The sequence below is a fragment of the Hypomesus nipponensis genome, chromosome 21, assembly GCF_054491055.1.
Source record: "Hypomesus nipponensis isolate SF chromosome 21, ASM5449105v1, whole genome shotgun sequence".
NCBI classification, from domain to species: domain Eukaryota; kingdom Metazoa; phylum Chordata; class Actinopteri; order Osmeriformes; family Osmeridae; genus Hypomesus; species Hypomesus nipponensis.
In genome coordinates this window covers 12,697,253-12,758,200 of record NC_140381.1, presented here as the reverse complement: position 1 = coordinate 12,758,200, position 60,948 = coordinate 12,697,253, and the positions used below count along the sequence as shown (strand labels likewise).

At 41.1% G+C, this 60,948-nt stretch overlaps 2 protein-coding genes and 1 long non-coding RNA gene across 4 annotated transcripts; all 3 read left to right on the top strand.

Annotated features, from left to right (window-relative positions):
- Positions 1 to 343: 343 nt before the first annotated feature.
- socs7 (suppressor of cytokine signaling 7) lies at positions 344 to 9,887 on the top strand. 2 transcript variants are annotated; one of them, XM_084684816.1, is made up of 11 exons: positions 344 to 491; positions 3,840 to 5,328; positions 5,537 to 5,589; positions 5,860 to 5,964; positions 6,855 to 6,986; positions 7,490 to 7,629; positions 7,753 to 7,921; positions 8,075 to 8,203; positions 8,334 to 8,469; positions 8,583 to 8,726; positions 9,392 to 9,886. In XM_084684816.1, exons 2-10 carry the CDS (start codon positions 3,896 to 3,898, stop codon positions 8,701 to 8,703), a joined length of 2,418 nt encoding a protein of 805 aa, XP_084540942.1. In that variant the 5' UTR covers positions 344 to 491; positions 3,840 to 3,895; the 3' UTR covers positions 8,704 to 8,726; positions 9,392 to 9,886. The 2 variants fall into 2 exon arrangements, with proteins under 2 accessions (XP_084540942.1, XP_084540941.1); XM_084684815.1 differs by lacking the exon at positions 344 to 491 and having other exon boundaries at positions 3,039 to 5,328; positions 9,392 to 9,887.
- A 1,257-nt stretch (positions 9,888 to 11,144) lies between these two features.
- sp2 (sp2 transcription factor) lies at positions 11,145 to 32,843 on the top strand. The gene is given in 9 exon segments (XM_084684817.1): positions 11,145 to 11,292; positions 12,334 to 12,410; positions 15,486 to 16,115; positions 16,118 to 16,222; positions 18,043 to 18,258; positions 18,407 to 18,695; positions 21,911 to 22,094; positions 30,214 to 30,407; positions 30,712 to 32,843. Coding segments are annotated over 9 exon segments (1,803 nt in total). The 5' UTR covers positions 11,145 to 11,285; the 3' UTR covers positions 30,813 to 32,843.
- On the top strand, positions 13,576 to 14,511 carry LOC146238051 (uncharacterized). The gene is made up of 3 exons (XR_014740507.1): positions 13,576 to 13,590; positions 13,916 to 14,000; positions 14,181 to 14,511. It is a non-coding gene; the product is annotated as an uncharacterized LOC146238051 (long non-coding RNA).
- Positions 32,844 to 60,948: the final 28,105 nt, after the last annotated feature.

The following is a 60,948-nucleotide window of genomic DNA, read 5'->3' as shown; positions in this document are numbered from 1 at the left end:
CCCATTCAACATGCACTCGCTCGCGATCACCCCCAGTGGAACTCTGGTGGATCTGCAGCCAAATTCGGTACAATGGGGCTTAATAGGGAGTGGCAAGGCTCTCCTTAAACAGGCTCTGACCATAGACATAATAAAGATTCTAAAACTGGTTGTTCCCATCCTTGGTTGTGATTGGCTATATCGCGTTCCATGCCGTTGTAAAATCCAGCATAACCTCACAGGTTGTCCTCATAACATTCTTTAACATTCCATATTACTGCGCATCGAATATTTCAAATTGAAAAAGACGGCAAAGATGTCCATCTGGCTGTTGCGTGGCAACGATTTATGTAGGAACTATACTTTGTACTAGCGGAAGAATAACGGTTTATTATTAAACTATTTTGTTTCTAATAGTTTTTATTGATGAAACCATATCAAATATGTGTAGTAACAGTTTTAGAAAAGCAATGAGCCCCGCGAGTCCGTGGTTTACGCTGATTTTAAAACAGGTAAGGGGAGTTGTTAGGCACGACGGGAAGCGGAGTAATAATTATTGATATTACTGTACTGAAATTGTAGCTAGCAAGCTAGCCTAGCCCCCTGTGTTTACTGCACCGGCCGGTGCATACCCGGCTATGAACTGAGACTTGATATGTCATATTCCATAACACTGACTTAGATGACACAACTGACACAAGAATGCTATTGTAGAAATAAAACAGATATTACTGGAAAACATTGGCCAGCGAATTTTACACAAGTGGCACCGACTGTAGGCATCAGGGCTGTCGATATTAGGCTACTTGTAGCCTACTTCTTCCACAATCGACCGAATTGGCCAAACAAGGCACGTACATTTAGCTTATAGTTTATATAATCTAGCAAGTTCATGTTGTTTTTCCAAATTTCACAGAAAGCTGCTAAAATAGAGGCTAAACAGTGCTACTACTGTCATAGATGCCTATCAAAAACGGCCAAGCCGGACACGTAATTCTTTGCTCAAATGATCACGTCACTCCCACAAACAAATTCTTCGTAAGTAAAAAGTTTAGACTTTTAATCGACAATATTGACAACACATATTAAGAAACTTGTCTTAACTCATAATATCGTCTCTGATTTCAATTCGAAGCTGTGAATCTAACCCCGAAGACAATCTCCCATGGTCTCCGCTCTGGCTCCGCTTCGGAAAACAAAGGCTCCCGTTGCTGACGATACATTTATTTCCCCCTCCCAGTAACCTCTAACCAATGACATGTACTTTGGCTTAAGTTGTCATGAGTATCTGGCAGTTTTCAGAAATAAAATCGGAAATTGGACGGCAAAGATATTGACGCGGGAACTATGGGCATTTTAATGCCCATATTTGAATGGTCCGGCAGGAAAGGGTTTAAAGGAAAGGCCCACTATGAATATTAAAATACGCCAAAACATGTGGCCTGTATCATAGCTACATGTATGACCTTTGCAGCAAAAAAACTGTGTGAAAATCAGTTAGGTATTCAGTGCGGTATGATTAATTAAATGCGCTGACAGCTCATTGTCCCAACCAGATTACACTGAGTGGAGCGATCGGACCTTTCCAAGATGGCGGCCCCACGTCTCGTCAGCGCCAGTATGCAGTAGCGTTCGATGCGGCGTCAATTCTTTATTATTTCTATGCAGTAGACCAGCGGTCCCCAACCTTTTTTGCGCCACGGACCGGTTTAATGTTGCAATATTTTCACGGACCGGCCTTTAAGGCATGGCGCATAAATACATAAAATAAAATGATACGACCGGCATACAAACGGTGGCATTTTCTAAATACAATAATAAACGTGAAACCACTGTGTACTCTTATGCAACTTTATTAGCAGCGGCCTCGTAACATCGTGCCAACAACATAACATGAATCCTCTCTGCCCTTATTATGTCCATGTCTCTGCGGCTCTGCCCCAAACACTCTCTGGTCGCTATGGTAACATTTAAACATGCCTTCAAAATAAGACGCAACACAAAAACAAATATTTAAAGTGCATGAAAAATACAATGTTAGCAAGTTGTAGGTTTCATTTGAGCGGCAACGTACCGAGTAACCGAGACAAGCTACAGGAGTACGTGATAGACGGATGTAACAACAAGAGGGAATCCGGTCATTTTTCAAAATAAAACTTTTTTTTTTTTTTTTTTATAAAACTGAAAAAATGTAATTATTTATTCTTTCTCTGCGGACCGGTACCAAATGACCCACGGACCGGTACCTGGTCCGCGGCCCGGGGGTTGGGGACCGCTGCAGTAGACCCCCTGAGAATAAGGTGGATAGTGCAGGAACTAAGTTCCTCATTGGTAGTGTGCAGTGCCTCCTACTGGAAAAACAGTGTAAAACCTTAGGCTATGTTTTACAAAGTGATGGCTGTCAAACAATTGCAATAGTGGGCTCTAATAAGTGTAATTATTATTTGACAGAGGATACAAAGAGATGAAAGGAAGGACACTGTCTTTTATTAGCTATGTATAGTTCCATATGTGGTGAGAGATGTCTAGTTTATGCCTGTTTGATACATAGATACTGTGTACATAGTACACTTTTGGAATTCTGTCTGCGAAACTTGTATCTACCAAGACTTACAAAAGTATTGTAAATAAAAACATTACCCAGAAAGGCAGCTCCTGGAAGCAGACATAGTCAAAGACACAACCCATAACATTTAACAAGACACATTTTTGTTGTACCTATGATATGGACAGTTTATTAATATCACAGGTTACAATTAATTCAATGGCACAACCTTTTATGTGAGTTAGCTTAGTACATTATGACACTCCAAGGACATATCATATATTCGTATTATGCATACATTACAGTATATTTGATTACTTGGGTTGATTAACGGTCTCACACCATATTCAGGAAAATTAACTCAGTATGTAAGAAGGTTGGCTATCTGACAGGCTCCACACTTAAAGCTCTGCTTAGGGACAGTCTGTTCTTCAAAGTTTTGTTTTTTCATAGTTATACTTATATAAGCCCAAACGATAGTATTTTGGTCTATATAAAATATAAATCCAAGCAATGTTCACTGGAACCCAATTTTATTTTCAGCCAAACGGAATTGGACACCGTTTATGAATTGACATACCAAAATCAGTTATGTGCCAATAACATAGCCTACTGGCAGAATAAGAGGAGGTAGGCAACATACGGGCCATAACCGACGGTATAAATTATTTTGGGGCATTATGGAATCATATAGCCTAATGATTGAAATCAATTAAGCTACTTTAAATTAGAAAGTAAACACATTTAAAATCGCATATACACTGAATTCATCTTTACGTGGGTGGATTGGATAGGTTGCAGCTATTCCTTTTGAGCTATCTCGAATTCTTATATGGTAGGCTGTTAAAATAGGCTACAGGCTTGGGAAAAGCGAACACGGAGAACCAGGATTTGCGGAAGTGAGGGAGCGGGTGGGGCTTCGGGAACATGAGCGATAGTGGTCGTAGACTTCCGAGGATTTTACTCTGTGAAATAGGTTTAGACCGTATGTTTGACCCTTGGGTTCGTCAGATAATATGAACAAATGGAATAACTATACTATGTTAGCGCACAATCGTCGAGAGAATATAAAGGTTAGCCTACCAATACATTGAAGCGATGATGAAAGAACGCTTGAAATAGTTTGTATTGGGTCGTAGCATATTTATGTTACATTACGGTTTTGCCCTTTCGTGACTATTGGCTAAAAAACTGTTAATTAACCGCGGTAGCTATGTGAAGTAAAGATCGCTTATTCCTTTCGCGAATTAAGGAATAATTATGAGCAACGTACAAGATATGTCTCCCGATTTTGTCTTGATGCGCCTGGTTTCAGCGGCCGAGGATGACCGTTTGGACGAAGAGAATGGGAATGTGTCGTCGGGTAGCGTGATGGCAGGACTCGGTAAGAAGGTCTTGACTCATAGCAACATGAAAGGAAGCTTGGAATTCACCCTAGATCCTATAGCAGGCCTCGCGCATTCAAGTCATCCCTCGTCGTTGAAAAATGCACACACGAGCTGCGGAACGACTGCACCTGACATGGGAGTGATGGCGACTAGACCATTGCTGTCTATTCCTCCTTCTCAACTGAGCGCTACGGAGGCCCAAGGATTTGAGTTCTCTCACAGAAGCGGCCTAAGGCCCCAGCTCTTGGTGTTTCCTAACATATTACGGGATGGTGAGGGTATATTAGATCGTGCCACCGACCGTCAGAATCATCCGAGGGACCACATTTGTATTGACAAGATCTCCGGCTCTGCCTCCGACCTAACTGGGGGTAGCAATAACAATACGTTCAACGCTGGTGACGTGCAACAGCAGAATAATCTGGCCCAGAGTTGGGGTCTGCATCCCCAGATGACATTGACTACGATGGTTGCAGATATTGAAAAGAGTGAACTATGCCACCGGCACCGTTTCATTACCAATTCGCCAAACTGGCCCTTGTTATCTGATGAATCCAACCCATTTACTGTGATAGAATCGAAATGGACAACCACAGACAGAGAGGGGTCCGTTTTTGACTTAGCCAGGAGGTTCGGCGAGCTGGGAGTCGGTACCGTACCGAAGATGTTATTCAAGAACGGAGAGCTGCCTCAGTGCTCTTGCCCGGGTGCTCATGGGTCGGCAGCGCCAGGGATGGGACCTAGGGATGATCCTACAGAGACTAGCGATGCTTTGTTGGTGTTGGAGGGGCTGGGGACTGGGGATGTATCTGGTCTGGGTATGGATAACTGTCCGGAGGGTGAGTCGGATGACACTGGAGAAGGCGCATTTTTGCTCAATAGAAAAAGGGAAATAGTTCAGAAGATGTCAGGAACTTTTTCGCTAAACAGCTTTCAAGTAGAGTTGACTAAACAGGTGGAGGGGGTCGCCTCTCGGTCTTGCTTTTCAGTGCATCAAGACCCACAGGTATATAGTTTACCTAATCCTAATGGTCAAGCAACTTCAGAAATTGCACCCGATCCTGAGTTACCCACCTCACCAGTGGTAGGCGTACTCACAAATGGACCAAACTCAAACCAAGGTGCCAGTCCAAACACTAGCCAAGCATCAACACCTCGCAGGAGACCAGACCGGTGCCCTAGTGTGCCATGGACCCCTCCCGGGAAAGGAAATGGTGAAGATAAAACATTTAAAGTCCCAGTAAAGTCCAGGAAAGGATCGCTAAAAATTCGTTTGAGTAAACTTTTTAGAACTAAAAGTTGTAGTGGTTCTAATAACCTTCTGGACAAAAGGCAATCAGTGGCCTATTCCATAACCTCCGCCGGAAGTCTGATGGATATGGCAAGCGCAAGTGGTGGGGAGCAGGATGTAAACAGGTACGGAATTCAAATGTATTACTGTGTTGATGATTTACTTGATTATATAGACTTTACTTGATTATATAGAAGCTTCTTCCTAGCATCCAGGCTTCTTTTTATAATTATAACTTACCACTAACATCTGGACTGTTTAAAGTCTGTGTAAAGTAAACTGTACTGTTTCAAATCTTTGTCATTTCTCTCTCTTTAACCACAACCAACCCAGACTGACCAGGCCCCAAAGTGCCTTTTCCCCTGCTTCCTTCTCTGCATTTACTGGTAAGCAGCTTTGATCTTTACACGTCCTAATGTGGAATAACACAAATGCAAACAACAAGCTCTTGCACACGCATGTAAAGCTGGACATGGTTTCCTAAAGCATATTCCATTAGGCAGTATTTATCCCCTGAAGACCAAGGATACCCGCACATTGCATGCTCAAATGCTGTATGTTAACACCTGTTGCTCTGCTATTTCACATTCCTCACTTTCACTCACTTTCTCCTTTCAATTGTTCTTTCTCCAACCTTTCTTTATTTCTGGAATCAGGTGAGACCGTATCCTTAGTAGATGTGGACATCTCAAGGAGGGAAGCAAACACTCCCCACCCTCCCACACCTCCACCTCCTCCACGTCGAAGTCTCAGTCTATTAGGTATTCCTGCTTTTCTTTTTTTTTCTTTTTTTTTCTCTTTTGCATTCTCTCCATCTTACACTCACTCACACTTACACACACTCACATAGCCGCGGGGACATATTTTATCGGGGGGGGTGGCGGGGGTTAATGTTGCGGGGCAGTCCCGGGGAAATTATTTCAAGTCATATCATTTTTAATTATCGTGCTGTCAGCAGGGGGTGCTGCAGCACCCTCAGCACCCTTAGTTCCCGCGGCCATGCACACACACACATAAACATAAACTTATGGCATTCCTCTGAAGGGTATTAGTCCATGTTAACTCCTTTGTACTTGCTTAAACTGTACAAACCTCTCTGCCAGTCACTGCCCATAGGCTAATGCAAACACAGATGACCTCAAACCCACACACGTTTGTCTTGACTCCTTTATGCCACCTTTTCTTAAATGTATGACATCCTTACATTTCACAACAGATGTATTTTAAAGTGAGATATGTTGTTTCTTGTCCACGTAAGCCCACTACTGTGTAATGTTACAATGGAAAGTCTATACAGTAGTGTAGTGGAAAAAAGCGGCTCAGATTTCTAAATACATTTTTGTCACTATAATTGTGGACATGGGTAACAATTTTTATGTCTAGAACAGGTGTCACATCAATTTTCACAAAAACACTTTAAAAGCATTCAGTGTATTAATACTAAAGCTTTTTGTTAGAATTGGACAGGCCATAGTAAAGCAAACTTGATTTAAATAATTGGTTACTGCCCTTTACTGATAACTGGAATTCATTTTGTGTCATATATACATAATATAATATAGGTCCTTTGGGCCAGAGTTAAGACATCCTTGTACAGACCTCCTACCCTTCCCTGGTTTGAATCTTCCATTCCCTCCCCTCTTTGTTCCAGATGACATAGGTGGGCAGCAGCCTGTGCCTTTCCTAGTGAGTGTTGTTGGGGCATCCCTTCAGTCCCTTCCCCTGCCTCTTCCTCCTCCTCCTCCCTCCCATGCCACCATCCAACATAGTATCAGCCTCAATGGTAAGATAGTTGGGGGTAAAGAGTGGAGGGTGTTTGGGATTCATGGATCTTAAGCCCAAAACTAAAGTTGAGCTTGAGTGAGGAGTTTGACTCATTACAGTATTATTATGAAGACTGATACATATTCCTTATATTTAGTCCTTTATAATTACAAAAAAATTATTGATTTGTACATATACTTTTATATATATTTCGGAATATGTGAAATAGGACACATATCATGACCATGATAAACATAGCTATTCACATTGTACATCCAACATACACCTCTTGTTAACATATATAAACCGGTTGGCAACTGAAAATTGAATTATTCTTCCAGAATAGAAACCAGTCAATCAAAATGTAATCATAGTAGTTATTATACTTTCTGTAGAAAATTCCATGTTTGTGGTAAATGCTTGATTTGGTAGCATTTATGATTAGTGGCACCTATGTTTGTGGTTTAGATCACACTGTCTCTATGAAGAGTCATTTCTAAATGTTTCTCTGTTTTATTTCAGATGCATTTCTCAGAGTGCTGCCATACTCCAACCCCTCACAGATTGACAATCCACATCGACTTGCCACATCTCCCATACTTTGCCCATTCAGACGACCAGAAGCTAGTAACTTTACTGCTAGCCTAAGAGAACTGGAGAAGGTACACCATGACGCCAGTTATGCTTGTGCATTTGTGCAAGCACTCTGTGTCTGTGTGTCAGAGACAGATTGGGGTAAAGTAATCATATATTTGATCTTCATCACATGCTTATCTTTCCTCCAGTGTGGTTGGTACTGGGGTCCCATGAACTGGGAAGATGCAGAGATGAAGTTAAAGGGGAAACCTGATGGCTCGTTTCTGGTTCGAGACAGCTCTGACCCTCGTTACATCCTCAGTCTCAGCTTCCGCTCACAGGGTGTCACACACCACACGCGCATGGAGCACTACAGGGGTTAGTAATCAGGCAGTGATTGAATAGACACAATTAAGCAAAAAAATATATAGATTTAAAATAAATACAATTATCATATGTATTGTCTGTCTGTGTAATCCCTATGAATTTAAGACTGTGTGATGGTGTGACCATCCGTATTCCTGTCTGTAGGTACCTTCAGTTTATGGTGTCACCCAAAATTTGAAGATCGCTGCCATTCAGTGGTGGAGTTCATCGAGCGTGCCATTATGCACTCCAAGAATGGCAAATTTCTTTACTTCCTGCGATCCAGGGTGCCAGGTAAAAGTCCAAAATTCACACACAACTTGACCCAATCCAAAAATACTGGAAACATCCCTTTATTACTGAATCTTCAGTCAGCATAGCACTCTAGGTCACTTTTATTGTGTTTTTTGTCTGTGTATGTAAGGGCTCCCCCCTACCCCGGTGCAGCTACTCTACCCTGTATCTCGCTTCAGCAACGTCAAGTCCCTGCAGCACCTCTGTCGCTTTTGCATCCGACAGATGGTTCGCATTGACCACATCCAGGAGCTGCCACTGCCCAAGTACTGGTCTTTCTTAATATTTATTTTTGTGTTTTTTGTTACTTGTCTATGATAAACTGGCCTGTGATAACTCATTATAAGATAGGTTTTTCATTTAAATTCTTCCTTTTCAGACCATTAATATCATACCTGAGGAAATTTTACTACTATGATCCTGAGGAAGAGATGTACCTGTCAATCAAAAACATCTGTCCAGGGGTTGGAATAGAGCAAGATACTGGGTCTCAGACGTAGCATTAGAGTTATTTTTCACTCTGGTAAGTTTTATCACTTTATAATAAATTATTGTTATGAGAGACAGGCGTTAATTTAAGTCTCATGCTATCTTCCCTCTTATTTTATTTGAGGGAAGTTGACACAGTGTCCAGTTAGCATATAGTAGAAACCGTTTAAAATTATGGACAAGGTTTGAAATGATGAAGAACATTTTCATTTAATAGGGAGGATATATAGTCGACTGGTTCTTACACTGAAAATTTCATTTTTATTTGTTTCTTCTTTTTAGCTGCCTTTTTGGCATTCAATTACTATTCAATGCAAATGCTAAAGTAAATGTGCCACGTGTAATATTTTTGTTTATAGTACTAATAATAAACAAATAATTATTAATCATTTTTAGGTATTAATAAAAGTGAAATCTAGGGGGTTAGCGAAGGGAAAATGTAAAAGTACCTCATGGGTACACAGTAGGACGAGGATCACCATGGTGGGCACAGAAAGGGATTCTGTACTCAGCTAGCTTTGCAATACAATTCACTTCCCCAAACTTGCAGATAATGAAAAACAGATTTTAATGGTTACGCTACTATTGTAGATATATTAACAAAAATACAATCTACAAGTAAATACATTTAATAGTTATGAAGTGTTACAAGTATTTTGTGTAGTGCATTGATTCTCAAAGTTGTATAACTTTTTACAGATTCCCTTTGGGAGGACTGAACTATACTGGTCTGCCAGTCTTCCAGTATCAATACAGATGAGTCCTCTACCAACTCTGTTTCCAATCAGATGACTCATTACTTGATTTTGTCTAATGAGGTGATAGGGGATGGAATTGTCCATATTGATGCACACACAGGCAAACTGGATATCCCCTATAGAAGATGTATTGGAGACTACCTTACACCTGCAACATGGAAACAAAAATATTGAGATATTGACTGCACCTAAGAACTGGAGTCCAAAACATGATGCGCTGGTCCAGTTGTACAACAATGGTTTGCTATAATTTCCTTATTTCTATAATTTTTGGAGTGAGGGTTGCAGTTGGACTGAAATATACTGTACCCTCAGGATGATAGATGGTCATGGATGATCTTTATCTGTTTGTTTTATTTCTAAAAGTCGTTGATTGTAACTTGCTCTTCCTGTTCCTCTGTACCCCTAGCTGGCTAAGAGGCTCAGTATTTTCAGTAAAATATAGAAAAAAGCACCCCTTGTCATTAACCTTTGATTCCATAATGGACAGATTTGGGGGGAAATAGGGGGAATTTTTGGGTAGTCAGTATACATGTACGAACATTTATAATACATGGATAGTGGGTAATTGAGGGATTGGACAGCTATTCATCTAGCAGATGCTTTTATCCAAAGCAATTAATTGCACAGAAAGGAGATTATACAGGTCCACATCACCGATACAGTTTTTCAGAAGAAGGCTGCCTGATAAATACATAAATACTAATATGCTTATCTTTATGTGTTTGCTATTTAAAACAAGGCTGCATGAACCATTAGCACAGTTCTGTACAGTCCTAGATTGACATTTTCAGTGGAGTAGTCAGGGCAATGGAGTTTTTCCACATATTATTTATACTTTTGTCTCACCAGGATGTAACATTATAGACTGTACTATAGCATCAAATGAACTATCATAGCAGTATCCTATATATTTATAGTATACATAATAGTATATCTACCACTTAAGTCACAATTGTTATTAACTGAACATGCAATGATTCCACTAGTTCCACACAAGTTATGACCATATTTATACAAGCATTAAAGCTTTAAAGCTTTGACACAGGTTAACACTAGTTGAATACTCATTTACATTCGGCAAAAGTTCAGCTTTAACCATTCAACTCAAGTAGCTTGGCTTAAGGTTTGGAGTAAACAATCCCCATTAGCCAACCATGAACTGCATTGGAAGATGGCAATTGCCTTTATAAGCACCTCCGCTTTAGATTAAGTGGAGGTTCAGTCATTTACATATAATGCTACATCTTAGTGCACTCAGTAAGTGTAATGTAAGTAATACTATTATGCAACAGAAGTTCTAGCTCATTGATGTAGCATGTCATCGTTTTGACTAGAAATCAGCATTTGTTTGAGAAGCGGAATATTTGTCTCAAAAAGCATTCCCCCAATTCCACCTAATATGTCAAGCTACAATCAATGCAGGCGTCTATCCGTATGTATCCATCTGACTACATGTCACTCGACCAAAATGGATATCATGGTAAATTTGACTGTCTTGAATTGTCAGTATTGGGCGTTCAAGACGTCAGTGAAATGTAAAGCCATTGCAATAGGTCCAAGCCTTTGTCATCGTTGGTCATTTAGAACCGCCTTCTAAAACAAATCTAATCTGATCCCCAATTGGTTGAATCTGCGTCCATCTTTGGCTGGAAGAAAATACAGATTTTTCATTAGGTAACTTAAATTTCAGTCACAAAGGTATTCGTCTTTGATTGGCTTACCATGCCGTTCTTCAGTGAACGAGCATGTGTGGATTGGTCCTCGAGCGCGGGCGGATGCTTGCATGGGTTTGTTCTTGAAGGCTCACGGCGTGACGGAGAGCGAATGTCGTCATGAGCGGTGGGTAGGAATTAAAACATTGGTGTTTATATTACATTGTACTTCGTAAAACTCGTTGGCTGTGTTAGACAACACGTCGAGCATGTTTTATTGTAGATACATTTGTTTGGCCTTATTTAGGAGCATCGTTTTATATAGCTCTGCACTTCCGGAAAAGGGCTGCCTTTTCAGTATCAAAGAGTTTGACTTGCTAGCGATGCATTATCTAGTTAGCATGCTAGCTAACCATTAAGCCACCTAACGTTAGCTAGCTTGTTTTTTTTTTATTGCACGGCCGTTAGTAACTCTTAGTGTTCCACAATGGAGCATATTGCGTAAGGTACAATAAACTCTTACCATACGCAAGTGTAATACAACTCTAACTGTATTTAGGTAGCTAGCTACTTGAATAAGAAAGTGCCTCTCACTACTCAGTTGCAAGCTAAGCCCAGTAGCCAGCTTGCTAGCCAGTTTAATCGGCTAGTTTTGCGTATGTTTGATGGCGGCACATTTTCAGGCCGCGCTCTCAAATCGGATTTTTTTCTAGTTGAGTAGCTTCCTTTAAAGAGACAGTAACATATACATGGAAGATAGAAATACGGTTACATGCGTCTTGTATTGAATAACACAATGCATGCGTGCCGACGCAGAACTGACAAAGCACACAGCCAAACCAGCTTCAAAAGCTTTTTTCCAGTTGTTAAAATATCGAGGTTCTGTTAATTGATCCTCAATTAAGTATTACAGCCAGCGCGCACCATACAGTAGATTGAGTTTTTATCCAGCCCAGTACCGCTCCCAGGCACACTAATTGCTACTGGAGCAAACCCTTACCGACATCTAACGAGTTTACCGTTAACTATGTACGAGCTATCTTATCACTTGAATGTCACTCACATAACTACACGTATACAGAGTTCCTGGTTACAGTGTGACAATATGTTTTGGAGGCAAGATCCGCCTTCTTTAACAACCCCCCCCCCCCCCCCTATTTTAAGTCATTTTGCATTTGAAGTAACTATACTATTATAGCTGGCATTCCTGTGTATTCATGTTTTGCAGATCAACAGGACAGTATGGCCACCACTGTTGCTGTCAGTCCCAGCGAGTATCTCCAGCCATCTGCTACGTCATCTCAAGTGAGTCACAGATATTACATTCTCCTGGAACCTGAAATATAGGCTAGCAAAGTATTACATTTTTTATTTATTTACTTTAACAAAGCTTTGATGTCAACTGTCAGCATTAATACGTTGACATAGATCTTTATTATAATTTCAGTTTTTGTTGTAAACTATTTTTCTTTTCTCTTTCAACTTTATTTATCCTTCAAAAGGAAATTAGTGTGAAGCAGGGGTCAGAAACACATACACAAACACTGAACAGCATCGCCAAATGATTAAAACTAGGGACGCACACAATATGCAAATCAAACAAACAAACAGATGCGGACACCTGCTACCGGTCGCTGAAAAGAGCAGCGCCCCCTCTACCCTCTCTTTCTTGTGATTAAATTGATTTGCGATTTGATTAAAAAAAAAAAAAAAAAATAACAAACATTTTTGAATTGCTAGAAGACTGAATCGGGATTCAAATGTGAATCGATTTCCCCCCCACCCCTAGTATAAACATTGCACTTGCTTTTTTCCTCTTTCATTGCATAGTGTAGGTGGGTCAATGACATGACTTTTCTGCATTTTTTTTCCTTAAATTTGTATTTGTTAATGCATAAAAGATCATTAGAACCTTTCCCATATACATACACAACCTTAACTTTTCCACACCTTTATAGTTATTGGCAATTTGTCAGTTATTTGAAGTGCAAAATATCATGTGATGCAACTGTCCAGCCATGACTACTTAAAAAAAAAAAAAAAAAAAAAAAAAAACTTGTTTTAAATCAATTTCAATCTATTCTAATTTATGTCTAAGGTAGTAACCCTGAGGGGGCTGAGTTTGATTCCGACCTGGGTCATTTCATGCATGTCGCCCACTTTTCTCTTCTTTGCTGTCCTGTCTCTTTCAAACTGTTTCCATCAATATAAATAAAAGCCAAAAAGTCCCCCCCAAATATCTTAACAAATAGTGAATTATGTTCTATTAGGTATAATATCAAACATGTTTTGTTTTCCTGGATAAAATTAAAAAGCATTTGCATTTATATTTCCATCAAAGTACACAAATGAATGTTGTCCAGAGATGTTCATTTTAATAATCCGTGAAGAAAATACAATTTTGGGACTTTTATTTTGAAAGCATTTCAAGGACATGAAGTGATGTCCTAGCTGCATGCCAAGGACCCAAGAATACATCTAGCAGGTTAGTAAATCTCTAAAATCTGGAAGTTTTTAACTACTGGTTTGTCTGCAATATCAGTAATTCTCCCCAATAACTCAGAAATGACTTTTGTAAAAACAATGTTTAGCATGAAGTTCAGGGGCATAGGTTTGTTTTCTAATGAGGGTTGGACAGTTTTTTTTTTTATTATTATTGGATACGGTCATTAAATATAACAATATTGATATGAGTTACCTTTTTCAAAAAGTGTCTAATGGTTAAAGGTCAACATATAATGAAACCTGATAACATTTAATTCAGATTATTATGCATTAATTAATCAGTTTTATTTTAACCCATTTCCAAGATGGCACTCTCCAAAGAAAACAATGCTTGCCACAGCGTTAGTTCCGGCCCTGCCGAAGAGCTCGGGTACCTTGCTAGAAGAAAAGGTAAAAACTAAAAGTAATCTAACATGATGTACATATTTTTGTGCTGTGTGTTTCTGTCATGTTAGGAGTGATATTCTTTTCTTTAACGTGTTCAACTTTATGTCGCCGTCGATCATTGGTCTAAAATTGTCTATGTACAAACTTATGTTTATGGCATGACATTATACACTACTGTTTCAGCTGCCAAAGAAGAAAACGGATGCGAAAGATTACGTATTCAGAGTAAACTGAGCTGTCAGAGAGAGAAGAAAAAACAGAGACAAATGGAGGGCTGCATCCAGAAGTTACAGGCATAGGAAAGAGATGGAAAATTTGGTGTTAAACCATACACCACCATCTATGGAGAACATGGCTGATGTAAGCCTGATTTTTTTTATGAAAGTTTTTTTTATGAGTTGATTGAAATGTTTTTCTTTTCCGAAACATTGTAAAGTTCAGATTTGAATGAAATCGGTATGAAATGTGTGTCCAAGAGAATCCTGCCAAATAACAATAAAAACATGTTGATGCATTTTTTTGTATGACATTTTTGTATTGATCTTTTTAAATGTAATCACATGGTCTTTCGGGATGATACAGCCATCTATTGTGTGTAACCAATGAATGTATCAAATTTTGGTGTAAATATTGGATAAATATCAAATACGTTTGATATTTGTACTATCCAGACAAGTGATTCAAAGAGTCTAGTCTTCATCCTCACTTTCGATGACAAATCTTTTCAGCATCATCTGGATAGTAAAACCCAGCAACTGACTCGTCGATATGGCTCATTTTGAAGATGACGTCAGAGGGCAATAAGAATACTTATCAGACTGCGGTCAATACGCGGCTGGCATGACTACCCATTAGCCAATCAGAAAGCTTGTACCGTTGTTACCATATGATAAAGTATGCTTAACGGCATACCATCTGTATACATATGTCCTCAGTTTTAGAGGAAACATTGATCTGAGGGAGACAAGGCTATTATGTATAATGTGAATGTAAGATCATGATTTACAGATAATAAATCTAACATAATATTTTAACACTATTTCTGATATACCTTGTTAAAATGTTAAACATGTTAAGGAATTATATTTTAAGATAAATCAGTCTGACCACATTAAATAACTTAAGGCAATACCCAATAAATCTTGCTTAAAACCCCCCACTTAATAAACTTCACTTGTAGTGTAGAAATGCATGTGTACGACATTGTATACATGCATAAATATGGCTACAGCAATTTACAAATATACTTAAAATGGGGGTATTTTAGAATTGTCAGATTACAAATTGTTATCCGTCATTGATCCATGTTTGTGAAAGAATAAGCTTGTTACTTCACATGCAAATGATCCTTCGCATCCAAAGTTCACTGGAGAAAATATTGATAGATTTAGTTTTTAGCAAATTTCTAATGCAGATGTTCTTAATGTATTGATAGTGGAGGAAAACAAATTCCTACACTAATTATGTATTTTATTTATTCGTCCACAGGACTCCCAACCTTCTCCTCTGGCCTTACTGGCAGCCACTTGTAGTAAGATCGGCCCTCCTGCCGCGCAGGTTCCTGTCAGTGCCCCTCCAGCCCAGCCGCAGCCTCGCAGACTCCTCCCCATCAAGCCTGCTCCCATTGCTCCTGCTCCCCCCAAGAACCTGGGCTTCATTTCAGCCAAAGGCAATGTGATTCAGCTGCCGACTGGCCTCGGCTCTTCCAGCCCTGGCAACCCTATTGTGCTCACTATCCAGAGCCCAGCTCGGACAAATTCCACCACAGCCAACATACAGTATCAGATGGTCCCGCAAATCCAGGGAACCCAGACCATCCAGGTAATGCCACAGGGAGGCCAGATCCAGCTCATCCCAGGAACAAATCAGGCCATTATAACAACACCCATGACCATGCCCACTCAAGCACCCACCACCCCCCCAGTCACACCGCAGAAGACTTTGGCTATTAAACCATCTACTCGGGGGCGCAAGCCCAACAATTCCACCAACATGGTGTGTTTGTCTGGCGGACTCACAGTACCCATCACCGTGGCCACTGGCGACGTGGGTGGAACTCAGTTTGTCACAGAGACAGCAACAGCCCCTGTCCCACCAGCAAAAGGCAGGCGAGGAAGGAAAAAAAGGTGCCGTTGGTGGCACCGCCGCCTTCGCAGCCGGCCTCTCCACCCCCAGAACAGATGGAAACTCTTTTGATTGAGACCACTGCTGACAATATTATTCAGGTATGTTCACTGTATACACATCCGGGCTGTTCACATCATACACATAATTTAGCAACACACAAATAGGCTTTTGTGTACAATTTCTTGATTTTAGTGGAAGATTTATGGAACAGGATTTTTTTTTAATGCCAAATGTTACTATTTTATATTTCAACACCACTAATCCACAGCTATTGGTGTAGGTAGGTTTCCTCTGTCTTTTCTGGGTTCATATTGAAATCCATATGCAGATTGATTCAATTTTTACCGCAACAGACAGTGGTAAAAGTTATTAAAGCTGTAATAACTGATATTGCACAATGTGTTGCTATGTCTGAAGTATTTTGTTAAACAAGGGGTCAAGAAGTCTCAGCTGGGCTCTAGGTGCAATTGGTCGCATATGCGACAAATTTGTACAGGTGCGACAAAAAAATATCCTAGGTCGAACCGGTGCACCTAACCTCCTCGCATCCGCTGCCTCTCAAGGAACAAAGCGTTTGTTTCTTTTACGAAGCTCACACTCATGGTTGGATCATATCGTGGTCTAAACTAATCAAGAGACAGAGATGGGGCGGGTCTTTGCCTCTGATTGGCTGTGGTCCAGATATTCCTGTAGCCCTACAGGAATAGGTGCTGTGTGATTGAAATTACGACCTGAGCACCAGAGAATCAGTTATGGCAGACCTGGGCATTGTACGGCCCGCGGGCCACAACCGGCCCACAGCCTGTCCCAATCCGGCCCACGTGAGGTAAATCAAAAATTAAAAATCAATAAATGTGCTGAGCTGTAGTAAATAAGTATGAAAGACTAGTGATCAGGCAATTTACAAATGTGAGTTAGCTGTTGGTTAGCCCTCAAATGAAAAACTAAAGGTTCATACAGAATGTAGAGTTTTTAAGAAGACATGGACCTCCAAGTATCTGTTTACTGAGGTCAAAGTCAAAGCTGTGTTCTTAGTTTTGGAGAACAGGTCGCTGTGTTGAAGGATTACAATTTGAATCGGCACTAAGGGACGAAAGAAAAAACGCGGACATAATAAGAACTTGAAAACTTCAATGGGCGCGGGCTGATGGTTTGCTAGTTAAATTGCAGACCCGGATCATCACCTGTCAGCTGTCCTTCGCATATCCACCTCAGACATTAAGCCAGATTTTGATGCAGTTGTTCAAGCCCACTGGATTCCTCTCAAAGAACAAAATGAACTGAAAAAAACGTATTGCTTTTTGTATAACGTTGATCAATTGCATATCTTTAACATAATGCAAAACAACTTTTCAGTGTTTGTGAATATTAACTAGTTAAAAATCAAAGGAAACACCGATGTAATGATTTTTTTTGCTTTTACTGTTTACTGTCTTTTCCTAGTTGACCAACAAGTAAAATATTTATATAAATATTTACAGAATATCCTTATTCTTCTGATAACCAGTAGCATCTAATCAAAATATATACTTTACTGCTTTTTACAATGGGCGAAAATGAATAGTAAGCAGAATTAAGTTCAAGTTATTGTTGATGCGGCCCTCCAATACATTTCAGGTTTCTCATGTGGCACCTTGTCAAAATTAATTGCCCACCCCTGAGTTACGGAGCTGGGCCATGGAGCTAACCCATGGAGCTAGGATTTTGATGTTAGGGAGAGTGTGGCAAGCTGGTTGAGCGAAGGCCAAGGGCAAGAAAGCCAAATTAGCTGATATAGCTTAGCAGAAAAAAAGGTTATACAAGCACACACAAGTTCTGTGGATTATCTTGTTGACAAAAGTTCGACTTCTTTACTCTTATTTATTTTAGACTTCAGACTAATTCACACAAAGGTTCCAAGAAATGCTTTTTTTTTTAGGCAGGTAACAACCTCCTAATCGTGCAGAGCCCTGGCCAGCCGGCAGTGGTGCAGCAGGTTCAACTTGTCCAACCTAAACAAGAGCAGCAAATGGTCCAGATTCCTCAGCAGGCCCTCAAGGTGGTCCAGGCCGCCTCTGCCACCCTGCCACAGGTTCCCCAGAGACAGCCAACCCAGAACCTGCAGGTGGCCCCAGCTGATGCGTCACCCACTCAAGTATTTCTTTTTCCTCTCACAAACACTACTCACCTGCACATACAACCATCTCCCATTTGGAACCTGAAAACTATACAGCTATCTATAAAAGTATACTGCAAGATGTACAGTAGAAATAATATAGTCTTTCATCCTTGTGATTCCGCAGTTCCTGATCAAAACTGCATTGGGGGAATGGCAGACTGTGCAGCTCCAGGAAGCCATCTCCACAACAGCGACACCTACCAGTACCGTCACTACCTTGTCGGCAGCTGTTGTGAGCAGCAAGAAGACCATAGCAGGCGGACGCAAAGAGAGGACACTACCAAAACTTGCTCCAGCTGGGGGAATGATTGCGCTAAATGCAGCACAACTCTCCTCAGGCCAGACGGTCCAGACCATTAATATCAATGGTGTCCAGGTGCAGGGAGTTCCTGTAACAATCACTAATGCAGGAGGTGAGTTTGTGTAAAAAAATGTGTTAGCTTAGCGACATTTACAAACACTTTGTTCCAATGTGAGTTTTTTGTCACAGCATCTGAATGTAAAAACATTATTACAGCATAAAATGTCTTACAATTTGGTCACACTTGCACAAATATCAGGGTTGTGGTGAACAGGGCTATACATTTGAATGTCTTCCACTAGCATATATAAAATGTACAGCCTTTTCTAAAAGCTTATTGCACTCCCAAGAGTCTATGCTGAGATTAAGTACTTGACAAGCAATTCTTCTCTGGCCCTCACCTAGATGATGGTGATCTGTGATTGTTTTGAGAGGGTGGCCACAGCAGACAGAAGAAAGTTCTGTCTGTCTTCACTAGAATGATGTGATTATCAGTTTATGTTCTGGATTCATCAGTATTAGTCAACCAAGCTGAATGGAGAGATTCAGAATATTATTAACGTGTTAATAATATGTTATTTAACTTTAATGTATCTGTTTTGGACACATTTGTGCAAATACATGGGGAGGGTGGGGGGTCAAAATAATTCCTTTGTTAATAATTAGTTACACAGATCTTTATTATATTAAATAATACTGATCAAAAATGAATCACATGCCCAACCCAAAATACACACATTTAACACCCTATACAAAATTCACACCCCATTCAAGTCCTATCTGCCAGAAACGGAAGAATAGAAACGAGTTCCCTTGTCCTGAGACCTGCTTTCTTACCTGCCTGTGTCTACATATTAGTCCACCTCTTTCTGTTTTATCAGCACTGGTGGAAGCCTGGAAATATTTCTGGGGAAATTGTGGGGTGTAGTCATTACTGTAGTCTTTACTACTCCGAGTCTTTGCACTACTACAGAAGTGTAGTAGTTAGCTAGCTCTACAATTTACCGGGGCTAGGTCTGAATCTAGGAGAAAAACGGAGCTGCCAGTATATGCAGGTAGCAACGCTAGTGCTAAATAACTATTTAGCTGGTCGGCTCCATGATGCCGGTAAGTAGGGAACGTGAGATTGTTCACCAAAAGAACAAAGAGGAACAGATTAGCAGATTCAGACATGTTCAGAGGCACTGAAGGACTTACATTTGTTGTGTCTATTCCAATATGTAATGATGGTATTCAATGACACAAGTCTGTTTTCTAGAAAGAGTGGTCTGGAGTCACAGAGGTCCGATAATATCAGCTTTAATGCAGCAGTTGGAAATCAGTAGGTTTATCAAAGGAAATACAGAGCTCTGGGGTTGTCTACGTTTCCTTACCCACACCAGAGTTTGTGTTGGTTCACAAAGTCCATCTAACTATCTGTCCCTGCCCCAGCATATATTATACAGTGCAGTAAAACAAAACACACAAGAAGAGGGTTGAGCTTGTTCTCCTGTGCAGCAGGGAGTTGTTCTTGCTTACGCACCCCACCTGCTCGGGTGCCGTCTCCACCCGGTTTCAAGGTTGTTTCTGAAAACACACTCTGTGGTCGAAACTCATCTGGATTGTTCCTCTTTCTCCGCCCGCACCCCTGACTCCCCCCACCCTGTGTGAGACACAATGTTTAAGCCTGAGCACACTTCTAAGTTCATAAGACAGAACTTTAATAAGCACAATGCATGACTTTAATACGCACAACGTATTCTTTAGTACCTAGCAAAAAGTAACCTCAACTTTCCTAGACTTTTACCTATGGTACTAATGCTGAGGGCTCGCTAATATTGCTGTCTGTAGAACGGCGTATCTATGCGTTGTTAATAACGTGTGCAGAGGTTGTGACTGTCGGTATGTGAGAGAGACGTGTGAGTGACCGAGAGACTGAGTGAGAGCAGGAAAAAGAAATGCAGCTGAAGGAATACGCTGCGTGTTTTAAATAGCTTAAACTAAATTTTAAAAAGAATAATGAAACGCAATATGTGGCGGCCGGTATTGATTCTGTGGCGCACTGCCACGTATAAGTTTGTGTGGGAAACGCATGACTAAGGCCCAATCCGAATGTCCCCCCTAAACCCTAAGCCATGAACCCTCAGACTTACTTCACGTCACCTAGTAAGTGTATAGGGTTGGTTGCTCTTTCCATGCATGGTTTGTTTACCGTTCTTCTTGTCTTATGAGGTTTGTAATTATTTTCTCGCTTCCAGGCTATCCCTGGTAACCCTCGTGTTTCACGTCACAACGCTGTGAATTGTGGGCAATTCCCCTCGCTAAAGTCTGCAAAAATGCGGACTAAAGAAAAGGGTGCATAAAGGACTCAAAATGTGTGCAAAAGAGCCCTTGTGCACTTGACAATTTGGCTATGGGAACAGCTCTAAGCCCTCACAAACTTAGTGAGAACGCGACTTGAAATCTTTGAGGGTGGACATTGGGATTGGGCCTAACCATTTGTAAACTCCAGATGATTCTCCGGCCGTCTTCTCTGAGGGAAAAAGCTGTTTGTTCCGCACATTGATTCAGATTGTGCACGGAGGGGCTATTCACAGACGGGTCCGTTGTAGTGAGAGAGAAAACGTGAGCAGGGCAGAAAGGGGCTGAGCAAATCCATGCGCTGTGCGCAGTTCTACAATTAAATACTTTATTTTTCCATGTTAAACAGTAAAAACAAAAAACTAAATTAATACATTTGTGGCAGTACATTTTTTATTGTGGCGGGCCGCCACAAATAAATCAATGTATGGAAAACACTGGTGTAGCCAAACAGCACACATACAACAGTAGATGTTTGTAATTATAGAGAGGTGTAGACAACCACAATAAGAATACAATATGTGAGTGATTCTATGAGCATAGAATACATGGCCAAATCATTATGCAATAGCTTATATATTGCCGTATTTCTTCAATTAAACGCCACCCTCGAATTAATGCCGCCCTCGAATAAACGCTGCACCAAAAATGATAGTTGTGTAATAAACGCCGCAGCGTCTATTAGAAGAAATACAGTAATTGTGATTAACATAAGCACATATGGGAAATCCCAGATTTTCTCCACAGGACCAAAAGGAGAATGTGCATGTGCTCCAATAGTAGCTTGCTCATTTCAGTTAGCTAGCCCTATGTACCGTTAACATGAAATTGTTAAGCATTTGCTCAAATTATTCTAATTGCGTTTTTGGCGACATTCTGTTAATGGTTTTTGGAGCGCCATTTTTTTAATTTATGTTTTTTTCTATTGTTTTAAAGTCTAAAGTTTAAATTGTTGTAAAAGCTTAAGCATGTCCCTCCTCTTTCCAGGTCAGCAGCATCTGACCGTTCAAACAGTGCAGGGCGGAGCGCTGCAACTGAGTGGGGTGACAGGGTCTCAAGGCCAGACAATGCAGGTGGAACAGACTCTGGCTCTGGAACTGCCTGGACAGCCAGGAGAGAAGAAACGGCGTATGGCCTGCACCTGCCCTAACTGTAAGGATGCAGAAAAAAGGCAAGTGGGGGCTCCACTACAGTTGGGTGCTGTGGTCCAGGAGGGGTCAATACTGACATTTTATTGGGCAAGCTTGTTGTCTTCAATTGCTATTTTTTTTGTCATGGTATTGTGGTATCATGAGAGGCTTGACTACTAAGTGGGGTGTAGGGCAAAGCCTCACCACAGGACAAAGCAGGCAAAAAATGCTTTTAAACAAAGAATCCGCTTTATTCCATAACGTCAAAAATCTTTCCGGAAGGAAACATTAGTTTTTTAAAGGGAAAAATATAGGCTTCATAAACTTTCTCCTAACTGGAATCCTACCACCGTGGGTGCAAAAATTAAAGTTCCTCCAAAGCCAAACAAAGATTGTTCCATGTACGAGCCCGCCTGCCTGGTGTGTGTGTCCATTCCTTTCTTCTCTCTCCCTCCCACACCTGAACTCCCTCGTTAATCAGCGAGGTAAAGGCATTTGCAGCCTTCTGAGGAGCGCACTTTGGATGATTTAGTGTTCCCGGCAGCCATCTTGTGGCGTGGTAGCCACTCCCAAAGAGGAACGTAACGCCCTCTACCACACGTCCTTTTGTGATGCCACAGTATGCACATAACAACAAGGTAGTGCCAGGAATGCAGCCAATTAGGCTGAAAATATTACTGCTCATCATACAACCCCAATTCCAAAAAGGTTGGGACGTTTTGTAAAATAAAGAACACAAAACAATGATTTGTAGGACTGCAACAAATCGATTATTTTAATAATCGATTAATCTGTCGATTTTTATTTTATTTTTTCATTTAATTGATGAATCAGATTTTTTAAAAGCATGAATTTCCAACCCTTTATTCAAAAACAACTGACGGCAAATTCACTGTGCAAAAAATCTTCAGAATGTGCACAAACAGACACACAATTTTGAAAAAGGTATTAAAATTAGCGTGGATTTAATGCTATATTCCAAGATAAGCAATTAATTTGAGTTTTGTTTAAAACGTTTTTGAAAATTTAAAGGTTGTGAAAGTAGGCCAGACTTAATTGAATAATCTGGTTAGATTAAGATTACAAATTTAGACTTTTTGACACAATTTTGAAAAAAAAGTTAAGATTTGCGAGGATTAAGCTATTTTCAAAGAGTGATTTTCTATCATTTTATTTGAAACTTCATGGAAAAAGTAAAGGCTGTGGACATATACCAGACATTGTTAAGATACCCTGGTGTCTGTTTAAGGTTTTATATTCCAAAAAATATTATAAAAGTCACATTTATCAAAAAGGTATGGGTAGTTTTCACCCGGTCCTTAACGCGATACTGCAAAGTAGCGTCTTCTGATTGTGAGACAAATGTCAAATATGAAACTAACAAATGTCAAAATGACAGCAGTGGTGTCTGCCTATCACAGAGTTGAGGAATTTCCCAAGGCTCGATTTTATTCAAAAAAGGAGTTAATAGCAAGAGGGAGGTCTACGCCAGATTTAGATTGACTACTGCAGCCTAAGGGACAACATGTTTTCGATCGTTTCAAACAGACTGGTATGAAGAAAAGATTGGCTATGTGGATGTGCTGAGATTCAGCGGCTGTAGGCTGCTTGTACTGTTTACTGCGTTTACTGTTTTGACATTAGCCTAACAATAAATTACGTAATCTGTCTTTCATAACTCAGTGCCTAGCCTCTTGCTGACATCACCGCACGTCACTGCCGCCATGTGTTTCAGAAAAACGTTACTCAACAACGTCTCTCCGATGGCTTTTCCTCTACCTCCGCTCCGCGCTCAACTAAACTTTGTTTTTTTATATACTCAAACGACTTATTGAGTGGCGTAATAATCGTGCGACACAACAAATCAATAATGACATTTGTTGCCAACGCTTTTAATAATCGATTTTAATTGATTTAGTTGATTTGTTGTTGCAGCCCTAATGATTTCCAAATGTAATCAACGCATATGTTATTGACAATAGAACATAGAAAACATGTAAAATGTTCAAACTGATAAAATGTACAATTCCAAAAAGGAAAAGATAAGGTCATTTTGAATTTGATGGCAGCAACACGTCTCAAAAAAGTTGGGACAAGGCCATGTTTACCACTCTGTGTTATCCCCTTTTATTATAATAACAGTCTATATCTGTCTGGGAACTGGGGAGATCCGTTTCTGGAGCTGTGGGAGGAGAATGATTTCCTTTTCATGTCTGATACAGGATTCTTGCTGCTCAACGGCCCTGGGTCTTTGTCATATTTTTTGTTTCATGATCCACCTAATGTTTTTAACTGGTGAAAAGTCTAGACAGCAGGCAGGCCAGTTCAGCACCCAGACTCTTCTACTACAAAGGCATGCTGTTGTAACAGATGCAGTATGTGGGTTTAGCCTTGTCTTGCTGAAATATGCAAGGCCTTCCCCGAAAAAGACATCTGGATGGAAGCAAGTGTTTCTTTAAAACCTGTATATACCTTTCAGCATTGATGATGCCTTTCCATATGTGCAAGTTGATTATTCTATGCTAGGGATGGGCATAATTAATCTACGATCGATTATCGATCATTAATAATTTCATCAATGACATCATTTGTTCATCGATAAAACTAATGCGTGTTCTGTTGCGTAGTGTGAGTCTTGAAGGAATGCAATGGATTTCGCTATGTGGCAGCAATTAAACATTTTACCAAACGAAGCCAATGTTTGGAAAAAAAACGCCACAGGCCTACTCAGTTACCGGCGAGTTTCCATGTATTTCAAAAGTAAACATGAAGAAGTCACGGCGAAGTGTAGCGTGACCATTTTGACTTAAAAATTACTTTGTTCACTGCAAAGCTGAGTATAAATACAACTCCTCCATGACTCAAATGATGTACCACTTGAAGAATGTACATCCGACCCTGGTTAGTGGCGGTGCATCCTGCTCTCGGTGTTAGCACGGAGGAGCTGCGATGCACAACGAGCAGAGAAAATTACCCAACGGATCTGCAAGTCCATCGAGATGGATATGCTACCCTTAAGTATTGTTGAGGGCGAAGGTTTCTATGAAGCGTTGTTAATTAGTCGGGGGAAAAAAATGAGGTTCAGTTGTGTTAGAGCACCGGCGTCTAGCTGTCGACTCCGCTTCAAGGAGTTACAGAAATAGTTGTTTTTCTTGTAATAGCTACAGATCTCAATGCGGAAACACGCTGTGTGTTTTCTATTTTCACTGCATTTTAATATAGCCTATAAATAGTGAATTTTAATATAAAAATGTTAATGAATAATCAAAATGTGATCGTTAATTCTCCCGACGATTGATTAAGACAATTTAATCCAATGCCCATCCCTATTCTATGCACTAATGCACCCCCATACATCAAAATACAGGATTTTGAACTGCTGATAACAAGCCCCCCTCCTTAAGTCCGGAGGACGCAGCATCCATGGTTTCCAAAAAAAAAGCCTACAGGGAAGGCTAACACTCAGTCTTCCCAAGGAGCCAAACATTCAACAGGCATGGCTGCTGTTGTCTATGAGAAGATTCCGGCGAAGTTCGACACTCAATTATTTATTTGCTTTGAACATTTCACCCAAGACAGTTTTGACAACCTTGGACAATTGCAAGCAGGATTTGCAAGGAAGCACCTGGAAAGAGGTGCTGTTCTGACCGTATGCTCATTGCAACCGCCTATAAGGACAGTATGATGTTGTGCTAACAGTTATTAGCAATGCTAACGTTTCCTGTATAATATAGCATACCAGGTAGAATGCTAAATAAGTTTCTACACACATCAAATGACTCTAGCTAGACTAGCTGTAGTCGGCATCAGAAGGGAAGCTTCCGAAAAATAGCCAGAAAACGAACAGCAGTCTGGCTTATTGCTAACGCCTGTCTAGATAATCTATTTGAAAGAACTGGAGAAAGGCAAGTGCTTGATACAGGATACGGTAGCATTGCTAGTAATTGTTACTAGTAACACCTAGACTGTAGGCATGTTAACAAGTTTAGCTTGCTAACGCAAGAGCATAGGTAGAATGTGTGATAATTTTCGTTTTTATATCAAGTCTCCAACTTCAGTGTTTCAGCGAGTGCTGCTGTTGGCCGTGTTGCGTTTTTGCTCCCCAGCTTCGCTCGTTGAAAACCAACCAATCAGCGCGCAGCTCATCTAAATATTAATGAGCATACCATAAAAGGAGAAAAGCTAGTGTTTTTTCCCGGGAACATTTCAGAGGATCTGTCAGTGGGCATAGAACAGCACCCGGGCCATTTTCAACCCAACCAATGTTACATACCCTATTTGGAGACCTTAAGGAACAGTGTGAAGTACCCCCAAAAAATTCAATTGCCCCTTGAAATGGTTCCACAATATGCAGGTTTTCGCAGATTGGTGAACATCTGCCCATCTTTACTTATAAGATACTCTTTATATACCCAATGATGTTGCTGACCTGTTTGCAATTAACCTAGTTAGCTGCAAAATGTTCCTCCAGCTGTTTATTTTCAGTAACACGTTTTTTTTTTTTTTTTACAGCATTTTAACCCCCCGTCCCAACTTTTTGGAGACAAGTTGTGGCCATCAAATTCCATCAGTATTCCAAATACTTATTTTTTCCTTTAGAAAGTTCAAAGTTCAACATTCGATGTCTTCAATGACCTATTGTGAATGATGTATGAGTTCACGATATTTGCAAATCATTGTATTCAGTTTTTATTTCCATTTGACACAACCTCCCAACTTTTTGAGAATTGTTATTGTATTATAATGCCAGGAATCTCTTGTCTGATGTTTGTCCATGCGTGTAGCCTGATTATCTTGTGAACCGGGCATTGTATGGAGTCAAATTTGGCAGGTGTATGGCTCATGACCAGTGTTGGGGGAAGTTACTCAAAAAAGTAATATATTAGTTATTATTTATTTTGTTCAGTAAGAGTAGTCTGATTAAGTTACATTATTACTTTCTGTACAAAGTAATAACGCTTTACCCCCAACACTGCTCATGACCCAGGGACTTGCAGTGAACCGGTGTGAAGTTGTTTGGATGGAGAAAATTAAAGTAGATGTGAGGCTATAAAATGTGCAGCTTTTTAACAGGAAAGGCATGCTACATGTCCTAGAGAGTTGACAAACTGCTGTTTTAACATATAGCGATTAGCTAAGTTTGACGAACGTGCATTATTTTGGTAGCTAACTAACTTTAAGTTTGAATTGAAAGTCAAAAAACTGAAAAGTGAGGAGTTGGTGGCCTACGTGGAGCAGATATTGACAATTGTCTTTGTTAATCTTAAAAAGAAAGCAAAACAGTGGTAAATGGAAAATAGTTCATGATAAGGCACTCAACTACTTTAACTTAATAGTTAGTAGTCTTGAAGAAAGCTAATATTAATTTATTAAAGGTCCCATGACATGAAAACTCCACTTTAGGAGGTTATTTAACATTAATATGAGTTCCCCTAGTCTGCCTTTGGTCCCCCAGTGGCTACAAATTTCGATATGTGTAAACCAAGGCCTGGGTATTCTTCTACGCCTTTTAGCAACGGGGCTACGAGCCATTGCAATAAAAACTCGGCCATGAACTTAACAGGGTCTGAACCTTTCAAATTTTCAGGGATCCCGACCATTTTCAGGTTGGATCTTCGCGACCGATTCTCCAGATCATCTAACTTCCTCTTCAAAGACGTGTTCTCCCCCTTCAATGTTGCTACGGCAGTCTCAACACTCACCAAACGGTCACTGTAATCACTTAAGTTATCTTCAACCCCACGAATGCGTTCTTTGTGTGATTCGTAGTAAGACTTTACTTGTTCGAGTGTGCTTTTCACTGGAGTCAACGCAGTTTCAAGCTAATTTTTAAGCGCAGAATGCACTACTCGTGTCATATCAGTGAGGAGAATCAACCGAAGTTTCTCAAGGTCTTCTGGTAGTGCATCAGGCATTGAGACCGTAGCCATGTTTTCACTTCTGGTCGGAGCAGTCTTTTTCAGTTGCTTTATTATTTTGATGGTTTGCTTTACTTGACATTTTGGTATCTAGCTATGACCAAAGTTATACAAAAGGTTCAGGCTACATACAGATATCGGCAAGCATAGGTTTAAAATAAAGGTTGAACAAGTATTTAGAATATAAAAACGGGAATCACACTCAAACACGTCCACTCACTCCATGTTCAAACCAGAAGCCCCTAAAATACTGAATGTTAAGGTCTGAATAGAACCCATTTAGGCTACCCATGAGCATTAATACATAGAGGCAGGTAGAAGTACTTTAAACCAGCCTTTATTAATTATTATTGCAGAGATGGGGTTTGGGGCTGGGTCGTTTCTTGGCCTGTCGCGATAGTCAATATATTGACTTATCGCACGGTATATGGAAATGATGCAATCATTTTTGGTGCCGCAATATATCGCAACTGATCATTTTTATAATAAACAACTATTATTATTTGATTTTTTTTTTTTACATAAGAACAAATGTCACAAAAATATTAGTCGATCCTGCTGCCTCAGTCATCTTGTTCTGCTTTCTGTGTCGAAAGCGTAGGCGGAACTAGCGTCTCCACACACACTGAGTGGACACCGACAGGTGAAGAGAAGGCTCACTGTGTTATAAAGTGTTCTGTTTTGTGACATCTACAGCTAGTTAGGAAGAACAAGTACAAATTGACTTGGTTTCAAAGCCGCAATCTTCAGCTCCGGTGTAGGAATGAGCTGAGAGACAATTAACGTGAACGAGCCAGTATGTCAACTTTGTTTTAAAACAGTGGAAACGTAAAGAGGCAACTAACCTAACATCTCACCTAGCAATACATAACTATCCCACCCAGTTTTTCAACCTGTGAACAACAACTGCAGCTGGAGCTGGAAAGGGGTCTTCCATACAGTTCTGTTACAGTTGCCTTTTCCCAACGAGATGCAGCCATTAAACACGGTGCAAAAACCAACATTTACAAATATGCAGCAAACTTTTGACAAACACAGAGCTTCCAACTCTCAAGCATTGGCCTTGAGACACACGCATTTCAACCATTTCACACGCTCTCATGCCACACCTTGTATATCTCAAGCTGAAAAGGCAACGTCAACCAAGTAGCCCTGTTAACGTTGTAAACAATAAGGAATGATGGAGTGAAGCGACATAGACGCGCGAACAGCCGTTAAAGCTCGCCTGGGGGGTGGGGGAATTACAATTGACGTGTGTGCAATAATAACTACTTACTAACCGAGAGTGAGGTCATGCCGGGAAATATCAAACTGAGGCTGGAACGATACGGCAAAGCCGAGGTTTGATATTTCCCGGCATGACCGAACGGTCGAGGTTAGTAAGTAGTTTATTATATGGCATTTTTAGCTCCTTTTAATTTTTTAAACGAAAATAAATGGTACCTCTAGGCTAATTGTAGCTAGCTCTCAAGTCTTCTCACGCTGTGTTTCATGTGTTGCCTAGCAACTCATTACTTTTGATAGAAAGCGGACAACATGGTTCTGGTAAAATGGCTTTAATTTCAACACAAAATAACGACACAAGTGATTAAAAGAGTCTAGTCTTCATCCTCACTTTCGATGACAAATCTTTTCAGCATCATCTGGATAGTAAAACTCAGCAGCTGACTCGTCACTCATTTTGCAGATGACGTCAGAGGGCAATACGAAGCCGTATTGACCGCTGAGGAGGGCACTACGCGCCTGGCATGACTACCCATTAGCCAATCAGAAAGCTTGTACCGTTGTTGCCATATAATAATATTGTTTATCGCAATTAATTTTGGTGCAATATATCGCACAAGAAAAAGTAGTTATCGTGACAGCCCTAGTCGTTTCACCAGGTATTTTTTACTAATGTAGATTGAATAATCCATGTAGGAATAACAAAAGGATATCTTTCTTACCTGAGTGACAACTTAGTGACAGTTGATTGACAGTTGAGTGGATCTTGAATGAATGACTGAATCTGCCCCTTATGGTGACATTTGTTTGCCTCTATAGTCTTTTACTGTAAGATGTCAACAAGATTCTACAAGACATTTTCACCTGGCTATATCCAGTGTTAGGATATTTTGTGGTATTTATGCAAACTAGCGCATACATTATCATGCAAATTGTATTCCCATATTTTCACAAATCTATGTGAATTGTGTGTGCAAGTGTGTCTTATTTTGGGTATGTGTTCCCCTCGACTCTCCAGGCCAGGTGAGGTTGGTAAAAGGAAGCACATCTGCCATATTCCCGGTTGTGAGAAAACATTCAGGAAGACATCCCTTCTCAGGGCTCATGTGCGCCTGCACACTGGCGAGCGACCATTCGTCTGCAACTGGGTGTTCTGTGGGAAACGCTTCACACGCAGTGATGAGCTACAGCGGCATGCCAGGACACACACAGGTCTGTCTGATGTATAGAATACACACACATAGAGAAGTTGTACTTGACTGGTTAAATATAGAGGCATATTGTGGTATTTTATGTATATTTATTTGAGCAAATTAGTTAGGTTAGTTAAATTAAATAGGGTTGGGGATGCATGCCAAATTATCTCTACCATATGATGTGATTGGAGGTGTTATTACATGTTGGATTTCATATGCTGGTGCTGGTGCACCATTGTACACATTTTTTACTTGTGAGGTTGATTAATATTAATCAAAGATAAATTACTATTTACAGCCTATTTTGTATTTTATCATAGGAGACAAGCGCTTCGAGTGCAACCAGTGTCAGAAAAGGTTCATGAGGAGCGACCACCTGACCAAGCATTACAAAACACACATTAACACCAAGAACTTGTGAACATTGGGTGCACAAAATGTATACTCTGCCTTCTGAACTAAAATCCATTGAGTGATGGAGAGGGCAGACAAAGGGGGTGTCTTGAATGGGGAAAACCAAAAGTCCTCTAACCCAAGCACCTAAACCTATTACCCTTATCACTCCCCTGGATAATGCACAACCTGGTGTAAATAGTAAATCTTTCATAGCAGTTCAACTGTACCAGTCAGTTTCTGGAGGAGGCCATAGTATATTTTGTAAAATAATAATGTCACTCCCCCAATGGACAGCAGGCCTCCTAGACTGAATGCTTAGAACAAAACAGCCCTTGCTTGGAACAGGTTTCTGTAGATAGATGGGAAATGATAACAACACTTGAATTAAGCAACAACCTCACACTGTCACAAGGACCATGGCAGGGTAGTCTGGAGAGGACTACAGACAGTTTTGTTGCTGTTTATTTTCAAAAACTGTTTTTGTTACTCAGGAGCACTCAGAGTTGATCCTGAAGTGCTGTGGATGTCAGTTTCCTGTCCTTTTAATCATAAATGGTTCAAGAAATTGAAAGCATGAACATTTAACAGAAAATTGTCCTTTTGGTTCAGTTTATTGAATTTAATTGATTGATTTTAACCTAGAGGGACTTGAAACCCTTTAAAAAGGTTGGGCAAAATACTTTTTTGTATATAATTTATAAAGACATACAAACATGTATAAAAGCATACATGAGGCAAATTGGAATATTGATATACAGATTTAACTTGTCCTTTCAATTGGTTCTATTAGGTGTAAAATCAGAGGATTAAAATCATTGTTAGAATAACTTTTGTCACCTGTTATTTTCTGTTATCCAGTTCAAATATGCAGTGTAATTATCTGTTGGTATAATTTTGATTTTAATTTCCCAAGTATTGGCCTGTCATTACAATCATGTCATAAGATGCAAAACATCTACATCAGATGCTGTCTTAGACCACAAAGCACTGTACTTTATTTCACTAAACACCAAGTTCATTTTTGAGGCAAGTGTTGTGTTTTTACAATTTGTCTATGACATGTAATTTTCTAGCGGACATCCATAAATTATATGGTAGCGTGAAGGTATTTTTAGGGTTACATAACTTAACGAACACCAGTGTCAAACTTCTCACACAGTATTATAAGTATGTTATATTAAATTAAATAAAGCGCATACAATATAAATGTATATACAGTCAACCTGTATCATCCAAGCAGCTTAGATATATTCTTTGGCAGAAATTGTTAAATTATTTAATTGACAAGACCAAGTCAAATATTTAATGCTCCCAACAAATTAGGCATATTTAAGAAAAGATTGTGTGTGAGTTGTGCAGTCATTCAGAAAGAATTGTAATGTTGATGGAGACTGAAAGATACCACAAAGATTGAAAGAAAGCTGGCGCATATGTACGTTTGTATGGTATGTCTGAATGTGTATATGATATGTCTTGACAGACAGTGAATAAATGTAAGATAGAAATTACACTGCCTATTGCCTGGCCGGACCTGGAGGAAGTGGACTCTGTACAGTGTATGAGGACAAAAAAAAAACGGACGTGACAATGTATAGCTTAATTCCTGCTTTGTACAATACATCTAAATTACATGTTTTTTTTTTTACCAAATTAAAGCTGCCTTAGACAGTTGCACCCAGTATTTAAAGAGATTACTGTCTAATTCCAGGGAACAGCATTTGTAGAGTTCCTTGATTTTGTCTAACTTATGTTACACAATGCCGATGTGCACTGAATAGAACCCAGGTGGAACATTTTATTAACATTTTCTTTTTTTGTATGATCAGTGGTTTGATTTCTCCAAAAGTTAGTACTTAATGTTACACTATGTACAATTTGTGCAAGTCTCTCCCCAAACCTGTGTCTGATCTGATGACTTGGACCCAACACCTTATCCTTTATGGCAAGAGACCCTTAAGATTTCGATAATCTTTTATAACTGGTACTAAGGTGTTAACTTCAAAAAGCTTGCTCCTTTTCTACAGTCCCTCCCCCAATAAAACATTCAAACCATGTATTTCTTTGTGATTATATATTTAGTTTTCATACTCCTATATGATTATTTTATGGTTTTTATGTCAAATTGATGTCTGACTGAATATATTCCAACATACAATTGTATCTTTTCCACCAAATGTATTGCCTAAAAATAGTTTAGATTCATTAATTTGAATAGTATACAACTTTAACTCCTGTACTAGTAGAGTTACTACTCCTGTAACTCCTGTAAGATAGTATTTAATATGCAGTTGTACATATTGGGGAACTTATATATGTTAACAGATTTTAGTTGTATTTTTAACAACTACAACTACATTATTGGTTTAAAGTGTAACTCAACACCAAAACCTCTTGACGGAGTGAACCCCTTATCTTAATGCTCACGCACAGCTTAACTCATCAATCTTGGGGTCAAATGAATGAAGGCGCGTACACATAAAAATGGGCGCAGTAACGTGTGCGGGTGTTTCTACACACTGGCCGTTTATCAATACAAGTAAGGTTCCTATCAAAAGAAGTCACCAAGAACGGCGAAAACAAACCCGGAAATGGTGTTTAAAAATGCAAAAAACGCTAACAACGTACTTGCGTTCTTGAGAAGAACGTTCTTGCCAGGTGTCTTGTGAGAACGGACTGGTGGTCCGCCACTGCCCCTGTAGTGGTCCGCGACGGCCACAAGTAAATTATTGCGACATTTTTAACATTCAACTCAGAACGAAGAAAACACAGTCAGTAGTAGCCTATTAAAATGGGCTACACATGTTCCGCATTCTGACATCACAGCCTCTGCATGGGTTGTACCAGAGCCTCTCTGGTTGTACCATGTGAGGGAGTTCTCCCTTCCCAAATAGAATTGGTTGGGTCCATAGCCCGTCTTTTCTAAAAAGTTTTCTCAGATAGGCTACCGATTCCTGGGCCGGACGGCCCAAATGTAACGATACGCGTCAGGGAGGATGGATGGGAGCAGGGCCGGAGTGATGGCATCACTAGACAAGGTTTTACCAATTGAAAAACGGCTGTTTTAATCTGCCAAAACTATTTTGCACTCAAATAATGGCCAAACATTTTGTGTGGAAATCCCTGTCTGCATCACATCAAACCCATATGTCCTAGGTTTGGGCTAGAATAATTACAACGTCTGGCTCCGTGCTTGATTAACACTCGGATAGCTAAGCAGTCTCAAAACTTGTATTTTTTTCTTAGCGGAAATTATAATTATAAAGCGGAATAACCTACATTATCCGTTCATGCACTAACAATTGTATGGCGCCAGGTCTGGAGACCGGTTGTTCCGGGGATATAGCCTACTATTTAGTTAGATGGTCCGCAAGTTTTTATTTATTGGCCAAGTGGTCCTTGGTCTGAAAAAGTTTGAGAAACACTGATTTACAGCCAGTACAAGTAGTTAACCCTTGTATTATCTTCGGGTCATTCTGACCCATAAGTCATTGTGACCCATAAGTCATTTGCAACAACTTTACTGCATACAAAAACAAAGTGAAGCATTTTCTTTTAACCGTTGGGCTGTCTCAGACATTGCGAAGGTTAAAAAACGGCTCTGTAAAGTCGGACATTCCAGCTTCTCGTGGTTTGCTGCGTTGACATCAGTCATGGCCAATCAAGCGCTGTTTGCTTACTTTATCATTGACAAACTGCATGGTCGCAAATGTTATTGTTTTCGCATTAGAACTTGCATGAACCAGTGCACCGAAATGTGTTATTTTATGTATTGGGCTATGTTAAACTCTTTCCCCAATCTGCAGATTGATAATTAAACCAGAACTCAATTAAACTTATGTTAGTGAAGAGGCGGACTAAAACCCTTTCTTCAACAATTATTTATTTCAATTAAACAGTTTGGTCTGGATTTTAGCATTGGGTGAAACTGAAGGTGTCAGAATAAATACAAAACACGTCAAACACGCGTCAAACTTGTTGTGTGTGAGTCTGGCCAATCATGAAATAGCTGTCGTTATTAGACCTGTGCAATTGCTCTTGAGGAAATGCGCTCGGCTACACAACAGGCTGTTCTCAAATCAATCTCACGGTACTGCAGCCGGCTGCGGCGTTGCATGAAGTCGAATACACCTATTGTCTAATATGGGGAGAACAGACACTCTGAAATACTGCCGGTGACAACGTTACAATAGCTTGTTTCAAAGGGGGTTCAGCTTGTTGGTACCCAAGCAGCGAAGCTGCAAAGCCACCTAGAGGGTTTCTACCTTTTCTTATTGGTGGCCAAGCAGCGAAGCTGCGCAGCCATAAGTGGGATGTCAGATGGCTGAGCGGTGAGAGAAACGGGCTAGTAAGTTGCCGGATCGATTCCCCGCCGTGCCACATGATGTTGTGTCCTTGGGCAAGGCACTTCACCCTACTTGTCTCGGGGGGAATGTCCCTGTACTTACTGTAAGTCGCTCTGGATAAGAGCGTCTGCTTAATGACTAAATGTAAATGTGTCTCTACCTTTTTTCTTATTAGTGGCCAAGCAGCGAAGCTGCGAGGCACCTATTGCAATTGGTAGTATTATTGGGTGTGCTTTGCTTGCGGCAAGGGTTGGTTCTTTCTCATATATGTTATTATTGTGAGAATGCTGTTAACCATTCTCACTACTGTTTTCCTGTTTCTCTTTATTATTATTATTGTTATTACAGCTTCTTAGTTCTTCTGCCCCCTTTAACTAGTCCTGCATACTTTCACCAATTCCTACTATTTTGGTATCAAAACGTTCAGCTCCTACAGGAGATGTGTGCTATGGCTTTTCTCATTTCTCACTTTTATACTTTTTAAAGAACAAAGGTTTTTGTGCAAATTATTCTCCCATTAAAAGTAATGGTAAATCCTTTCAAATCATTAAAAAGATTCCTTCTCTTTCAAACTTAACTACTTCAGCATACTTTCAACACAAGACATTCAGCTATTCCCAAATGATTCAGCTTTTTCAAATATTCAGCCAATTTGGAATTGTGACAGTTTCAAATACATGAAAAATTGAGCTCCTTCTTGATTTTTATAATTGAGCAGCCAGCAGAGTGGCACACTGCAGGCTGATCTTTTTCTGATATTCAACTAAATTGTCAAACAAATTCCTCTACCTTTCATATAGTTTAACTTACAGAAACAAGTTATACCTTCAAATGTAGGAAAACGTGTCCTCTTTCAGCCAATGTAACTACTAAAGAGCTCACATTTACAGATTTTCAGCCATGAGCCTTGAAGCGAGAGCAGCCTTTCAAATTTTCTCACTAACTTCAATGGAGAGGTGAGTAAAATTCGTCCGAGAAATTCGTCAGTAGACGTTTTTAAACTGCCGATAGAATCGTATTTCTGACCACACAAACATATAAAGGACATCTCTGGTTTCGGTAGTCTTGGGTCTTGAAAAATATCCGTATTTTTGGGATTGGACGTATAGTTTTGCGTCTAGGTTAACTTGTTTGAGGTGTGGATGCTAGGTAAATGTTGGTTATTCTCTCTGCCCAGCTCGTTAGCGATCACAGCTGCGCCATCACCGTGGCAACCAAACAGACACGCACCATGAAAGCAGAATTGGGTAAACGTTTTGGAAACTGCCAAAAGAGTTGTATTTCTGACCGCACATAGGCCTGTCGCGATAGTCAATATTTTAACTTATCGCACGGTATATGGAAATGAGTACAATAATTTTTGGTGCCGCGATATATTGCAACTGATCATTTTTATAATAAAAAACTATTATTATTTTAATTTTTTTACATAAGACAAAATGTCACCAAAACGTTAGTCGATCCTGCAGCCTCAGTCATCTTGTTCTGCTTTCTGTGTCGAAAGCGTAGGCGGAACTAGCGTCTCCACACACACTGAGTGGACACCGACAGGTAAAGAAAAGGCTCACTGTGTTATAAAGAGTACTGTTTTGTGACATCTACAGCTAGTTAGGAAGAACAAGTAAAAATGGACTTGGTTTCTCGCAATTAATTTTGGTGCAATATATCGCACAAGAAAAAGTAGTTATCGTGACAGCCCTAACCGCACAGACACAAATTATATCTATGGTTTTGGCAGTCTTGGGTCTCGGAAAATATCCTTATTTTTGGGATTGGACATACAGTTTTGCGTCTAGGTTAACTTGTTTGAGGTGTGGATTCTAGCTACATTTCTGTTATCATAATCGAGGTAGCGCGATGGCTCTCCATAACTAAAAACGGTTCGACTTTTTTTCCACAATCGACCAAATTGGCCAAACAAAGTATGTACATTGATCTTAAAGTGTACATAATCTAGCTAGGTCGTTTTTATTGTAGCAAGTTTCACAGAAATCTGCAAAAATCTAGGCTAGACGAGCTGACCGTCACAAACAGCCAAACCGGGGCTGGGGTAGCTTGCTTAAGTGTTTGCTGCAGCTGGAGTTTTCTAGTTATTATTTTCCCACCCCTAACGATTAGTCAACAGTAGGACTACATAGACAACGTAGGTGTCAAAAGGTTTGTTTTGGTAGCGATTGAGTTGCTTGTGTTTTTATTTTTGTTCAGTTGGACGGTTTTAGTTGAAATTAAGATTTTGTTGCAAAAGGTGAAGCTAACGGTGGCTAACTTGCTAGCCACAGTCACTGACGTTACTAACGTCACTAACGATACGTCACGAAAACGCGTGATTACCTGTAGCAGAACATTTATTTAGCAGCTCCTTAACTTCTGGGAGAGAGCTAGGCTAACTAAGCCAAGCAAATCCAGGAGCATATCAGTTGTCAAGGGTAAGCTGTCAGAGCAGCGCTTTTACATCGGCGAGGAACCCATACCAACAGTGTCAGAGAACCCAGTGAAGAGCTTAGGGCGCTGGTACGATGCCAACCTCAAGGACAAAGTTCAAGTGGACCAGCTCAGGCACGACACAATCTGCGGCCTTGAGAGAATCGACAAGTCCTTGCTTCCTGGCAGGTTAAAGCTCTGGTGCCTCCAATTCGGTCTTCTACCCCGGCTGATGTGGCCTCTTACCATCTATGAGGTCCCTATCTCAAAGGTTGAAAAACTGGAGAGGTTGATCAGCTCGTTTGCCAAAAAGTGGCTGGGTCTTCCCAGGTGCTTCAGCAACATAGGGTTGTATGGAAGAGGTATTCTGAAGCTGCCTGTGTCCAGTCTTACAGAGGAATTCAAGTGCTCCAAAGTAAGGCTGGAAATGACACTAACGGAATCCCGTGACCCGTGTGTAGCCCAAACAGCTCCTACTCTGGCGACCGGAAGGAAATGGACTCCAAGCGCAGCTACACAGCAGGCAAAGGCAGACCTAAGGCATCGTGACATCATTGGCCTTGTACAACAGGGGAGAGGAGGCTTTGGCCTCGGAGAGAGCGGACCATCTTGGCACAAGGCAGCTCCATCTCAGCGCAGAGGTCTGGTCGTTGAGGAGGTGCGCCGGCAAGAGCAGGCAACAAGGTGCGCAAAGGCTGTCTCCCAATCGAAACAGGGACAGTGGATGAGGTGGGAGGGAGTTGAGAGAAGGAAGTTCTCTTGGAAGGAACTGTGGAATATGGAAGCATGTCACACCAGCTTCATCTTACGAGCAACGTATGATGTCTTGCCATCTCCCAGTAACCTTCAACAATGGTACGGAGAAGACCCAACGTGCCCACTCTGCTCGTCTTCAGCAAACCTTAAACACATCCTGGTTGGCTGCAAGACAGGCCTGACTCAAGGCCGTTACACCTGGCGGCACAACCAAGTGCTGAAGTGCCTTGCAGCTATGCTGGAGACCAGAAGAACGACCATCAATGCCCTACCCCCATCATCCCATCCTACATCTGCAAGAGGTTTTGTCTGTGAAGGTGCAAAGCCAACTAAGACCAAGGCCAGTACAACATCAGACCTCGGTCAGCTGGGAGTAGCGCGAGACTGGAGGCTCGTGGTGGATCTGAGTCAAAGGCTCTACTTTCCACCAGAGATCGCCACTACGAACCTCAGACCAGACCTTGTGCTCTGGTCCTCCTCAACTAAGAAGGTGTACATCATAGAGCTGACTGTGCCCTGGGAGGACGCTGTAGAGGAGGCCTACGAACGAAAGAGCCTTAAGTATGCTGAGTTGGCAGCTGATGCTGAGCAACGTGGCTGGAAAGCCAAAGTTTGCCCAGTGGAAGTCGGCTGCAGAGGCTTTGTGGCTAAGACAACTACCAGGCTGCTTAGGGATGTGGGAATTCGAGGCCAAGCCCAACGCCAAGCCATCAAAGCCCTCTCAAGCGCTGCTGAATGGGCAAGCCGGTGGCTGTGGGTGAAGAGGAAAGATGCCACCTGGACCCCAAAATAGCATCTGTGGAGCAGAAGGGTTAAAGCAGAGGGGGGCACATCTGGGACGCCAGGTGTTGCCGATGAGCCCTCTGGAGGTGTTGTGGGCCTATCATCGAAACACCGGGGAAGGAGGGTGCCCACCTGATGACTCCAATGAGGCTTTTCAACCCTTTTGTCCCACAGACAGCACCATGACTCTTAACCAGAAACACCTCGAATGTCTGCTTCAACCCACTTCACATCTCAGGAGTGCAAATCAACCAGGGATTGTAAGACCTAGTCCTAAAACAGAACTATAGGCTAGCTTTACTGCAAGACAGCTGCAGAAACGCCACAAGCAAAGTGGCCAGGGTGATAATTATTTATCCATTTACTTTGAGATATGAAACACAATCGTGAAATGTAATGTACATGACAAACTGATATTATTAAGGAAGTACATCTACTTTTGGAAACGGTAGTACTATTTCACTGAAGCATTAGCATCATGACATTAACCTGTGTTGCCCGGGCAACACATACTACAGCGGTCTATGATGCATCTGTTTTCAATCATTAAAATACACATTCTTCACAAATACATTTTTGTTGTAGGATTTATTATGACATTAGATTACAAGTAAACGATTTGTTGGTGAAATTATAATTACCTGTGGTTTCAAACCAGTGTAGCTCACGCTGTAGCTTACGTGAGACTAGTAGCTACTGTACCTAACGAAAACATCTCCACAGCTGTTTAGGAAGTCAAACGGCGACAGATCATGTTCGGCACTCCCCTTACTTAAATCAAAAGTATTTCAATAGGTGAAACTATCTGACTACTAACCTGAACTTCATTGCCACAGCCTATAAATATTGTCAGTCTGTTCATGAAAATAATTAATTTCAGCCTAAACCGTACAACGGAACATACGGAATCGATTTCAACCAACGCAATCGCTACCAAGACGAACAGTAGCCTAGTCTGTACTGTAGTAGCACAATTTACCGGAGCAGCTTCTCCACACAGGGCTGAACTTTTTATGCATGAGCAATTTTCCCCTAAATAAATGTCAAGCATGTTCACGTTTTTGGGGCATATTTTCAGTTAGCAGATGGTACTGTTTGAATTGCAATTCCATCTGAGATAGCTACTGCTGGTAACGTTGTTGTTAGAATAAACTTCAAAGGGGGTTCTTTATTAATGAAAGAATGCAATTTGACTAGGCTAAATGCCTGAAAATATCACAAGAAGGGAAAAACATAAATGGACGTTTAATGCCCAATTTATACTTAGGTCGCAGACACTTTTGAAAAGGTCGCCGACAGAAATGGCGTCACGGTCGACACTTTTAACTGTCGCTTGAAAGTGTCGCCTACCAGGAGAAATTTCTACTGGCGCTGATGTTGTCACATAGTGTCGCGCAAGTGTGATTGGCTAGATAGACGGCACGCATCGATGACTGCATTGTTTTGAATTTTCAGTGAACGCTCAACAGCTGTTTAAGATGGAAGGAATAGAGGAGAGATTGGCAGAACAAGTTAGAACATATCCACACCTTTATAATGCCTCTCAAAATTAACAACAGCCATTTTTCTCCGATCGATCACCGAGGCTACAAAGCGTAAACAATGTAACCATAGCTATGTGTTTGCCGAAGTATAAATGCAGCAGCTTCAGCGACACTTTTTTTTCTTCGTCGGTGACCATTTCAAAAGTGTTGGCGACATAAGTATAAACTAGGCATAAGTCATAGACATTAGGTCAATTTTTACACCGGTCTGCCAAATGTATTAGTTTTGATTGAACTATGAGGCTGCTATAGCCGATTCCCAGATAACACATGAGGTTGCGGCAACGTTGCCAGTAAGTACTCAGTTGGTAACCCACAAAGTTACCTTCTGGCAACGTTGTGCCACGACGTCGTACCTTGGTCGGCTGGTGATGTTATTTTTAGACCTGTGGACAACGTTGCCGCAACGTCGTACCTAGGTCGGCTGGTTAAGTTATTTTTAGTCCCATGGACAACGTTGCCGCGACGTCGTACATTGGTCGGCTGGTGACGTTATTTTTGGTCCTGTGGACAACGTTTCCGCGACGTCGTACGTTGGTCGGCTGGATACGTTATTTTTGGTCCCATGGACAATGTTGCCGTGACGTCGTACCTTGGTCGACTGGATAGGTTAATTTTGGTACCATGGTTACGTTGCCATTACGTCGCTCTTTGGTCGTAGGACGACGGATCTCGAGTGCATTATAAGTGGTTTATCCAGAAATGGAGAGATCACACTGGACTGCTCTCAGTTCTGACACTTTTGTAATGTAGACTAGTCTACATGAATTTCAATCATATACAATATTACATCTTGCATCCCAGCACGCATAAATGTAGACAATGCATGTAATTCATGTGCAGCTCAGCCCCAACATGTCATTGGTCATCAATTTTTTCATATGCATAAACATAGCTTTAATAAATAAATTACTTCACTGATATCATTTAGTCTTTCATTCTTTACTATAAACATGTACAAAAGCAAGCGTGTGATGTGTAACATGATTAAGCAAACATTCTTTGTATAGCACACCAAAGCTGTATGACACAATGTAAATTTGTGATGTAATAATTGTGTAATACACAATTGTTAAATCTGACCAAAAGGTAAGCAACTTTAAAGAGTTTCATTTCCAAAGAAAAGTCATCACAGAATATTACAATTCTTCCTTAACAAACCTGCCCCCAGTCTTCCCCTGAGCAACAACTTTGCGCATGCCCATTTCAATGCATCGCTAAACTTGGAGTTTCAGAAGAGATTTTGCAGGGGTTCCACCGTCTTTCATGCATTGGATATAACCTGGAAATTAGCTACTTCAAAGGTGAGTTTCATTAATAGGGTGACCAGAAAAGGTAATGACCCTGAAAAGGAGGACACTTGGGTCCAAAAAGCAGGATAAAAGGTCAAAAAGGAGGACAATCCCAAAAAAGACAATAGGGACTTTAAGCAGTGACGTTAGAGGGACGGCTACGGCGTCCGCTAAACATTCCATGGGGTTGCTGTAGTAGTGGTATTCGACTATCACTAAGCAACATTGTAACTCTCAACGGCTACTTAATGAGCAAACCGACGTTGCTCTGAACAATATTCAGGCTACAATATGTCTCTAAAAATGGCCCGGGAGCACTTGTTATATGCTTTAGATGATAATTTAATAACGGAGGAGGAGTTTACATTACTGTATGACACAAACAGGTCCAGCAATTTAGATTTAAAACAGCATACACCTTTTAATTTGGTTGATATGGAGGACAATGAAGGCCTTGCAGAGTTTTGGCTGAGAAAAACTGACATATCACTGCTGGTGGAGGCTCTTGGTATACCCGTGGAGTTAGTCTGCGAGCAGAGAATTGTGGTGGCTGGCACAGAGGCGCTGTGCATGCTACTGAAGAGGCTCACATACCCATGCCGTTATAGCGACATGATGCAGCGATTTGGGCAGCAACCAGTACCAGTCTTGTGCATGGCAACAATTTGCGTGCTAGATTTCATTTATGATGCTCACCATCGCAGAATTACAGAGTGGAACAACACTATTTTAAACCCAGTTGCTTTGCAAACACTTGCTGACTACATACAACAGTCAGCCACCGGACAACTGCTTTGGCTTCATAGAGGGCACAGTACGACCTATCGCCAGACCAGGAATGAACCAGCGGGTGATGTACAATGGCCACAAAAGAGTGCACAGCTTGAAGTTCCAGGCAGTTGCCATCCCAAATGGCTTAATTGCCAATCTACATGGTCCAGTAGGTAAGTTCCCTGACTTATGTGACAAAGTGTTACAGAAGCAAAAGAAACATTTAGGCCTACTCCTAATGCTGAGTTTGATGTAATAAATAATACCTATTTTGTTTTGCAGAGGAAAGGAAACATGATTCTGGGCTTTAAGCAAACTCTGGTTTACTACCTGTAATGGAACAGCACGCAGTGTCCCCAGCCAGCCATCCAATGTGCCTATATGGAGATCCTGAAATGGTTTCGAAAATCAAAAATAATTTGATAGTTTGTGTGAGGATTGCATTGACTATATACAGCTTGACTACAGGTAGCTAGCAGTGATTTACAGTCTCGCTAAACAGAGAATCAGACATGACAAGCTTGTCTGCTTTAGGTGGATTTTAACCTCTGACGTTGCAGGACACCAACTTATCCTAGTGAGCTATTCTCAGTGCTGGAAATCACAGGACTTCCTTTACTGGAAAAAATATAGGCAGTTTTTCCTGTGGCAAGCGGTTGTCAGATTTGGCCTAAGTTTAAACAGCTGTAATTCAGTCCTATTTTGACATGTCAAAGTGATTGTGGTCTGAAGATATCTGTCCCAAATTTGGTGAATATTTGGTACATTTTGTAGGAGGGCTAGGACAAAAACGTTTTATTAATTCTTTCAAAATGGCGGCATCAATTTGGCTGGTATCAAAAGTTAACATGTGTCACACAAGGGATCGCCCCCCCAAGAGGTTAGAGGACACATATCTACAAAGCACAATAAATCTGACGCTTCTTGAGTATAGATCCCCTGAGAATAAAATATTATCGTGACCATTATGATTATATTGCTAGACAGCTACTGTGGCATACCTGGCTTCACTAAGCAGATAAACCAGTATCATGACATGCTTGATGACTGTGGCTGGATTCAAACCTAAGACCTTGCACTTCAGAGGAACCCGTCTTATCCCAGTGAGCGATTTTCTGTGCTGGGAATTACTGTGTTCAGTTACTGTATAAAAAAATTAATCGTTTCTCCTGTGGAAAGTGTTGTCAGATTTGACCCAAGTATATAAAGCTGTAATTCAGTCATATTTTGACATATCAAGGTGATTGTGATCTGAAAATGATTTGATTACATGTCCATCAAAATAGGAGCAATGGTGAACGAGGAGTTCAAAAAAGTATGTTTTTATGAAAATTCCAAATGGCCAACGCCCAAAATGGTGGACACGGGACAATGTGATATCTTTTGACTTGGTATGCCACGTAGAATCAGAAGAGACCAAATTTGTGATTCATGACAAATATATTCAGAAGTTATGATGCAAGAAATCTGATGCACTGGCAAGATGTAGCATCATTATATCCACAAAGCACAATAAATCTGACTCTTCCTGTGTATAAATCCCTGAGAATTATCGTGACCATTATGATTATACTGCTGGACAGCTACTGTGGCATACCTGGCTTCACTAAACAGAAGAAAGGTATTATGACGTGCTTGATGACTGTGGCTGGATTCAAACCTAAGACCTTGCACTTCAGAGGAACCCCTCTTAACCCAGTGAGCTATTCTCAGTGCTGGGAATTACTGTGTTCAGTTACTGTATTTAAAAAAGTAAGCCGTTTCTCCTGTGGGAAGCGTTGTCAGATTTGACCCAAGTATAAAAAGCTGTAATTAAGTCATATTTTGACATGTCAAGGTAATTGTGGTCTGACGATAATCTGTGCCAAATCTGGTGAATATTGGATACATTGTGTAGGAGAAGGGGAAAAAAGTTTTATTCATTCAAAATGGCGGCCTCATCAATTCGTCTGGTATCAAGAGTTAACATGCGTCAGACACGGGATCTCCTAAGATATCACGAGACATAGAAATCACTTAAATACGACAAACAAATCAACAGTTATTGGTAAAAATACAATTTTGGCTTATTGTAGCGCCCCCTAGCTCAAATGACAGGGTCATGAATCCATACACCAAGTTTGGAGTCAATGCTTCAAAGATTTGCTAAAATATGACCTCACTTCCCCTTTTCCAGATCAGTTGCTGAATTTGATTGGCTGTAACTAACAAACGGTTGCAAAAATCAAAGCTCCAGGGGATAACTTTTGTGAGGCTTGGTCTGAAGATCATTTGTGGCAATTATAAAGAATATTCGAAAAGAATTGTAGGAGGAGTAGCGAAAAAACAATTCTCCTTAACATTCAAAATGGCGGAGAATGTATACTATATAGACTGGGTATGACGTCATAGAGAGCGTTGAACTTGTCTTGATCCAGGGAATCCAATGATACCTTATTTTGGAAAATGCGGCATATGGTTCAAAGGTAACGTGTAAACACACCTTCAACTTTGACCTATTGGTGGCGCTAGAGGGTTGGAATGGGAGACATGAAAATTGGTGAAAGTGATGAGGGGACAGGTCCCAAAGAGTGTGCCAAATTTCACAACTTTTGACAATGTGGTTCTAGGGGCAGATGTAAAAAATAATAAATATAGCTGCAAGCAGCAATGGAGGGGTCAACCAGTCCAGAGCAGGACAAGGCCTCCATAGCACTTGCGCAACAATTAAGTCACAGCAACCTGTTGCACTCATGCAACACACCAAGTTTGGTTGAAATATCTGTTTGCGTTCAAGAGTACTGAGTGTTCAAATTTTTATTTTTTTCTGGTATAACACCACAGGCCTCCTCTGCTCCTCATGGGAACGAAGGAACCGAAGTTTGGTGATGATCAGACACATTTTTGCTGAGTTATGCTCTCACATGTCTTTTGCAGCTTCGTTGCCTTCTTTGATCGGCTCTAACGAACAAACGGTTTTGAAAATGGAAAATCCATGCAAACCTTTGTGAAGCTTGGTCTGAAGATCATCTATGCCAAATTTAGTAAACATTGGACAAAATTTGGGGCGTGCAAAAGGTTTTTACACTTTTCCATGAAATCCAAAATGGCGGCCGCGTCAATTCGGTTATTATGAAATATTATCAATGGCCAGGCTTGATATCTCACAAGACATCAAGAGACAAAGAAATTACTTTATTAAGGTAAACACTTAATAGTTATTAGCCAAAACACGTTTATGCTTCCGGCCACGCCCCCTTTTAGTCACATGACACCATTTTTGGAGGACATCCTTAGAATAAAGTTCCGAGTAGGCTTAACAACTTTGGTGTCACTGCTTGAAAGAACTGCTGAGATATGGCTTCACTTCCTGTTTGGCGGCTTTTCTGCAGAATTTGATTGGCTGTACTGGACAAACGGTTTGGTAAATCAAATATCCTTCGACAAATTTTGTGAGGCTTGGTCTGAAGATCATCTGTGGCAATTTTGAAGAAGATTCGACAAGAATTGTAGGAGAAGTAGGCTTTCAAAGGTTTTTGATAAAACCGGAAATAGCGGAAAATCTGTATACCGGAAATTGACGCCATGGTGTGCATTGAACTCGGCGTGATCCAGGGAATCCAGTGGTACCTCATTTTTGAAAATGGGTCATACGGTTCAAGAGTTGCGTGTGTAAACACAACTCAAACTTTGACCCGTTGGTGGCGCTAGAGTGCCAAAGTATGGGACATGAAACTTGGTGAATTGGACCAGGGGACTGTCCCCAATGAGTGTGCCAAATTTCAAAACTTTCAACCAAGCGCTTATGGGGGCTGCCATAGACACCCATGGCGGAATAATAATAATAATAATAATAATAAAACTAACAATAACAATCTCCTCGCAGCTTCGCTGCTTGGCCCCTAATAACAATAGGTTTCCTCCTTACGGAGGAATCCTAATAATACTAACAATAACAATAGGTGCATCGCAGCTTCGCTGCTTGGCCCCTAAATATAGCTGCAAGCAGCAATGGAGGGGCCAAGCAGTCCAGAGCAGGACATGGCCTCCATAGCACAACAATTAATTCACAATAACCTGTTGCACTCATTGCAACACACCAAGTTTGGTTGAAATATCTGTTTGCGTTCCAAAGTACTGAGTGTTCAAACTGTTTTTTTTCTGGTATAACACCACAGGCCTCCTCTGCCCCTCGTGGGAACGATGGAACCCAAGTTTGGTGACAATCGCACAAATGGTTGCTGAGTTATGCTCTCACGTGTCTTTTGTGGCTTCGCTGCCGCCTTTGATCGGCTCTACCGACCAAACGGTTTTGAAAATGGAAAATCCATCTGACACCCTTTTGAAGCTTGGTCTGAAGATCATCTGTGCCAAATTTAGTAAACATTGGACAACATTTGGGGCGTTTAAAAGGTTTTTACACTTTTCCATGAAATCCAAAATGGCGGCCGCGTCAATTCGGTTGTTATGAAATATTATCGATGGTCAAGCTTGATATCTCACAAGACATCAACAGACAAAGAAATTACTTTATTAAGGTAAACACTTCAACAGTTATTAGCCAAAACACGTTTATGCTTCCGGCCACGCCCCCTTTTAGTCACATGACACCATTTTTGGAGGACATCCTTAGAATAAAGTTCTGAGTAGGCCTACCAACTTTGGTGTCACTGCTTCAAAGAACTGCTGAGATATGGCTTCACTTCCTGTTTGGCGGCTTTTCTGCAGAATTTGATTGGCTGTACTGGACAAACGGTTTGGTAAATCAAATATCCTTCGACAAATTTTGTGAGGCTTGGTCTGAAGATCATCTGTGGCAATTTTGAAGAAGATTCGACAAGAATTGTAGGAGAAGTAGGCTTTCAAAGGTTTTTGATAAAACCGGAAATAGCTGAAAATCTGTATACCGGAAATTGACGCCATGGTGTGCATTGAACTCGGCGTGATCCAGGGAGTCCAGTGGTACCTCATTTTTGAAAATGGGTCATACGGTTCAAGAGTTGCGTGTGTAAACACAACTCAAACTTTGACCCGTTGGTGGCGCTAGAGTGCCAAAGCATGGGACATGAAACTTTGTGAATTGGACCAGGGGACTGTCCCCAATGAGTGTGCCAAATTTCAAAACTTTCGACCAAGCGCTTATGGGGGCTGCCATAGACACCCATGGCGGAATAATAATAATAATAATAATAATAAAACTAACAATAACAATCTCCTCGCAGCTTCGCTGCTTGGCCCCTAATAACAATAGGTTTCCTCCTTACGGAGGAATCCTAATAATACTAACAATAACAATAGGTGCATCGCAGCTTCGCTGCTTGGCCCCTAAATATAGCTGCAAGCAGCAATGGAGGGGCCAAGCAGTCCAGAGCAGGACATGGCCTCCATAGCACAACAATTAATTCACAATAACCTGTTGCACTCATTGCAACACACCAAGTTTGGTTGAAATATCTGTTTGCGTTCCAAAGTACTGAGTGTTCAAACTGTTTTTTTTCTGGTATAACACCACAGGCCTCCTCTGCCCCTCGTGGGAACGATGGAACCCAAGTTTGGTGACAATCGCACAAATGGTTGCTGAGTTATGCTCTCACGTGTCTTTTGTGGCTTCGCTGCCGCCTTTGATCGGCTCTACCGACCAAACGGTTTTGAAAATGGAAAATCCATCTGACACCCTTTTGAAGCTTGGTCTGAAGATCATCTGTGCCAAATTTAGTAAACATTGGACAACATTTGGGGCGTTTAAAAGGTTTTTACACTTTTCCATGAAATCCAAAATGGCGGCCGCGTCTATTCGGTTGTTATGAAATATTATCGATGGTCAAGCTTGATATCTCACAAGACATCAACAGACAAAGAATTTACTTTATTAAGGTAAACACTTCAACAGTTATTAGCCAAAACACGTTTATGCTTCCGGCCACGCCCCCTTTTAGTCACATGACACCATTTTTGGAGGACATCCTTAGAATAAAGTTCTGAGTAGGCCTACCAACTTTGGTGTCACTGCTTCAAAGAACTGCTGAGATATGGCTTCACTTCCTGTTTGGCGGCTTTTCTGCAGAATTTGATTGGCTGTACTGGACAAACGGTTTGGTAAATCAAATATCCTTCGACAAATTTTGTGAGGCTTGGTCTGAAGATCATCTGTGGCAATTTTGAAGAAGATTCGACAAGAATTGTAGGAGAAGTAGGCTTTCAAAGGTTTTTGATAAAACCGGAAATAGCGGAAAATCTGTATACCGGAAATTGACGCCATGGTGTGCATTGAACTCGGCGTGATCCAGGGAGTCCAGTGGTACCTCATTTTTGAAAATGGGTCATACGGTTCAAGAGTTGCGTGTGTAAACACAACTCAAACTTTGACCCGTTGGTGGCGCTAGAGTGCCAAAGCATGGGACATGAAACTTTGTGAATTGGACCAGGGGACTGTCCCCAATGAGTGTGCCAAATTTCAAAACTTTCGACCAAGCGCTTATGGGGGCTGCCATAGACACCCATGGCGGAATAATAATAATAAATATAACTGCAAGCAGTAATGGCGGATTCCTCCAAACACTGCGAACCATTGAAAAATGTTTATTTTTGACAAATTGTAACTGTATAGAAAAATGTATGCTGCAGAATTACCAATGGCATACCAAATCTGAAATGCAATACCATCAAGATCCACAAGGGCCTTTATTTCAAGCCAGTAAGTGAAGGAAGGGGGCTTGGTGAGCTTATCCATTCCAGAAAGCCTTGTATCTTTATGCATTAAGGCGTGGCCTGTAGCGCCACCTATGGGTAATGGTGGGCCATTTGTGGTGTGGTAGTTACTCTTGGCCTATACTATTAATGTTTCAGGATTTTAAAAACTTTTTACCATTGCATATAAAATCGGAAATGCAATACCAACAGGATCCACATGGGCTTTGGGTAAAGTGTGGTAGTTACTCTTGGCCTGTACTGTCAATGTGTCAGGATTGTGAGACCATTTTTCCTATTGCATACAAAGTAGGAAATGCAATGACACCAAGGTCCTCAAGGGCCTATGCTGATATTCAAGGAATGAGTGGGGGCTTGGTCAGCCCACACAGTCCTGATATGTTGCGTGTGTGTCTTGCCAAGCCCGCGCGTGTCAAGGGAAGAATGAGTGTCTGAGAATTTGGAGCATGCGCGGGGAGGAGCAGGGGACACATTTCATTGTAAATTTCCCTAGAAATTAGCCAAGCATGCATGTTTCAAAGATTCACCAAAAATCGACCTTTCATCTTAGAGTCAACTTTTTCTCAGATTTGTGTACTAAACATTCTCAAGAGTCTTCATATGAACTTGTTTGACTGGCTTACGTGTAAAGCATTGCGAACCATTCAAAAATGTATATTCTTGACAAATTGTAACTGTATAGAAAAATCAATGCTGCAGAATTTCCAATGGGATACCAAATCTGAAATGCAATAACATCAAGATCCACAAGGGCCTTTATTTCAAGCCAAGAAGTGAAGCGCTTTAATCTTCACAAGAAGTGAAGTGCTTTGTGCTTTAGGGCGTGGCCTGTAGCGACACCTATTGGTAATGGTGGGCCATTTGTGGTGTGGTAGTTACTCTTGGCCTATACTATCAATGTTTCAGGATGTTTTTAACTTTTTACCATTGCATACAAAATCGGAAATGCAATACCAACAAGATCCACATGGGCTTTTGTTAAAGTGTTGTTGTTACTCTTGGCCTTTACTATCAATGTTTCAGGATTTGGAGAACTTTTTACCATGGCAAACAAAATCTGAAATGCAATACCATCAAGATCCACATGGCCTTTGCAAAAGACCAAGGAACACTCTCCTGAAATGTTGCGTGTGCGTCTTGCCAAGCCCGCGCGTGTGTCAAGGGAAGACCTATGGGTAATAGTGGGCCATTTGTGGTGTGGTAGTTACTCTTGGTCTATACTATCAATGTTTCAGGATTTTTATAACTTTTTACCATTGTATACAAAATCGGAAAAGCAATACCAACAAGATCCACATGGGCTTTTTGTTAAAGTGTTTCTTTGCCTATACTATCTATGTTTCAGGATTTTGAGACCTTTTTACCATTGCATACAAAATCGGAAATGCAATACCATCAGGAGCCACATGGGCCTTTTTTTCAAGCCAATAAGTGAAGGGAGGGGGCTTGGTGAGCCTATCCATTCCAGAAAGCCTTGTATATTTGTGCTTTTTGGCGTGGCCTGTAGCGCCACCTATGGGTAATGGTGGGCCATTTGTGGTGTGGTAGTTACTCTTGGTCTATACTATCAATGTTTCAGGATTTTTATAACTTTTTACCATTGCATACAAAATCGGAAATGCAATACCAACAAGATCCACATGGGCTTTTGTTAAAGTGTTTCTCGGCCTACACTATCAATGTTTCAGGATTTGAGACCTTTTTACCATTGCATACAAAATCGGAAATGCAATACCATCAAGAGCCACATGGGCCTTTGCTAAAGACCAAGGAATGAGTGGGGGCTTGGTCAGCCCACACTCTCCTGAAATGTTGCGTGTGCGTCTTGGCCGCGCGTGTGTCAAGGGAAGGCTGAGTGTGTGTGAGATTTTGGAGCACGCGCGGGGAGGAGCAAGGGAGACATTCATTGGAAATTTGCCTAGAAATTAGCCAAGCAAGCATGTTTCAAATATTCACCAAAAATCGACCTTTCATCTTACAGTCAACTTTTTCACAGATTTGTGTTATGAACATTCTCAAGAGTTTTCATATGAACTTGTGATTGAATCAGAGTATCAGTTTTTGAATGGCTGATGTGTAAAGCATAATTTTAGCGTTAGCGATAAGTTCAATTTGCTTTATATCAATCATTTTTTGAGATATGAATTTGCCTTTGCACATGGTAACATGTTGTAGTGTCTTCCTCCGATCTACCAAGTTTAGTGTTGATATCTCAAAGATTTGCTGAGACATGACTTCACATCCTGTTTGGCGGCTTTTCTGATGAATTTGATTGGCTGTACCGGACAGACGGTTATGAGGATCAAAATTCCTTTGATAACTTTTGTGAGGCTTGGTCTGAAGATCATCTCTGGTGATTTTGAAGAAGATATGACAAAAATTGTAGGAGGAGTAGGCTTTCAAAGGTTTTTGATAAAACCGGAAATGGCGGGAAATCTATATAACCGGAAATTAACGCCATGGTGTGCGTTGAACTCGGCTTGATCCAGGGAATCCAATGGTACCTCATTTTTGAAAATGAGTCATACGGTTCAAAAGTTGCGTGTGTAAACACAAGTCCAACTTTGACCCATTGGTGGCGCTAGAGTGGTCTAATGGGAGACATGAAACTTGGTGTAGGTATAGAAGAAACTGTCCTTAATGAGTGTGCCAAATTTCACAAAAAGTTGTCGATGGGGTCTAGGGGCTGCCATTGACTCCCATGGTACAAGAATTACAAATAATAAAACCACCAATAACAATAGGTTTCCTCCTTACGGAGGAATCCTAATAATAATAATAATAAAACTAACAATAACAATCTCCTCGCAGCTTCGCTGCTTGGCCCCTAATAACAATAGGTTTCCTCCTTACGGAGGAATCCTAATAATACTAACAATAACAATAGGTGCATCGCAGCTTCGCTGCTTGGCCCCTAAATATAGCTGCAAGCAGCAATGGAGGGGCCAAGCAGTCCAGAGCAGGACATGGCCTCCATAGCACAACAATTAATTCACAATAACCTGTTGCACTCATTGCAACACACCAAGTTTGGTTGAAATATCTGTTTGCGTTCCAAAGTACTGAGTGTTCAAACTGTTTTTTTTCTGGTATAACACCACAGGCCTCCTCTGCCCCTCGTGGGAACGATGGAACCCAAGTTTGGTGACAATCGCACAAATGGTTGCTGAGTTATGCTCTCACGTGTCTTTTGTGGCTTCGCTGCCGCCTTTGATCGGCTCTACCGACCAAACGGTTTTGAAAATGGAAAATCCATCTGACACCCTTTTGAAGCTTGGTCTGAAGATCATCTGTGCCAAATTTAGTAAACATTGGACAACATTTGGGGCGTTTAAAAGGTTTTTACACTTTTCCATGAAATCCAAAATGGCGGCCGCGTCTATTCGGTTGTTATGAAATATTATCGATGGTCAAGCTTGATATCTCACAAGACATCAACAGACAAAGAAATTACTTTATTAAGGTAAACACTTCAACAGTTATTAGCCAAAACACGTTTATGCTTCCGGCCACGCCCCCTTTTAGTCACATGACACCATTTTTGGAGGACATCCTTAGAATAAAGTTCTGAGTAGGCCTACCAACTTTGGTGTCACTGCTTCAAAGAACTGCTGAGATATGGCTTCACTTCCTGTTTGGCGGCTTTTCTGCAGAATTTGATTGGCTGTACTGGACAAACGGTTTGGTAAATCAAATATCCTTCGACAAATTTTGTGAGGCTTGGTCTGAAGATCATCTGTGGCAATTTTGAAGAAGATTCGACAAGAATTGTAGGAGAAGTAGGCTTTCAAAGGTTTTTGATAAAACCGGAAATAGCGGAAAATCTGTATACCGGAAATTGACGCCATGGTGTGCATTGAACTCGGCGTGATCCAGGGAGTCCAGTGGTACCTCATTTTTGAAAATGGGTCATACGGTTCAAGAGTTGCGTGTGTAAACACAACTCAAACTTTGACCCGTTGGTGGCGCTAGAGTGCCAAAGCATGGGACATGAAACTTTGTGAATTGTACCAGGGGACTGTCCCCAATGAGTGTGCCAAATTTCAAAACTTTCAACCAAGCGCTTATGGGGGCTGCCATAGACACCCATGGCGGAATAATAATAATAATAATAAAACTAACAATAACAATCTCCTCGCAGCTTCGCTGCTTGGCCCCTAATAACAATAGGTTTCCTCCTTACGGAGGAATCCTAATAATACTAACAATAACAATAGGTGCATCGCAGCTTCGCTGCTTGGCCCCTAAATATAGCTGCAAGCAGCAATGGAGGGGCCAAGCAGTCCAGAGCAGGACATGGCCTCCATAGCACAACAATTAATTCACAATAACCTGTTGCACTCATTGCAACACACCAAGTTTGGTTGAAATATCTGTTTGCGTTCCAAAGTACTGAGTGTTCAAACTGTTTTTTTTCTGGTATAACACCACAGGCCTCCTCTGCCCCTCGTGGGAACGATGGAACCCAAGTTTGGTGACAATCGCACAAATGGTTGCTGAGTTATGCTCTCACGTGTCTTTTGTGGCTTCGCTGCCGCCTTTGATCGGCTCTACCGACCAAACGGTTTTGAAAATGGAAAATCCATCTGACACCCTTTTGAAGCTTGGTCTGAAGATCATCTGTGCCAAATTTAGTAAACATTGGACAACATTTGGGGCGTTTAAAAGGTTTTTACACTTTTCCATGAAATCCAAAATGGCGGCCGCGTCTATTCGGTTGTTATGAAATATTATCGATGGTCAAGCTTGATATCTCACAAGACATCAACAGACAAAGAAATTACTTTATTAAGGTAAACACTTCAACAGTTATTAGCCAAAACACGTTTATGCTTCCGGCCACGCCCCCTTTAGTCACATGACACCATTTTTGGAGGACATCCTTAGAATAAAGTTCTGAGTAGGCCTACCAACTTTGGTGTCACTGCTTCAAAGAACTGCTGAGATATGGCTTCACTTCCTGTTTGGCGGCTTTTCTGCAGAATTTGATTGGCTGTACTGGACAAACGGTTTGGTAAATCAAATATCCTTCGACAAATTTTGTGAGGCTTGGTCTGAAGATCATCTGTGGCAATTTTGAAGAAGATTCGACAAGAATTGTAGGAGAAGTAGGCTTTCAAAGGTTTTTGATAAAACCGGAAATAGCGGAAAATCTGTATACCGGAAATTGACGCCATGGTGTGCATTGAACTCGGCGTGATCCAGGGAGTCCAGTGGTACCTCATTTTTGAAAATGGGTCATACGGTTCAAGAGTTGCGTGTGTAAACACAACTCAAACTTTGACCCGTTGGTGGCGCTAGAGTGCCAAAGCATGGGACATGAAACTTTGTGAATTGGACCAGGGGACTGTCCCCAATGAGTGTGCCAAATTTCAAAACTTTCGACCAAGCGCTTATGGGGGCTGCCATAGACACCCATGGCGGAATAATAATAATAAATATAACTGCAAGCAGTAATGGCGGATTCCTCCAAACACTGCGAACCATTGAAAAATGTTTATTTTTGACAAATTGTAACTGTATAGAAAAATGTATGCTGCAGAATTACCAATGGCATACCAAATCTGAAATGCAATACCATCAAGATCCACAAGGGCCTTTATTTCAAGCCAGTAAGTGAAGGAAGGGGGCTTGGTGAGCTTATCCATTCCAGAAAGCCTTGTATCTTTATGCATTAAGGCGTGGCCTGTAGCGCCACCTATGGGTAATGGTGGGCCATTTGTGGTGTGGTAGTTACTCTTGGCCTATACTATTAATGTTTCAGGATTTTAAAAACTTTTTACCATTGCATATAAAATCGGAAATGCAATACCAACAGGATCCACATGGGCTTTGGGTAAAGTGTGGTAGTTACTCTTGGCCTGTACTGTCAATGTGTCAGGATTGTGAGACCATTTTTCCTATTGCATACAAAGTAGGAAATGCAATGACACCAAGGTCCTCAAGGGCCTATGCTGATATTCAAGGAATGAGTGGGGGCTTGGTCAGCCCACACAGTCCTGATATGTTGCGTGTGTGTCTTGCCAAGCCCGCGCGTGTCAAGGGAAGAATGAGTGTCTGAGAATTTGGAGCATGCGCGGGGAGGAGCAGGGGACACATTTCATTGTAAATTTCCCTAGAAATTAGCCAAGCATGCATGTTTCAAAGATTCACCAAAAATCGACCTTTCATCTTAGAGTCAACTTTTTCTCAGATTTGTGTACTAAACATTCTCAAGAGTCTTCATATGAACTTGTTTGACTGGCTTACGTGTAAAGCATTGCGAACCATTCAAAAATGTATATTCTTGACAAATTGTAACTGTATAGAAAAATCAATGCTGCAGAATTTCCAATGGGATACCAAATCTGAAATGCAATAACATCAAGATCCACAAGGGCCTTTATTTCAAGCCAAGAAGTGAAGCGCTTTAATCTTCACAAGAAGTGAAGTGCTTTGTGCTTTAGGGCGTGGCCTGTAGCGACACCTATTGGTAATGGTGGGCCATTTGTGGTGTGGTAGTTACTCTTGGCCTATACTATCAATGTTTCAGGATGTTTTTAACTTTTTACCATTGCATACAAAATCGGAAATGCAATACCAACAAGATCCACATGGGCTTTTGTTAAAGTGTTGTTGTTACTCTTGGCCTTTACTATCAATGTTTCAGGATTTGGAGAACTTTTTACCATGGCAAACAAAATCTGAAATGCAATACCATCAAGATCCACATGGCCTTTGCAAAAGACCAAGGAACACTCTCCTGAAATGTTGCGTGTGCGTCTTGCCAAGCCCGCGCGTGTGTCAAGGGAAGACCTATGGGTAATAGTGGGCCATTTGTGGTGTGGTAGTTACTCTTGGTCTATACTATCAATGTTTCAGGATTTTTATAACTTTTTACCATTGTATACAAAATCGGAAAAGCAATACCAACAAGATCCACATGGGCTTTTTGTTAAAGTGTTTCTTTGCCTATACTATCTATGTTTCAGGATTTTGAGACCTTTTTACCATTGCATACAAAATCGGAAATGCAATACCATCAGGAGCCACATGGGCCTTTTTTTCAAGCCAATAAGTGAAGGGAGGGGGCTTGGTGAGCCTATCCATTCCAGAAAGCCTTGTATATTTGTGCTTTTTGGCGTGGCCTGTAGCGCCACCTATGGGTAATGGTGGGCCATTTGTGGTGTGGTAGTTACTCTTGGTCTATACTATCAATGTTTCAGGATTTTTATAACTTTTTACCATTGCATACAAAATCGGAAATGCAATACCAACAAGATCCACATGGGCTTTTGTTAAAGTGTTTCTCGGCCTACACTATCAATGTTTCAGGATTTGAGACCTTTTTACCATTGCATACAAAATCGGAAATGCAATACCATCAAGAGCCACATGGGCCTTTGCTAAAGACCAAGGAATGAGTGGGGGCTTGGTCAGCCCACACTCTCCTGAAATGTTGCGTGTGCGTCTTGGCCGCGCGTGTGTCAAGGGAAGGCTGAGTGTGTGTGAGATTTTGGAGCACGCGCGGGGAGGAGCAAGGGAGACATTCATTGGAAATTTGCCTAGAAATTAGCCAAGCAAGCATGTTTCAAATATTCACCAAAAATCGACCTTTCATCTTACAGTCAACTTTTTCACAGATTTGTGTTATGAACATTCTCAAGAGTTTTCATATGAACTTGTGATTGAATCAGAGTATCAGTTTTTGAATGGCTGATGTGTAAAGCATAATTTTAGCGTTAGCGATAAGTTCAATTTGCTTTATATCAATCATTTTTTGAGATATGAATTTGCCTTTGCACATGGTAACATGTTGTAGTGTCTTCCTCCGATCTACCAAGTTTAGTGTTGATATCTCAAAGATTTGCTGAGACATGACTTCACATCCTGTTTGGCGGCTTTTCTGATGAATTTGATTGGCTGTACCGGACAGACGGTTATGAGGATCAAAATTCCTTTGATAACTTTTGTGAGGCTTGGTCTGAAGATCATCTCTGGTGATTTTGAAGAAGATATGACAAAAATTGTAGGAGGAGTAGGCTTTCAAAGGTTTTTGATAAAACCGGAAATGGCGGGAAATCTATATAACCGGAAATTAACGCCATGGTGTGCGTTGAACTCGGCTTGATCCAGGGAATCCAATGGTACCTCATTTTTGAAAATGAGTCATACGGTTCAAAAGTTGCGTGTGTAAACACAAGTCCAACTTTGACCCATTGGTGGCGCTAGAGTGGTCTAATGGGAGACATGAAACTTGGTGTAGGTATAGAAGAAACTGTCCTTAATGAGTGTGCCAAATTTCACAAAAAGTTGTCGATGGGGTCTAGGGGCTGCCATTGACTCCCATGGTACAAGAATTACAAATAATAAAACCACCAATAACAATAGGTTTCCTCCTTACGGAGGAATCCTAATAATAATAATAATAAAACTAACAATAACAATCTCCTCGCAGCTTCGCTGCTTGGCCCCTAATAACAATAGGTTTCCTCCTTACGGAGGAATCCTAATAATACTAACAATAACAATAGGTGCATCGCAGCTTCGCTGCTTGGCCCCTAAATATAGCTGCAAGCAGCAATGGAGGGGCCAAGCAGTCCAGAGCAGGACATGGCCTCCATAGCACAACAATTAATTCACAATAACCTGTTGCACTCATTGCAACACACCAAGTTTGGTTGAAATATCTGTTTGCGTTCCAAAGTACTGAGTGTTCAAACTGTTTTTTTTCTGGTATAACACCACAGGCCTCCTCTGCCCCTCGTGGGAACGATGGAACCCAAGTTTGGTGACAATCGCACAAATGGTTGCTGAGTTATGCTCTCACGTGTCTTTTGTGGCTTCGCTGCCGCCTTTGATCGGCTCTACCGACCAAACGGTTTTGAAAATGGAAAATCCATCTGACACCCTTTTGAAGCTTGGTCTGAAGATCATCTGTGCCAAATTTAGTAAACATTGGACAACATTTGGGGCGTTTAAAAGGTTTTTACACTTTTCCATGAAATCCAAAATGGCGGCCGCGTCTATTCGGTTGTTATGAAATATTATCGATGGTCAAGCTTGATATCTCACAAGACATCAACAGACAAAGAAATTACTTTATTAAGGTAAACACTTCAACAGTTATTAGCCAAAACACGTTTATGCTTCCGGCCACGCCCCCTTTTAGTCACATGACACCATTTTTGGAGGACATCCTTAGAATAAAGTTCTGAGTAGGCCTACCAACTTTGGTGTCACTGCTTCAAAGAACTGCTGAGATATGGCTTCACTTCCTGTTTGGCGGCTTTTCTGCAGAATTTGATTGGCTGTACTGGACAAACGGTTTGGTAAATCAAATATCCTTCGACAAATTTTGTGAGGCTTGGTCTGAAGATCATCTGTGGCAATTTTGAAGAAGATTCGACAAGAATTGTAGGAGAAGTAGGCTTTCAAAGGTTTTTGATAAAACCGGAAATAGCGGAAAATCTGTATACCGGAAATTGACGCCATGGTGTGCATTGAACTCGGCGTGATCCAGGGAGTCCAGTGGTACCTCATTTTTGAAAATGGGTCATACGGTTCAAGAGTTGCGTGTGTAAACACAACTCAAACTTTGACCCGTTGGTGGCGCTAGAGTGCCAAAGCATGGGACATGAAACTTTGTGAATTGTACCAGGGGACTGTCCCCAATGAGTGTGCCAAATTTCAAAACTTTCAACCAAGCGCTTATGGGGGCTGCCATAGACACCCATGGCGGAATAATAATAATAATAATAAAACTAACAATAACAATCTCCTCGCAGCTTCGCTGCTTGGCCCCTAATAACAATAGGTTTCCTCCTTACGGAGGAATCCTAATAATACTAACAATAACAATAGGTGCATCGCAGCTTCGCTGCTTGGCCCCTAAATATAGCTGCAAGCAGCAATGGAGGGGCCAAGCAGTCCAGAGCAGGACATGGCCTCCATAGCACAACAATTAATTCACAATAACCTGTTGCACTCATTGCAACACACCAAGTTTGGTTGAAATATCTGTTTGCGTTCCAAAGTACTGAGTGTTCAAACTGTTTTTTTTCTGGTATAACACCACAGGCCTCCTCTGCCCCTCGTGGGAACGATGGAACCCAAGTTTGGTGACAATCGCACAAATGGTTGCTGAGTTATGCTCTCACGTGTCTTTTGTGGCTTCGCTGCCGCCTTTGATCGGCTCTACCGACCAAACGGTTTTGAAAATGGAAAATCCATCTGACACCCTTTTGAAGCTTGGTCTGAAGATCATCTGTGCCAAATTTAGTAAACATTGGACAACATTTGGGGCGTTTAAAAGGTTTTTACACTTTTCCATGAAATCCAAAATGGCGGCCGCGTCTATTCGGTTGTTATGAAATATTATCGATGGTCAAGCTTGATATCTCACAAGACATCAACAGACAAAGAAATTACTTTATTAAGGTAAACACTTCAACAGTTATTAGCCAAAACACGTTTATGCTTCCGGCCACGCCCCCTTTAGTCACATGACACCATTTTTGGAGGACATCCTTAGAATAAAGTTCTGAGTAGGCCTACCAACTTTGGTGTCACTGCTTCAAAGAACTGCTGAGATATGGCTTCACTTCCTGTTTGGCGGCTTTTCTGCAGAATTTGATTGGCTGTACTGGACAAACGGTTTGGTAAATCAAATATCCTTCGACAAATTTTGTGAGGCTTGGTCTGAAGATCATCTGTGGCAATTTTGAAGAAGATTCGACAAGAATTGTAGGAGAAGTAGGCTTTCAAAGGTTTTTGATAAAACCGGAAATAGCGGAAAATCTGTATACCGGAAATTGACGCCATGGTGTGCATTGAACTCGGCGTGATCCAGGGAGTCCAGTGGTACCTCATTTTTGAAAATGGGTCATACGGTTCAAGAGTTGCGTGTGTAAACACAACTCAAACTTTGACCCGTTGGTGGCGCTAGAGTGCCAAAGCATGGGACATGAAACTTTGTGAATTGGACCAGGGGACTGTCCCCAATGAGTGTGCCAAATTTCAAAACTTTCGACCAAGCGCTTATGGGGGCTGCCATAGACACCCATGGCGGAATAATAATAATAATAATAATAATAATAAAACTAACAATAACAATCTCCTCGCAGCTTCGCTGCTTGGCCCCTAATAACAATAGGTTTCCTCCTTACGGAGGAATCCTAATAATACTAACAATAACAATAGGTGCATCGCAGCTTCGCTGCTTGGCCCCTAAATATAGCTGCAAGCAGCAATGGAGGGGCCAAGCAGTCCAGAGCAGGACATGGCCTCCATAGCACAACAATTAATTCACAATAACCTGTTGCACTCATTGCAACACACCAAGTTTGGTTGAAATATCTGTTTGCGTTCCAAAGTACTGAGTGTTCAAACTGTTTTTTTTCTGGTATAACACCACAGGCCTCCTCTGCCCCTCGTGGGAACGATGGAACCCAAGTTTGGTGACAATCGCACAAATGGTTGCTGAGTTATGCTCTCACGTGTCTTTTGTGGCTTCGCTGCCGCCTTTGATCGGCTCTACCGACCAAACGGTTTTGAAAATGGAAAATCCATCTGACACCCTTTTG

Coding starts and splice junctions, on each gene's coding strand:
- socs7 (XM_084684815.1), top strand. CDS start 3,785: ATGAGCAACGTACAAGATATGTCTCCCGATTTTGTCTTGATGCGCCTG. Junction 5,329..5,536: donor GGGGAGCAGGATGTAAACAG/GTACGGAATTCA, acceptor CAACCAACCCAG/ACTGACCAGGCCCCAAAGTG. Junction 7,630..7,752: donor GCCTAAGAGAACTGGAGAAG/GTACACCATGAC, acceptor TCTTTCCTCCAG/TGTGGTTGGTACTGGGGTCC.